The 72089-nt window shown below is 39.2% G+C and overlaps 1 long non-coding RNA gene across 1 annotated transcript; it reads left to right on the plus strand.

The window, feature by feature from the left end:
• Positions 1-29596: 29596 nt before the first annotated feature.
• Positions 29597-33383, plus strand: LOC133798446 (uncharacterized). Its single transcript, XR_009875878.1, has 3 exons — positions 29597-32473; positions 32947-32992; positions 33082-33383. It is a non-coding gene; the product is annotated as an uncharacterized LOC133798446 (long non-coding RNA).
• The last annotated feature ends 38706 nt before the right edge of the window (positions 33384-72089 follow it).

The raw sequence follows: 72089 nt of genomic DNA on the forward strand, positions 1-72089 counted from the left end.
GCGACCCAGCCCTTCGACCCCCCCATGCACACTCAACCCCCGCATGCTCTTAGCCCCGCGACCCAAGCCTCACAACCCCAAACCCAGCCTTGTCCCTAGTCGAGCCTCTATCAAAACCCACCATCATCAAAGCTAAAAAATCAAAAAGGAAAGAGTGAGGTGAGATGAGAGAAATAAAAAAAGAGAGTGATCATGGAGAGACCACGAGAGGGAGAGGCTAAGAGAGAGAGAGAGGAAATGGGAGCAACTGGCAGAGAAAGGGAGGGAAAAAGATGTTAGGGTTAAGGTTTTGGGCTGATAGGGTATGGGCCCATATTTAGTTAAACATTAAAAATAAATAAAAAATAGCATTTGTATCAGTTTGTAATTGACGTAAACAAGTTCATTTGTGTCAGTGCAATACTGACACAAATGAACTTGTTTGTGTCAGTTACAAACTGACACAAACGCTATTTTTAACAGCGTCAGTCTTATTAATGACATAAATGCCCTTTTCTTTGTGTCATTTGCCAACTGACACAAATGCTCAAACTGAGTCAACCGCGTCAATCAACGACTTTGACTGACAAAAAAGGGGGATTTTGTAATAGTGTTTAGAGTAGATCCGAGTATCCAAATCTTGTTTGTTGTTCCAAGTGAAAAAAGAGCCTGTAAATTTTACATCTTCAACCTGTCAGTGTTCCACACAATCTTTGAATGCACATGAGCATTTTTGCCTCTTATTTCCACCTATTCTCTCTTCAGCACTAAGTACATCATTAAAGTCCCCTAAAATGAGCCATAGATCAATCACCTTAGCTGCAATTTTTTTTAAAATTAGTCCAAAGAGAAGCTCTGCCATTTTCTTCATTCATTGCATAAACATAAGTAACCAAAAAACTTTCCTTGCCAGCCAATGAGGTAACTTCTAAATGCATTAATTGACTAGTGCATTTCAGAATATTGACCGCAAATATCCCTGGATTTAAACTTACCATAATTCTACCACCTTTGTGCCATGCATTATTTGTTGAGAAACACCAACCCGCAAACATATTTACATATCCAGAACCCAGATTATGAGCCTATATTTTAGTTTCAAGGAGACCAACTAATCCAACCTTCATTGAAAAGATCAAGCACTTGACCTCTTCCTATTTATGGCGATTATTGATCCCCCTGACATTCCAACTTAGGATCTTATCCATTCTCCAAGGGAGGATCTCCCCCTCCCTGCTTAATAACACCTACTTGTCCTGCAATTGAACATGCTCTTGTCTCCCCAAGTAGTTGAAACGTATTTGATATTGTTTTTGCCTTGGCCACCTCTTTTAGCACTATCCCGCCATGTTTAACTGGAAAGAAAACTTCCTATTCTTGTCCTTGTGATTCCTCCAAATGAGCCTTCCTTAAAACTTCTTTCTTAACGACCCATTCCTTTCTAACTTCTTCTTTCTTCTGACAAGTGTCAGTAGGATGTCCCATGCCATGACATTGTCCACATGTGATAGGAAGCCATTCATATTTCACTACTAGATCAATTTCCTGATGAATTTCATTGGTGAACGAAATAACTTCAGGAAATTCTTGATGTAATTTCACTTCCACCAACACCTGAGGGTAAGTTAGTCTCTCTCTATTCTGAGTAATCGAATCTAGCATCAATGGAGACCCCACCTGCCCCCACAATCTTAAACAGAGCTTTCCCCCTAGTACTTTAAGTCTAGTCCATGTATCTGAATCCATGTAGGTACAGAGCTAACATCTTTTTTCTTGAAATCGGTATAGGCATCCCACGGCTTCATTACTATTGGCTCCCTATCAAAGAACATATGACCTCCATTCAAAATAGTATCCCTAATCTTCAGATCCATAAATCAAAGTATAAACACTCCATGGGCCAATACTCCAATTTTGTCTATGTGTTTGTCTCTCCAAACTCTCCTGGAAAATCCATCAAAAACACTTAAAGGTGGATTGGCCCCTAATACATAACAAACCAGAGCAGATTTCTACTATTCGATTTCATCTTCAATATCATCCATGTCTATTTTAACCCCATCGGCTACCTTCGAACCTCCAACCCCAGATTCACCAAATTTATTGCTTAAATTCTGTATCACATTCCCAGAATGAAGAATTGGGGGTTGAACAGAATTACTTGTCTTAATCTTCAATTCGCATCTCTTCGTGGCTTCCAAATAATTGGCAAACTCCTTTCGAATTTCCTGCTCCTGTTGTGTTTTTTGCAGCATCAATCTAGGAGTAAGAAGTTCTGGTTCATCCTCAAGCATGCCATCCTCCTCAATATCCTTCTCCTCATCTGAAAACTCTATCGCTTCCACACCCAGAACCTCAGCCATGGATTTGGTCTTAATCACCTTATCAGATGAAGTCAGACCTTTTTTCCTGGTAACCTTGACCACCGGAGCCTTGATTGTCCCTTGCTTCATCTTCCTCCTCACCATAGCACCAACGAATGCTAAGAGAGAGCACGAAAATCCGTAGCATCAGTCAACTTTGCTAATATAAATGTTATTTTATTTAGTAATATATTTAAAATCCTTTTGTTGCACTTGCACATATTAAGATAATCAAAACAATGAAAGCATTGATTGACGTTACAGTCCCTTTAGAATGTTAGAGGCTTTGACATTGAGCAATAGCTTGACATCTAGCATCTTTTGATGACAAACAATGTTTGTCATTAAACGTCCTTTTTGTAATAGTGAACACTATATTATTAAAAATTCCACAACAATTTCCACAATTGACCAAAGTTAACTTTTGGCTTAATTCTAGTCAAACTTTTTGATAAGAATTTTGTGAAATCCCAACATACCATTTAATTGAATTAAAAAAAATAATAATATGTATGGTTGCTTTTTTGACATTAAATATATATTTATTAAATTTTAAATGATTAAGAAATATAATTTATTATAGGTAATTTAAAATTTTCATTGAATTCTTATCAATAAGTTGACAAGAATAAAGTCAAATGTTATCTCTACCTCATTTTTTTTAATCACAGAATTTGTCGTAGAATTTAAAAAAAATATGGGATTATATATTTATATTTTTTTCAAAACTTTTATGGAATAATTATTGAAATTAAATTAATATTTTTTATTATTATATAGTTACTATTTTAAATTTTAGTGATTCTATTCAAATTTTTCGGCTAAAACATTAAATTTTCATCACACTACAAAAAAAATTGGCTTCTCGGTATATGCATTTTTAGATGCGTGGGACCTTTTCGCGGTTCTAGAAAAGGGTTAGTGGCTATACCGATAACATGTTCTCGCTATAGAGTCAATAAATATCATAGCACGCGACCCCCCCCCCCCCCCCCCCCCCTTATTCTTCCTCTTTCCCTCATTTTTTACAGAGAACGAATGCTCTCTTTCTTCTCCGCCTCTCTCAATCAAAATTGCTCCATTTCCCTCTAAAAATTATCATTTTTAGGTCCAAAAATCTCCCAAGTTAAGGGGTTTCTCTCTATTTCTTAAGGTAAGATTAATTTCTTCATTTATATATATATATATTTATAATATGGTATTCTATCTTTGTATTTTTTGTTTGAAGGTGTTGGTGCGATTTTTCTTGAGCTACAACGAAGGATTTGAAGTTGCACTACAACAAAAAAGGTCATTTGCGTCAGTTTCTAACTGCCACAATTGAGTTTTTGCGTCATTTTTATATGTGATGCGGAATCCCATGACGCAAACCAGGCTGGCGCTTGCATCAGTGGGGCACTACCACAAATGCAAAATTTGTGACAATACCCCACTGACGCAAACGCCAGCCTGCTTTGCGTCAGTGGGGCACTACCCCAAATGTTAAAATTGAGTATTTTTTGCGTCAGTTGGGAACTGTCACATAAAGTATTAACCAGGGAAATTGCAAATTTTTATGCCAATTTCCCTAGCCTATTTTGATAAAAAAATAAACAGCAGCATAAACAGAAAAACAACAGTATAATTTTTTTAAGCATTTATCTAAAGTTAACATTTATGATCAAATCTAAAAAAGTAATTCAGATTTCAAAGTTAATCTATGTATATAGGTACTCTTGTGTTCTAAATTTCTAAGTATTAAACCTAGTTAAACTAAAATTTCCTCACCAACTTCCTCATTTGCTAACTCAGATACGCCATAATTGATTCAATCCACTCATCCCATATCTCGTTGATTTCATGAGCCGAATATGGTGTCGTATTCGTATTCTAATTAGAAAATATTTAAAATAATAAGTTAGAAATCATCCAAATAAAATCATGGACGATAGTTTAAATTAAAATTAAAAGGTAAAACAATACCTCATTTTTCAAATAGGTCTTTGTTCTAGGCTATGAAATCAACTCTCTAGCAAAATTCATAATGTAAAAGCCATACTCGGTTGGCCCAGTTTGGTTTCGACACTATTACAACATAGTTATCCAAATTTAAGTATTATATTTAGCAAGTTTTTATAATAAAAATATGTCAAAAACTTTAATACGATAAGTAATATAATTTACTGACCTTAGGAACACAAACTTTTAGATTGATTGACTCTTTTTGTCTTCGGTGTGTATCACATTGATCCAATGGCCTACACAAAATATTAATATTTACCCAATTATAAGTTTGAAATGAAATCATAAATTAATTAATTAATATGTATAACTTACATGATAATTATCTCATTGATTTCCGGACAAAAATGTGAGTTTACAGGATCCAAAAAAGCTACCGAATGATTGTGTAGCTGAATTAATACTAACATCCAATGATAGCTACAATAAAAAAACTTGTGTAAGATATTTATCAATAAACAAAATATATGAATATAAAATTAAATTGACTTATTTGTTGTTCCAAGGAAAATTAGAAACTATGTCTCCAACTCCATCTGTAGAAACCGATCGAAGAGATTTTTAGCACATATTTCAATGGTTCCTGCATTAGTGGACACTAAAGCAAGATGCATGAAAGTGTACATGTGATTCAACCCCTTCGTTTGCACTAAATCATCGAGGAAGCTACATATAATTAAAAAAGTCAATAAACTATTAAATTTCAAGTTACACTAAATAAACTAAAAGTTTATAAACACCATTGTACCTCATATATAATGCTAGTCCAATCTGTCCGGTCATCTCATAGTTGCAAAAGTGGAGGATATCATCTTTCCTTAACAGAGCAATAGTTTGGAATCCAAATACCCTTTCTACAATTGGAATTTCTACAACGTGGTCAGCTTTCCATTTATAAATAAACTTTACCAAACACTTCAACATTCTTGTCATAGGCACTTCTGTAGGCTCCTGTGTCAATGCCTCTATTCTTTTCTTCGATTGTCTTGGCTGTTGAGTAGAGGGCGCAAGTGGCTCTTTCGTTTGTTGATTAGTAAGGACCCAATGTTGTGGCCATCCAACATCGTACCTGACTGCTTGTCCAACCAATGTATAACCTTCCATTATAAGCGGATATGGTAAACTAGCATTCTCTTGAATGGCTACCTCAACTCTCACACGATCATTTCCAGGAGGTAGTTGAACGCTATGTATTTCTGTGCAATAGGTACTTAAAAGTTTCCCCTCTGCAACTATATTTTGTATCAAACCAACACACAACTTACAATTAATCTGTTACATTAAAATTAATCTGTTAGATTTTTCGATAAACTAGTTTATTTTTACTTTATCAAATATATGCAATAATGAATTAATAAGAAATTATTACCTCATCAGGAAAATTTGACTGTGATGGTGGGGGAGCACATGGTGCCTGTGTCGGTGGTGGAGGAGCATATGGTACCTGTGAGGGTAGTCGGTGAGCATATAATGCCCATGTCGATGGTGGAGGAGCATATGGTGCATGTGTCGATGGTGGAGGGGCATATGGTGTGTGTGGTGTGTTTGAGGCTCCTCCTACACTCGAACCATAAGCGCGCCATCAACTGGTTTAACTTTTCCTCCTGTTGACATGTCCTTTCTTTAGATTGATGTCATTTCTCTTCAAGGTCTTTATAACGAGCATCTTCCACACCTTTTTGTTTGTGATTAAATCTTCTTGGCGGTGGGACATGAAAAAATTGACGGGGAGCGACATGTGCACCGATCCCCCTTACACGTCCCCCATGCTCTGGAGTGCCTAATACCATTGTTAGTATATCGTTTGAACCTTCCTCCACCAACTTGCCTTCTGCTACTTTTCGCCTGTATTCTGCCTATATACATAGTTAGTAAATCAATTAGAATTTAACACACACATTAAACATTAAAATTATTTTAAAAAATCAAAGAATACTTACAATCTTCTTCACCACCTCTATCAATAACTTCTCCTTTCTTGTTCATCCGTGACCGTGTCCACATCTCAGCTCTGTCATATTCGGTCAACTCATGACCTAATTGCTGTTCCATTTGTTGCTCTACCAGTGCATAACCACCACACCTTGAGTGATGTGGATACTTTTTTTGAGCACTAGCATCTTGTTTTTTTTCCTCATCTCTTCCCAATCTAGGGTTAGTCTTTTCGCAACAAAATTTTTCCAATCTACTGGATCGTAATACTCGACGTAGTCTGATGGCGGCTTGGCATGAAGCTCGGGAGCTACATTCTTATATACATAAATAAGATCTTTTGTTAGTCTTGTTTTCCAGTTTCTCCATGTTTTTCCTGCTTCTTTGAGGACGTCTGTTTTAGAAGAATTTTGAAGTTTGAACGTAGTCTGCACAAACGAACCCAAAAATATTAAACTTTTTTCAATAGATTAATTTGATAGGATAAATTTAATAGTTAATATTATGGCTTACCTGTATTTGACCCCATAAAGTCTCCTTTTGATCCTTTGACATTTATTTCCAATTGTCGACATCTAAAGGAAGGATTGTGCGTAATAGAAGATCAATGGTGATGTTCATCTTGATCCCCCCTTTTCCCATCGCTCGACCAAAACGATTGTACTCAAACTCATAATTGTGCCCCTCACTTCTTTGAATACATCACTACAAGTCTATTTTCCCCTATACTTCTTATCTTGTGTATTTGTTGGTGTGGTAGGATTAATCCCCTCCAGACCATTACCATCATCATCAACAAATGGATCACCCCCATCATCATATGATGGATCCATGATCAATAAATATGCAATTAAGTAAACAAAAATATTATCTTGTATAAATTTCACAAAATACATAAAAACAAAATTACAAAATTAATATATATACCTTTAATAATCTACCCACAACCCTTAACCATTCTCGCGTATATAGTCATCATCATTATCAATGGTGACATCAATAGGCAGTGAAGCAATTATAAATGTTTCTTGTTAATCTTTGATCAGATAATCTTTCGGTTGACTTGTTAGGACAACTGACCATCGAGCTTCTACTGGATCACTCACATAAAATACTTGCTTGGCTTGTGACGCTATTATTAAGCGGTCAGAATTATGTCCTATTCGATTTAAGTCCACTAGTGTGAATCCTAAGTCATCTGTTTTGACCCCATTATCACTTTTCACCCAATCACACAAGAATAGAGGAATTCAAATAGTCACATAATCTAGTTCCCAAATTTCTTTGACCACCCCCATAAAATGTCATATCACATTGTATGTGATTTTTATCTTTGGAACTAGATATTTGAAAAGTCTGGGCGATAATAGTAACACCACTATTTTGTGTCTTTCTAATATTATCATGTTCAATGGTGTTGAATTGAGTACCGTGAATATAATAGCATTGATACTTAATTACACTCATTGAATAACCCCGTGCTATCCATTTTAGTGTTTCAGACACTTTATTTGTGGTGTTATTCAAATCCTAGAATACAATAAAATAAAATAAAGTATATTAAATTCTAACAAGCTAAAATACAATAACACTCAAACAAGAACAACACAAGTACTTTACCTCATTCTCGAACCATGTATTGAAATTTTGAAAATGTTAATCTTGTACCCATTTTTTATTCCAAGACTTATTAGGATAAGTGGTCTTGATCCAATTGAAATGTTCTCTTCAAGAAAAATCATGTATATCAACAAATTACATTCATTGTTAATATAATGAAAAGGAAAAATAAGATTGACCATGCATATGTATAGGAACTTACTCGATGTATGGTTGAACATCATCAATATTTTGTAAGACTAGGGGATGTGCTTCATCTCAATCAAATTTATTTACTTCAGAAACAACACCACCTCTATCGCCTTTACTTATTTCAAACTCAATTTTAGAAAAACATAGTCCAATGCTCGCAACACCTGATAAGTATTCTGAGCAAAACTTCATTGCTTCTTCAACGATGTAGGATTCAACTATACAACCCTCTGGTCTGCTTCTATTTCTAACATAACCTTTTAAAAACTTCATATATCGTTGAAATGGGTATATCCATCTCAAGTATACTGGTCCACACAATTTTACCTCTCTCACCAAATGAACTATTGAATGGACCATTATGTCAAAAAATGAAGGCGGGAAATACTGTTCCAACTCACACATAGTTATCACGAGATTTGTTAGAAGATTGTCCAACTTTGACACATCTACCACTTTACAACAAATAGATTTAAAGAAGAAGCATAGTTTGGTAATTGCATATCGAACTTTTTTTGGTAACACAGAACGGATAGCTACCTGTAGAAGATGTTCAAGTAGTGTATGATGGTCATGTGACTTCATTCCAAATAAATTCAAATTTTCATATCTACCAGAGAAGAAATATTTGAAGAATAACCTTCCGGTACATTCACATTCGACAAAAAATGACATACAATTTGTTTTTCTTATTTAGACAGGGTATAACACACAGGTGGTAAATAGGTTCATCTATCACCAACCTCTAGTTGTAACTTATTGCGTATACCCATTACTTTTAAACTCATCTGAGCTTTAATTCAACCCTTAATCCGACCAGGAATATTCAACAATGTACTAATTAAGCTATCCGACACATTTTTCTCAATGTGCATCACATCCAAGTTATGCCACAAAACCAAATGCTCCCAGTATTCAAGCTAAAAAAAAATAGAATTCTTCTTCCAAAAACCTGTCGCACCATCTACAACCTCCTTTGTTTTTTCACGTCTAACATTTTTTCTCCTATTTGTATAATTTCTAGACTTACCGAACTTGCATTGGACTTTGTTCAACTTTATTAACAATTGTCCTCCAAGTAAAGGTGGTGGAGCCTTTCCAAATTAAGATTTACCATTGAAGGCATCTGTCCAACTTCGAAATTTATGTTCTTTGAATAAGAACTTTCGGTGTCCCATATAACAAATCTTTCTAGAATGTTTTAAATATTCAGAATGAGTCCCTTCTTCACAAATGGGACATGCCTTGTACCCTTTCACACTAAATCCAAAAAGATTACCTAAGGTTGGAAAGTCATTCATAGTCCACAACAACACTTCTTTAAGATTAAAATTTTATTTCTTATAAGCATCGTAAGCATTAACCCCCTCATACCAAAATGTGCTCAAATCATCAATTAAAGGAGCTAGGTATACATCAATATCATTTCCATGTTGTTTAGGACCATATATCAACAAGTCAACATGGTAAACTTCCTCTTCATACACAACCATGGCGGTAGATTATAGATGACTAGCATTACAGGCCAACAACTATATTTACTACTAAGGGAAGTGTGTGGATTAATTCCGTCACTAGAAAGACCCAAACGAATATTCTTCGGTTCATTGCCAAATTCAGGCCATTTAACATGTATTGTTTTCCAAGCTGGCGATTCAGCTGGATGTCTTAGCTTAACATCCTTGACTCTGTCTTTGGCATTAAAATTAAATTTTTTGCATGATCATCATTTCGGTACAATCGAACCAAATGAGGTAGGTGGTAGATACCATAAAACCTTTGCAGGGACACTTTTTCTAACTACATCTGAATTTTTTTTCTTTTGCCATCTAGACTCGCCACATGTAGGACATGCAATTGCATCAACAAATATCTTTCGATATAAGATGCAATCGTTAGGACGAGCATGTATTTTTTCATATTGCATGCCTAACGAATGCAATGTCTTCTTTGCTTCATAAAATGAAGACGACATTTCATTACCTTTGGGGTAATAATTCTCTTGAAAATGTTAATAACTTTGTCTTTCCCTTATCACTCCACCCATGTTTGGCTTTTAAGTTATACAAGCTAAGCAGTGCTGATAATTTAGTGAACCTTGTACAATTAGGGAAAATAGGTTTCACAGCATCTTCTAAGATTGACTGAAATTTAATTGGATCCACATGTGATTCATATTGTGCATCATCAATCATTTCTGCAATATCATCAACTTCGTAATACACATCAAAATACTTATTATTCTTAGATGGTCCCTCATAAGTGACTTTCATTCTTTCTCTGTGCAAAAACCATACTTTATAACTTTTATCTATTCCATTCCTAAATAAGTGATCTTTTATTTTAAAAATTGGTATCCTGACAACGTTACCACACTTAACACAAGGACAAGGAATACTATTAGGAGATTGAGTATTTCTTGCACAAATTTGCAAGAAAAACTCAACTCTTGTGATGCCCCGAATTTCCTAATAAGGGTTAGGACCTTGATTAGGAGGCCGGGAGGGCCATAATTGATTTACTATGTTATTTAGTGATCATATGCATGTTTATGTGAATTATATTATTATATGATAATAAATGCATGCATATGAGTGTAATTATAATTATAAGGGCATTTTGGTAATTTGGCCCATTGAGGGCATAATTGTGTATTTTCGTGCATGTGGGTTAGTTATGAATGGTACAACATTATATGTGGATTTGTTTGAGCTTTTCGGCATGAGACAATCATGAAATGCAAGTGTTAGGTCTGGTCATAACGGATTAAATTCGGGGTTCGGAGTGAGTCTCGGGGTGATTTTAATGATTAGAATATTACCAGGAATTAAAGGGTAATGGGATATAATTTATTGGTGTTTGAGAATATCGAGAATAACGAGAATTGGAGGGTGTTAATTATGATTAATGAATTCGGTGGGAAAGGAAAATTTTGCCCTTGGTGGCTGTTAAGGTTTATTTTAGATTTGAGGGCATTTAGGTCTTTTCACCCTAAAGGATTTATATCAGCCATTAAGGCTGCTCCCTTCTATCCGGATGGTTTTTCTCCTCCATTTCTCTTTGGATTTTCAAGCTATTTTTGAGGAATCAAGCCAAGTAACCAAGCTGGGATAAGCTAGGGTTATGCTCCACCATTGAAGAGGGTGTGTTGCTGAGATTGAGGTGAGTTTTTAGCCATTAGAACTCCTGCTTTTGCTTTGTTTTCCAAGTTAAGTTTCAGTTGGTTTTTGAGTTGGAAAGTTGGGAATTTATTGGAGTTTTGGCTAGGGTCCTTGGGGTTGTGATGCCTAGGACATGTGGAGGTGGTATTTAGGTTCATTTGGGGCTTAATTTGATGTTTGCTTTTTGTTTGGGTTAGAAATGGTGGAATTGAAGGAAGGATTTTCTGGGTAGTTGCTGGCTGAAGGTAGCGCTACAGCGCCCAGTATAGGGCGCTACAGCGCTACCTGCGGGGGATGTTTGGGCGGTTTGGCTCTGTGTAGAGCGCTGGGGTGCTAGGAGGGTAGCGCTGTAGAGCTACCCTATTTCTTCATAACCCATTTTTTAGTGTTTTTAAGGGATTTTGGCTTGGGGTTTCAATCCTTAAGGCCCGGGATCGAATCTACTCACCGTGTGGGCATGTTTCGAGGTCCCGAGAGTGGGGTTTAGATCAAGACCCTATCTTTGTTGATTTTCATTAATCGGAGATTTTTTTTGGTTATGACTAGGTGACCGCTAAAGGATTAAAGGATCGATTGTTCTCAAGGGTCATTCTTGTTGTAATACTGGCTCGAACTAGAGGTAAGAAAACTACACCCTGTGTATATGTGACATGCATGGTTATTGTTGAGGAATATCAAGTGATTAAATGTGATGCATGTGTTGCACGAGAAACATGTGATTAGGGCATGCTATGAGTATTGAATATGAGATTGTTCAGAGCTTGAGTCTCTGTGTTTATGCATGGTCCTAATTATGCTAGCAGTGGTTAAGTAAGCATGTTGAATGCCCTATATTCGGATATTTGACATATGATATATGTTTGGTAGCATTGCTTGCTTGTGTGTGGTACCAACTGTTCAGGATCGGCACTGGTCGCGTATTACTGACATGAGAGTCAGAAACGGCATAAGCATCCTGAACGCAGGGCCGTATGAAGATTAGATCTAATCGATATCAGCATTGAATGACTCATATGGGGTAATAATGCTGGACCGACCCGAAGGTCGATGAAAATTATAAGTGCTTAACTAGTCTAGGACTAGTTACTCAGAGCCAGAGCCAAAGGCCTAGGTGACAGCTTGTCACATGACTAGGGAGAAGTATCCCATGGTTATGACTCTTTGGTCATGAGGAAGGTTATGTTGGTGACTAATCACCATGCACCTATCCTGTTTAAGCTAGTGAAAGGATCACTTATCTACTCGATAGGTTTATGTTGGTGACTATTTCACCAAATACCTATCTTGTTTAGGCTAGTGAAAGGATCACTTATTTATAAAGGGAACGGAACCCACCTTAGTGACTATTACAACTATCACTCTTCTATTTAGGGCTATCAGCCCGATATGGTTACCGGAACCACCAGTGTTAAATCACTTATCTTATTGAGATTGACTTGATAGTCATCCATTCAGGAGGGCAGGATTCCTTATCCTGGATACCCATCATTACATGAATTTTTTTGCCTGCTTGAATAGGGCTATATTTTCTAGGCATGTGCCTTATGATTTGATGACATGTTATTACTATTCATGAGCGTATTAAGTTTTCTTGCTGGGCTTCGGCTCACGGGTGCTTTGTGGTGCAGGTAAAGGCAAAAGAAAGCTGAACCATCCTTGAGCTGGAGAGCTTAGGTGACGATGTGTACATATGCGGCTGCTTGACCGCCACGACCGAGGGTTGAAAGAGGAACTAGGGTTAAACCCTGTTTTGCCGCTTTGATCAGCCTATTGTAAATATCTTTCTTGTAATAGACTCTTAAATTATATTTTTGGGATCCCAATGTATACAGTAAACGTTCTAATGAAACGTTATATCTTAACCAAAAATTTTAATCCCTAAACCGCTAATCATACTTAGTTACACGATTTTGGCCAAATGACTCGATTGCCGAGTTTAGCCAAGTTTACATGGCACACTGTAACGGTCCCTGGAGTTTGGGGCGTTACAACTCTATTCCTATATTTCACGGATAACCTATCCGCTAACATCCAATCTCTATCCATTGTCAAACTTCACACACACACAAAAAAAAACAAACAAACAAAGCAACAAACATTAACTATTAGGTTCGTGGATTACCTAATTGACAAGTAAATAAAGGAAACAATATGTCCCAAAAAAATTGGGCAACATTTCCCCTATTTCTATCACTTTTCCCAAATGTAAAATGTGCATGGATACAACACATGATATAATGAAAGATCAAAAAATAGATTTTTTCCCATATTTTCTCTCTCGGTGAAACTCGTCAGCGCCATGGCAAAGGGAGCTAGAAATGGGGGGAAAGCTAAATCGAAGAGCAAGGTCAGGAAAGTTGGACCTTCATCTACTGATAGGGTTAGTAAAATTCGATCGATGGATGCCATTTTAGGGGTTCAAGAGCTGGAATTACTAGAGGATAAGAAGGAGGAAGATGTGTGAAGGGCTTTTGCTCCTTCGATACCAAAAGGTCCATTGCAATGACAAAAAGTTTGTATGAATGTTGAGGATTGGTTATCTGCTTCAAATCTAGCAATGCAGGATGTAAATGTGGGTAAGAATGTTTCATCTCCGATTTTACGATCTAGTTCTTCTGACCCGAATAAGACCAGTTACAGTGGAGAGAACTTGGTTGGCAATGATTCTTCTCTGATGCAGGAGAAAAAATTAGGGATTAAAATAGAACTTGAGGATATAGCTGAGGAGGTAAACTATTGGCAACCTTCAATTGTATGCTATGTTCTAGGAGCTAATCCCCCAATTTGAGTTCTAGATGGATTTGTGAGGTGTTTATGGAAAGATCATGTGGACAAGGTAGGAATAATTTCTCCTAGTATTTTCATTATTCGATTTCTTTCCCTGGAATTTCGTGATTGAGTTTTGGATGGTGGCTACTTGTTCTTTGGCAAGAAACCTCTGATTATAAAGCCATGGAATTTCGTAGATGACTTCTCTAAAGAGGATATTTCTTTAGTTCCGACTTGGATACAATTGGGAGGCTTAGACGTCAAGTATGGGTGATCAGTCACTTTTTAAGATTGTGGGGCGGATTGGGAAACCGATCCAAGTTGATAACATAACCAAGCATAGAGATCGTCTCTCTTATCCCAAAATTCTTATTGAGGTTAGCATGACTCAGGATTTTTCTTCTCAAATATGCTTTATGAATGAATTTGATCAGGAAGTGGAACTTCAAGTGGAGTATGAATGGATACCCATTACTTGTAAGCATAGGACATGAGTCTTAGTTATGTAGGAAGAGTAAACCAGCTAAACAAGCATGGGTCCTTAAAAAGAGTGAATCAGTGCAGATTTCTGGTTCGCCAAATATTGATGCGGAAGGTTTTCAATCAGTGACTAAGGGGATTAAGATACATGAACCTGTGGGAAAAATAACTATAGTGACAAATCAGTTCCATATGCTGGCAGAGGATCATATCACAAATTTGACTTAAAGGACAAACACTAGAAGGGAGGGGGGAGATCCCTCTATATTCAATGGATAGAATACTTTGTTAGAATGTATGAGGGATTAACAGCCAACATAAGCATCGAGAAATTAAGCAATTAATTATTTCAAATAGTGTTGGTCTAGTTTGTCTTCTCGAAACAAAAGTAAAAAATAAAAATATGGGCTCCCTTTATACTAGTTTATTTTCTATTTGGAGTTATCATTGGAGAAGAAGCCATTTAGATACTTTTGGATGTGGAAAGAAGCTCCCTCTTATGCGGTCAAGATTCAAACCAGTTGGAATATTCAAGTTATTAGTACTGAAATTTTTTAATTGGTTACGAAATGGAAGAGGTTGAAACAGGTGTTATTGGTCATTAACAGAGAGGGTTTTTCTGATATACAACAAGTAGAATTTCAGGAATTTTTTTTGTTGATGGAGACTCAGGAAAAATTGCATAAAGATCCGCTTAATGACTCCTTTATTAAGCAAGAATAAGTGGCTAGGGATAATTTCCTTCATCTTCATAAAGCATATATTATGTTTTTGGCTCAAAAAGCTAAAGTGACTTGGATTCATAATGGAGATGAGAATAGTGATATTTTTCATGCATCCCTGAAAGCTAGAAGGCTACAAAACATGATTCTTTCTATCAAAAATGAGGATGGCATTTGGGTTGATACACCAGCTGGAATCAAAGATGATTTTTTAGGATATTATCAAAGTTTGTTGGGGACAGCTATGCCACAAAGGAGGAAAGTTTCTCAGTCAATAGTGAATTTAGGTCCAGTTATTTCTGAGTCTCATATTCGAATTCTTACAGAAGAATTCTCAATTCAGGAGGTTAAAGAGACTATGTTTTCGATTTCAGGGATGAAAGCTCCTGGCCCAGATGGTTATAGTAGTTACTTTTATCAAGATAACTGGAGTTTGGTGGGTTTGGATGTTAGTGCTGTTGTCTTATCCTTCCTCAAAATGGGTAAGCTACTTAAAGAGATTAATGCCACGTCTATTACTCTCATTCCTAAATCAATCTACCCAGATAATGTCTGTGACTTTAGGCTTATTGCTTGCTATAATGTCCTTTATAAAACTGCGTCTAAGATGATTTGTTCAAGACTTCGCCAAATTCTTCCAGACTTAATAGCAGAAAACCAGGGGGATTTGTTCATGGAAGATACACAGCACACAATATCATGATATGTCAAGATTTAGTTCGACATTATGGAAGGAAAAGGTTCAAACCAAGTTGTATGATCAAGTTTGATCCGAGGAAAGCTTATGACACAATTGAATGGGATTTTATTGAAGAGATGCTTGCTGCCTTTAATTTTCCTCTGAAATTTATCCAGCTCAATATGATTTGTGTTTGAACACCGAGGTACACATTGATGATTAATGGCTCAATGCATGGTTTCTTTGCATCTAAGAGAGGATTGCGTCAAGGGGATCCAATGTCTCCATTGCTTTTTGTACTGGGTATGGAATACTTGTCCAGAATTATGCTTAAAGTGGGTTCATTATCTGGTTATAAATTTCATGACAGATGTTTTGTCTTAAAGTTAAACCAATTATGCTTTGCGGATGATCTATTATTATTTTGTCATGGAGACTACATTTCTATTCTTTGGATGCTTAGGGGGCTAAAACTGTTTTCTAGGACTTCTGGACTTTTTCCAAATGAGTCTAAATCTGCTCTATATTGTAGTGGCATGCCTGAGGTTGAGGTCGATAGGGTTCTGGCTGTTTTCGGTTTTACTCGCAGTACTCTTCCATTTCGATAACTTGGTATTCCAATATGTTCAAAGCACATCTCTTCTGCTAAATGTGGGGTTATACTTGAGAAAATGATCTTCAAGATTAAACAGTGGAGTTCTAGGAAATTATCTTATATGGGCAGAGTTACATTGATTAATTCTGTTATGCTTTCAATACATTCTTACTGAGCTCAAATAATGACATTACTGAAGAAGTTATTGAGAGATATTGAAGCCATTTGTAGAGCATTTCTTTGGAAAGGAATGGCTGATTTTCAAGGTCCAGGCTTAGTTGCTTGGAACACTATCTGCCTTCCAAAAGCAGCTGGAGGATTGGGATTTAGGAAGATTTCTGAATGGAACATTGCTTCATTGGGTAAATATGTCTGGGCCATTGCTTCCAAAAAGGACAACCTGTGGGTTAGATGGATTCGTAGTACTTACTTGACAAAGGTGGACTGGTGGGAGTATAAAGTGCAACCGAATTGCAGATGGTATTGGAAGAAACTTGTTGCTATTAAAGATCTCTTTAGAGCCAAATTGGATAAGACACCTTTTATAGCAATGAAATATAGTATTAAATCAGGTCATGATATACTCTGTGATCACCCTATCAGTGTACAGTGGAGGAATTTAGTTTGGGAGAGACTTAGTCTTCCGAAACATAGATTCATTTTATGGTTAGTAATGCTGCAAAAATTAAGTACCAGAACATATATCAACAGATATATACCAGGTTTGGAGTCAATTTGTCTACTGTGTGGCGACCACAATGAAGACATTCCTCACTTGTTCTTTCAGTGTACTTATAGCAAGGGCTGTCTGTTGAAGGTGAAGAAGTGGCTAGGTTGGAGAGCCCAAACAGAGCACTATCAGCGTTTACTGCAGTGGTTAACTAAAGCGAAGCATCTGAGTAAAGTCATAAAGTGTATTTTTATAGCCTTTGTTGCCTCATTGGTTATCATATATGGAGAGTGCGTAATGATGTTTTGTGGTCTCATAAACTTTGGCATGCAAATCATATTGTAGAGGTTATTCAAAGAGAACTCAAACTTATATTGACTATGACAATGTCGAGTAAAACAAGAAGTGTTGATAGGGAGTGGTTTCTAAACTTGTAAAGATAGATAAATGGATGTATAAAGTCAGGATAGGAGATTTTAGAGGATTTAGAGACAAAGCTTGTAAATTGTAAATGATATGGATTTGAGCATTACAATGATTCTTATTCACAAAAAAAAAAAAAAACACACGATATACACAAAAATATTCAACAAATCAATCAAACATGCATGATTCTCATATTACTAAATCTTAAAAAAAATTGGGCAGCATGTCCCCTATTTCTATCATATTTCCCAAAATTTAAATAAACATATATTCATCACATAAACACAACAAACCAATTAATCAATCAAACATGCATAATTACAGCCTTATATCACCACATCACACAGTCCCAAAAGCTATCTCCACTATTTTATAATTCATACATTCCACTAAGTTCAATATCTTAATTATACATTAAGGTTTAAAATATTACCTCTAATATAAAATTCTCCAACGCTTGATCTCACCAACAAAGTTGTCAACAAACTACCTACTCAAATATAACAATAAACAAAAAAATAATAAAAAAGTTGACAAAATATAAAAAAAAAATATTAAAGCTATATTGTAACTAAATAAACAACAAAGTGCTTAAAGAAAATAAATAATTTGTTATATGTACTAATTTAAATATACCCGAAATAAAATATATTTTAAAAAAAAAGTTAACAAATCACATAAAGAAAAATCGACTATAAATATCCTAACTAAATCAATAATAAAATATAACTTAAAGAAAACAAACATTTTAATATATACATATTTAAACAATTAAACCCAAAATTTAAAAAGTTAACAAAATATAAACAAAAATTTACTCAAAATATTCAAACTAAATAATAAATAAATTGCAACTTATACAAAATATATACATTAATATATATACTCATTTACATAAATAAATCCGAAATTAAATTAAATTTTTTAAAAAAATATTGAAAAAGTTAACAAAAAATAAAGAAATTATAATAAAAAAAATTCTTAAAAAAATAAAATATTAAAATGCAAAGTTTAAACCTAAAAAAATTAAATAATCATTAATATAAAACTATCCAAAAATTAAAAAATCATAAATATAGTCAATTTATAAAAAAAATCACAAAAATTAAATTTAAATCATAAAATTAATAAAATTGCATTTACTTGTGGTAATTGAGCAATGTGGGTTCTTGAAGTATAAAACCCCAAAAAACTAAGAATGTTTATAGGTTTTCAAATAATAATCTTCAAAAATTCAAAATCTATACAAAAAAAAAAAAAAATTATATATAAGGTTCATAAACATATATATATATCATCATTTTTACATTAAAATTGAAAAAAAAAGGATAAAAACTTACCAAAATGAGGGAAAACTCGTTGGGGCGCCGCTAGTTCTTCAGTTTTTTTTTTCCTGAAAGTTTAGGTTTGCAATGGCTGTCTCGGGGACAAAGGGGGCTTAATTCATTTAACGGGTCATTTGCATCAGTGGCCCACTGATGCAAACAGTCCCATTAACAGCGTCAGTAGCCCACTGACATAAACGGCTTCGTTCAACGCCGTCAATGTGTGTTATGACGCAATTGCCCCCACAGTTGTGGCAGTGCCCAACTTTCACAAATGTTAATTCTTGGTCAACAGCGTCAGTCAGCTATGTTGACTAACGCGTTTGACTGACACAATTGCCCTTTTTTGTAGTAGTGTTCGCTTGCTCTTTCAAGATTCAAAGGTAATTTGTTTTTAATTTTTCTGTTTTGTTTGATTTTTTTTCAATTTTTGAATGATTTATGTTTTTTATATAAATGAATTAATATTAGTTTTAATAAAAATATGTTATTATATTAGGGTAAATGTATTTATTATTAGGTTTTAAAATGTTATTAGTAAAAATGAGATTAGGAATTAGAAAATTGTTAATGGTTAATTGGTATTTTTTTTGTATTCAAATAGATTCTTTGTTGTTTTGGTAAAAATTATGTATTAAACATATTAGTAAACATATTAAATATTTGAGTGTTAATTTGGAATTTTTGGGTGCAAATGTTAGTATGTTGTTGTTGTTCAATTTTTTTTTTTAGTTATGTTAGTAGTAAAAAATCAAATTTTATGAATATTGATGATTTGTTGCTGTTAATTTTTAGTAGAATTATGATATTTTGATTAGAAAATTGAATAATTAATAAAATTTAGACTAATAATTATAAATTATATAGTCGTTTACAATGTATTTGTATTGCTCTGTGCATGTTCTGAGACTGGGTAATTTTTATGTGTTATTTGCAGGGTTTTAAATTTTTGGATAGAGGACAATACAGTCGTTATGCTGCCAAATTTTACATAGAATTATAAAATTTAGAGATTTTGTGAATATTAGTAAAAGCACTCAATAAAAATTTTAATAGGTTTAGTAAAAAAATCATAAAGTAATTAAATAACTTTTAACCAAATCCTAGAAATTGTGTGAAATTTAATTAAATTATTCAAAAAAGTAAAAGCAAAAAATTTAATTTAATAAATAATTAATTAACATTTATAACTTTCTCTATTTTTTGTAATTAAAATTAGAACTAATATTTGAAGTTAGAAAAAAAATATGTCAAATTTAAATAATTTTAATAATATTTACTCTCAAATATATTGGAGTTAGATATCATAAAACAACATAATTAACTTCAAAGAGCATAAAACATTATAAAAATAATATTTAGTTTTATTTGTTTTTCATTGGTTATAAGAAATTATTACCAAAGATATGATAGTGTGTTATTATCACCTAGTGATAATTTTTTATTTTATTAGTGTTCATAACAAGAAGCCTTAGACCCGTTCGGAGAGGGTGAGTCATTGAAGACTCTTAAATTTATCTCTCTCTGAATTAGGACACACACACAAATTGATTGTAAGTTTGATAATAAGTGTTCCGTGCAGTGCTACACTCATACAATGTCAATCGACAAGAGTTGGATTAATTTGACAGATCGATTATCTAATGAGTATGAGGCTGGTGTAATGGATTTTCTTCAGAGAGCTAGGTAGTGCGTTGACTCAAGGGGATTGGTGAAATGTCCGTGTAGGAGGTGTGTCAACGTTGAATTTCATACGATTGATGTATTAGAAAATCATCTCTTTGTAAATGGTTTTCTACGGAAATATACCAATTGGCATTGGCATGGAGAGGATGAAATTATACCAATGAGGAAAGTGATAGATCAAAATGATGAAGATGAAATGATGGATGTTCTCAATGATGTTATGCAAAATGACAATGATGAATATGAAGATAATGAGTGCGATGAAGAGATACCTACAGCAGACTACAGTGGTGGGCAACATTATAAGGATTTGTTTGCTAAGATTGAGGTTCCATTATTCCCCGGGAGTCAAAATTACACATCATTGAATTTCCTAGTGAAGTTGATGAATTTGAAAGTGTTGGGCAAAATTCCCAACAAAATATTTGATGGAATGTTGGAGTTGTTACATGATGCATTTCGAGCCCCAAATAAGCTTCCAAAATCGCATTATGCAGCGAAAAGGTTATTGTGAAAACTTGGATTGGGCTACGAGTCAATCCATGTTTGCAAGAAGGATTGTGCACTGTTTTGGAAAGAACATGCTGGAAAAAACAAATGTCCTATTTGTGGGGAGGATTTATGGGTGGACAAGAACACCAAGGGAAACAAAGACACATTTAGTGTCAGAGTAGACTTGGAGAAGATGAAGATGAGACTAGAGTTACAGCTGAAGAAGTTGAATGGTCGGATATAAAAGCCTGAGGCCAAATTCACTTTCACTGCTGAAGATCGCCAAAAGTTTTGTTGATTTCTTAAATCAGTGAAGTTTCCAGATGGCTTTGGATCTAACCTAAGGAAGAATGTGATTTATAATAACAATAAGATCACTGGTTTGAAATCGCATGATTGTCACATCATTATGCAACGCGTTTTGCCAGTTGGTATGCATGCATTCCTAGAGAAATCGATTAGTACAACTATTATTGACTTATGCACTTTCTTCAAGCTCATTTATGCGAGAATTTTAAAAGTCCCTGATTTAGAAAATGTTAAAACTTCAATTTTTTTAGATTGCTTGCAAGTTAGAAAAAAATTTCCCCCTGCTTTTTTCGATATCATGGTCCATCTACTAATACATTTACCGGAAGAAGCAATACTATCCTTTTGAAAGGTATATGGAAAAGTTGAAGAATTATGTCTGTAATAAAGCACATCTAGAGGGGTCAATAGCAGAAGGATATGTGATTGATGAGGCATTAACATTTTGCTCCATGTACTTGAAAGGAGTTGAAAAAAAGTTCCATCGTCCAGACCGAAATGTAGATGTTGGTCCATCACTTAAAAAGATGTCGGTCTTTCGATCTCAGGGTCGTCCAATTGGTAAGAAATCCTTGAGAATTTTGGAAGATGAAGTGAAGCAAACAACAGATTTTTATATTCTAAATAACTACAATGAGATCTTGCCATATCTTTAATAAGTAATTAAAGTAGTTCATCATTTCATTGCATGTTTATTATAATACTTATTAGTAACTCTTAAATTGATTGTTTTTGTTTGTTGTAGAGAGCATATGGAAATTCTTTAGACTCGAGGTGTTGAAAACCTAAACCAATTATATAGAGAGGAATTTCCTAATTGGTTTTATAATAAGATTTATCATCTTCGGCAAACAGGTTCTTTGGAATTACATGAAGAATTAATCTCTTTAGCAAACGGTTCTTCAACTCGCGTCTCTTCGTACCCTGGGTGTGTTGTAAATGGAGTAGATTTTTGTGTTATGACAAGGTCAAGAATCGCAAAACTCAAAATAGTGGAGTCTTTTTAGCAGGAGTTGAAAATAATACTTATTACGGCCAGTTGGAAGAAGTTTAAGTGATGTCATATCTTTCTCATTGTTCTGTTCTATTATTTAAGTGCAAATGGTTTGTCACTAATTGGTCTTCAGGATTAAAGTTTGAGCAAAACATAACGAGTGTTAAAACTACTTCGGAGGCCTTCGAAGATGATAAATTTATCTTAGAAACTCAGGCTAACCAAGTTTTCTACATTGATGACCTTAAAAATAAATCTCACTAGAAAGTCGTCCAAGTAGTGCATCACAGAAATGTGCGGGACATCCCACTAGTTGAAGGAAAAGCAGAGGATGTAGAAGTAGATGTTATGCACGACACTAGTTCCTCTGGTTTCCAATTATTCATTGATCTTGGTCCGTTGCCACAAATCAGCTTTGAACGTACGGGGGCTCCACTACAATTTGTTGAGATAGATAATGTTGCAATTGAGGAGAAAGAGGAAGAGGAGGATGAAGAGGAGGAGGAGGAAGAGGATGGGGAGGAAGAGGAAGAGGAGGAGGAGGAGGAAGTTGAATATAAAGAAGAAGATGATGAAGAGAAAGATGAACACATAGAAACCGATGGTGATAGTGAAGATTATTATAGTGATGATTAATTGGTAATTTTATAATATGTTGAAGTAATTATTTTTAACAATAATTAATATTATAGTTATTATGTTTAGTATAAATGTAATTTTAATATCGATTAATTTGACAGATATGGCTGACGTTATTGCTCGATCTCACGGGGGTGATGGTGGAGGATGCAATCCTCCACGTGGACCGTCAGATATCCCAGCTGATTGTGAACGAAGTAATACATTACTCATTGATACACTCCTTAAATTTTAATAGTTAATACATATTAATTTTCAAATACAAAATTTGCATACAATAGAGCCTCCAAACAAATAAGGACGCCACAAAGGATTGAACACGCAGGAAAAAAGGGAAGAGTTGGAGTGTCCTCTCCCTCTCGAGTGGGATGTGCAAGGGAGAACATATAAAGAGATCGGAGATTACAACTCAAATTTCTCAAGAGAGCTGAGATTATTTGTTCGACAGTAAACAGATCCAGACTGTCCTCAATGGTCAAAAGTACCAAATGTCTCGAAACAAAGAATACTTGCACATCTGGAGGTAAGTAATTTATGTATTTATGTTAATTATATATAATATTTACTAATAAATGTTTGTAATTTAGTATGATTTGTTTTATATCGGGCGTACCAGATATGAAAAAGGGCACATGACTGGGATCTTGAGAGGCATTGATACATCATGTGCCAAAAAAGTATTTTGATTGGAAGTACGATATTAAGGAATATTTAACGATTAATGTGCCAGAAAATCGTTATGCTGGTTGCACAGATACGCAGTGGCAAAAAGCCATTGAATTTTTCCGACACCCAGAAATTATGGTATTAATTTCTTGCTAAACTTAACTCTCTTAATTAAATATATTACTAACAGAAACATTTTGCAGAAACATTCTGGGGCCAACAAGGAAAATAGGAAGAAACTAAAAGAGCTTAGCTATGGAGGTTCTCAGTCAATCTTAGGCTTGTGCTATAAAAAAAGTTAGTTAATTAATTCTTTTTAAGATTGTTTGTCTTATTTACGTTTAATTATTATTTTTATAAAATTATATGTACGTGACAGAGCAATTTAGAGACTGGGCAACTTGAGCCGATCCCGGATAGTTGGATGGATACTCACCATAAATCAGGAACATGGTGGGTGACAGATCAACCAAAAAAACTTAAGTACTGTTGACGGTGAAATCTTGTCAACGAAATTAGGTCGGAAAACTCAAAGATAAATGCGGCGATGTTTAGATAAGAACTTAGAATTAACTTATGGAGGGATAAACACAGATGAACAATGGAGTGAAAGATGTATATTTCTTAATAGCTTCTGCATACAATGAATTTTCCAACCCCCTTTCTGGAGGGGTCATCATCTATTTATATTGGAGCTCTAATGGCTCCTTTGTACATAGTGGTCCCTCAGGACAAAATAGTACATGAGTACACTGTCAGGATAGCAGTACAGGTGGTAGTGGTGTTGGAAGAGTGGTGGTCTACTCTAGTACGTGTCAGGGGCCTGCAAAAGTGCTCTTGTCTTGGTACCATATTATGCCTCCACTACTTGTTGGGTACTGACCTCATAAGCGTGCTGGGAGAATCCTGACCATGTACCATTCTTGTAATGCCACTACCCATCTGGCGCGGACACTGTATCCGTACTCCAACTCTTCTTGGTCTGTTGGCTCATTTCGTATCTCTCCTAACTTCATGTCAAATCATTGTGAGGCCTCTGCTGACCTTCCTCGACTGCATGTTCGAGGGATCCTTGACTCCCCATCTCATGTGACTCATAGGGGGAGTAGTGCCCCGTGGTGGCCCTTACCTCAAGAAGAGAGGTAAGGCCTAACGCGTGTGTGATGAGACATGTCACCTATGAATGAGATTAGGATCTCATCTTGCGAGACCATCATTTTGCAGCCCCCACATCGCGAGGCCCTTGGTATGTGGGCTAGGAGCGCTTAGTGGAGGATGTGCCTTGCGAGGCCCTTAAGGATGCGGCTGGCGCGCGAGGCGAGGCCACTAGGCCCTTAGCATGGCTGGTGCGCGAGGCGGAACTTGGGCGAGGCTGGGTCCGTGGCCGCGCGAGACGTCCCCCAGGAGAGGCAGGGGTCGCGGCTGCGTAGGGCGCGAGGCCTGCTGGAGCATCTCCGCGAGGCGTCACCCACGCGAGGCCCCTAGGCGCGGGAGGCGGAACCTGGGCGAGGCTGAGACTGTGGCTGCGTGAGACGTCCCCCAGGTGAGGCAGGGGTCGCGGCTGCGTGGGGCGCGAGGCCCATTGGAGCACCTCCACGAGGCGTTACCCACGCGAGGCCCCTAGGCGCGGTTGTGTGGGGCGCGGCTGTGTAGAGGTCGCGGCTGTGTAGGGCGCGAGGCCGTGGGCGCGCCTGCGTGAGATGGCACCCACGCTAGGCCAATAGGTCCATGGGCGGCATCGCGAGATGGCTCCACGAGGTGGAGGTTATAGCTGCATGGGGCACGAGGCCATGGGGCCATCTATCCAAGACGCGCCTGGGCAAGGCCACGAGGACGCCCACGCGAGACAGCTTCGCGAGATGCACCTAGGCGAGGCCCTTGGGCGCGCAAGACGCCCCCACGAGGCATGGGGCAACATGTGCATATGTGCGAGATGGGCATGTCTAGGATGTAGCCAATATCGTGAGGATCGAAGGTTCCATCATTGGACCCGTGGCCTCTTAGGACTACATCAGGGGTCATTTTGCACAATGCGACTTATCCTCATTCTAGGCCTTAGGCTCTAGGCTAGCCCGATCTCTAAAACTCAACTTGCACTGCTCGTTGGGTCACTTCTTTCATCTTCGCAGACCCTTACTCATCTCAACGCGGGATCGTGTGTTTACTTGTTATTATTTTTTTTTCTTGGTGGATTTTTTGCTTCCACAGGTACATTAAATTTTTTTAAACATTTTTCAAAATTTTAATTGTTTTTTACAATAAATAATTACATTATATATTGTATCATAGGAGGAATTGTGTGCATATCGCGACACACAGCAGACACAGACAACTGATACTGATAGTTCCACACCAGTTTCGAGTGCGCCTGAAGATGACGACTTATCATTGGTACAGACTGTCTTTGGAAAATGACGTGACCACCAGAAAGGATATGGACGTATCCTTAAAATAAGGGATCGAACTCCATTTACTATTGATCCTCCACAAACTAGAGATAACTGAGATGCGAGAGTATGTTTGACAATTAGATGAGCACATCCGGACTCATTGTATCACCCCGGGATCTCAATGTGCCCCACCACCACCTGATGATCCCGATGTTGGAGCACCGAGTCAGTAGGACTTATGTATGAGTTATATTACAATGGACAATTACATTTTCATGTTTAGGACAGCTCTTTATTTTAATTGAGAAAACGTACTCTTATATTTTTTATTTATATGTTTAATATAAGTGTTTTAATTTTATTCTATTATTTTATATTTAATTAAAATTATATAAATAAATAAATATAAAAGTTAATAAACATTACACATATGAAAAAAATCTCGGCTCAGTCTATACTGAGGACAATGTCTCGGTATAGCCCATCCATATGACAAAATTGGACAGGTTGTGCCGAGGACATTGTTAACTCTATACCGAGGACAATGTCCTCGGTAAAACTTATACTGAGGACATATTGATTGTCCTCGATAGAAGTTTACCTCTACCGATGTGGCTATACCGATGACCTAAAACCGAGAATATGTTCTCGGTAGAAGCTATACCAAGAACATTTTAGCTTCTATCGACGACTTTTGTTCTCGGTATAGGCCTTGTTTTTTGTAGTGTCAATCCAAAACAAATATGCAATAAACATAAAAACAATATTTCATAATATTAAAATAAATATTGGTCATCAAACTAAAATCAACATAAATCAATAAAAAAACTAAGAAACGTATACTCACATATTATGTATCAAACTAAAATTCACCTAAATTCCAAATAGTAAAATACATACTTAAATATGTACATTTATTTTTAAAAAATCTTAGATCTTGAAACAGCAAAATTTATACTCCGATTTTTATTATTTTCCAAAAATAAAAAATAAGTACTAAAATATTTATATTATTCTAAAATATACCTGAATTCTGATTTAACAAAATATATACTAAAACATAAATAATTAATAAAAAAATCTAAACCCTATTGTTGTTGTCCAATAGAAGTGACAAAATGATAAATACACTCCCAATATTCACACTCAAATTACACACCATGATGTGTAAGTAATCTCAACCATAGATATTTTTAAGTATGGTCCACATAATATTTAATTGTATAATTGAGATTACTTACGCATCATAGTGTGTAATTTGAATGTACAAATTGAGAGTAAATCTATCATTACTCAGCGAGAATATTTTTTTCATTTAAAGGTCACTAGAGTTGTGATAAGTTTTTTGGCGGGCTATTCATCACCAATATATTTTGGAAACCTGTTGTGATGACACATGTGTCACATTAAGGTAAATTTTAATACATAAATAAAAAAACAAAAATAAAATTAAAAATATCATATTCTATTACGATGACAAATGTCATTTTAATCACTACAATAATCTTCATTTATAATGACTCTCTATGATGAGTTACACCTATGGTGTAAGACATTATAATTATTTAAGGATATTTTAAGTCTAAGGAGGTAAGTTAATAAAATTTCTTGTGTTATGACTAAGTGGGTAAGTCATTAAAAATTGTGGGAGACGTTAATTACAAAATTCTGATAAATTAATTAATTTATAAAAATTCAAATTATGAAGACTTATAACGTCTTCCCTAGGAAGACGTGTAGGACATTTGACGTCTCTCCTGGGAAGACGTGGACGTCTTCCCAGGAGAGTCATCAGATGTCCTACACGTCTTCCTAGGGGAGACGTTAGAGGGTATTCCCCTTATATACCATCACCATTCCTCTTCTTCTTCCCCGAGCCTCATGAACCAGAGAAGAGCTGCGTTTCTAGGGCGATTTCAGTCACGATTTTTCAGGTGCACTTTAGCGATTTTGGGCTCTAAAAATCTCATTTCAAGTATGGTTTTAAGATTATGAATGTACTATAATTAGGATAATGTTTTTTTTTTATTATTTTCTTTAATTATTAGTGGGTTAATATTGGATTTTTAGGGTTTTGTAGCGGATTTGGGCAAATCTTGGCTCAATAAAGTCGATTTCAAGCATATTATTTGAGGTAAGATTTCAAGATTAAAACAATGTATTATAGTTAGAATGATAGAAAATATGATATTTGTGCATTATTTTATATAATTTGTGGGTTTATTAGAAATATATGTTTAAAGTATGAAAAATAATTTTAATGTAGATTTGAGATACCACATTGTTTACTTTTAAGATGATACAAATATGTTTACTATTTTTTTTTTTTTTTTACTATTTATTCCAAAAATTATACATTTTTTCTAATTTTTTTTAGGTTGATTAAGTATATTTATATATATATATATATATGTGTGTGTTTTGCTAAAATTTATTTAATCACTTTGTCTAAAGTAAGGAAAATAATTTGAATTTTATTTTTACATAGCAAATTGCATGTATAGATATAAGTAATTCAAGTATATATTTTTATGTTTTTTAATTTATATTTTTATTTAATTAAAAAAATTATTTATATTTGTGTATATATTTTAAATATTTTATTAACATTTAAGTAGGTTGATTATATATAGTTATGTTTTTTTATTTGTTTAGTAATCTTTTATTTATAAATTAATTTAATTTTGTAGGTTATGGTTTTAACTAGGGTGATTTTAGCCTCTAAATTTATATTTCAAGCACACATTTGAGGTTTTTAAGTTTCTAAAATTACAAGAATAAGTTATTTTTAACACAATTATTTAGTGATATTTTTTTAGTAATATTTTATTTATTAATTAATTAAATTTTGTAGGTTGTGAATTTAATAAAAAAGTGCATTGTAAATTAAAGTAAATTTGCTAGCTATGACTATTAATTGCAAGAGGTACATACATTATTTAAATTATTGTTTTAGTATTATTAAAATTTATGTTAGAGAAGTTTGAATATCTTAAATATTTATCCATAGTGAAGTAGGTTCTAAAAAATTTGTTTGTGTGCTGCAGAGCTATAAGGAAGAAAATTATTATGTATTGTTTGAATTGTTGTTCACAGACGGTAGAAAACTATCATGAGGGAAATGCTGCCCGACTTTGTCTAGCATTATGTATTCTATTATTATATTTGAATTGAGTTGTGCTTATTTGATTGGATTTGATTAGATTTGATTAGATGGTTAGGTTACTAATATCGGGGAAATGCTACCCAATTTTTCATATGCCTGGTCGTATGCTTATAATTATTAAAGTATATATAATCAAATAATAATAATTAACTAATATATTTTACTTTGTATTTTTGATAGCTAAACACTATGTTGTATACACTAACACAGATTAACAAAATGCGACAACAGTAGGCGAACGATATGCCAATACAACAAAAAAAAGGCATACCACAACACTAAATCTAATAATATTGAAGTATTTTTAGTTAAAGAAATTTGTTTGAGCGGGACACTCAAATTTTTGAGGGCCACTTAATTTTTTGCTACTAGGTTTCTCACTTCACTTTCTCTCTCTCAAATCCCCGCCTCTCTCTGAATCCCTAGACTTCCTTCGTGCCTCTGGTCTCTCACAACCTCTCAACAAAGATAGCTACAAAGGAACCAAGGCCAAGGGAATCCTCATCTCATCATCTAAGTCATCTGTGTGCATTGTCCAGTCCGCCTTTATTTATTTTCCATTGTTACTTTCGTGAATATCCCTAACAATCTATTATAACATAGATTTAAAATAAAGTTATCAACATTATAAATTTGTAAATACAATACTCACGTCTATCTCAATCTCTAAGCTTTTTTGTTCTTAAAAATATCTTCTTCTATTACTTAGATTTTTAAATAGTTTTGTTCTTATATATAATTTAATTCTTTTAGTGATTTTTTTCTTCTAGCACTACTGTATGTAAGGAGTTATGTTTTTTTAAATAAAAATTGATGCTTCAGCGAAATGGTAAGTGTTGAATCTTGGAGTCTCTCCTTTTGTGCTTTCAACATTTTAAGCTAGAATTTAGCACTACTTTTGGAGTCTCTTTTGTAGAGGTAACTATTATATCTTTCTGAATTTTGATTTGTTCTGTTGATGTACTCTAATAGTTAAATGTTAGGGTTTTTAGATTTGTTTCCTAAATTAACATTTTAGGATATTCTTAATTTAGTATTAAATTTTAGGGATTTTTAATTTTTTGTTGTTTCTAATAATATTTGTTTGTGCTGAGAGTGCACGAGATGTATTATGAAGAAGTGGAGAGACACTTAGAGAGCATTTAAAGTTTCACAAGCTTCTAAACTTTCAATTCCATTTTTTATCAATCCCATATGCTTATATATCTATTTGGGGTCATATATGTGAATTTATGTAAGTAATATATCCATGCTTCTGCTAGAAAAATGAAAATATTTATATTGCATCTTTCCTTTATGTAATCGTTTATTAACATATTAACAAGGTTAATGTTGATATCTAGCAAGTGTAATGATTAAATATTTTCAGGTACTTTTACATGCTTACCAATTGTTTGTAGATAGCCCTCCAGAGGTTGGCTTTATAGAACCCTTCAATTTTTTTATTAACTTTATTTAGAGTTTCCTATTTCCTAAACCACTAATAAAACTTATGCTACTAGACACTAGTTGATTAATTTTTCTTTTTTTGCGTGTGTGTGTGAAGGCTTGCCTGCTATGTGGCCATGTGGGTACGGTGGCAAGCATGGATTGTACATAAAACAAATGGGCTCATAAAATGATGTTGTATCTGAGATTAAAATCTAAGCATTTTGGTGTACAAAAGAATCATCTTATATTGTTTTCTTTTTGTCATTATGTTTCATGAAGCATCATCTTATAATTTAACGTGAGACTAACATTTGTGAAAATAGAAGTGGTGTAATATTATATGCATATGCTAAGAGTAAAACATGATAGTTTTGTCAAAACATTTTATAGTGTACTTCATTTATGATAACTAGAAGAACAATGGTGGACATAGATGGGCCTTGTATTAGTTTTAGAGGACAAGGGGACCAATTTTCAGTACCTTTGTTTACGAGGAGGAAATGTTTTTATAAGTTTTTTTAAAGGTCTAGCTACTTAGTTTAGAATAATGTCTATGGTATAGAGAAATGCAAAATGATAATATATTTATAGCCATGATAATGACAATTGTAAGACAAAGTATAGTTAAAAAAACTTATGATCTTATACTTTGAAATATGGTTTACTTTTCTTTTCTATTATTTTCTTCTTCTTAAATAATCAGTTATCATGCTATGGATTTCATTTTTTTTAATTAATTGTTTTTAGGAAACTGCATAGATATATAGAGTATTTTAACTTAATTAAAAATTGGTTCCAATTCCAAATAACGTTTTTCACAATCCCTTATTAGCATAAAATAGGCGAATGCAGCTACTTTTCTTTTTTATTTTATTACTTACAAATGATTATTTTATTTTATATTTTATATTTTTGTTAAAATATGAAATACGTGTATGGGAAACATAGTCCTGCAACATGAATTAGATAGACCAATCATAGGATGAGATTAAAAAAATAGTTTCTTAATTGTATTGGTGAATGTTTAATATCAATATATTATTTTTCTATAGGAATAGACAATCTTATACCTGAAATTTTGGAGCAGACTTTTAAGAATGATTGACTACGTGACATGTATCTTGGTCTTTCTCTAAATTTCTTGCATTACTTCCTAATTGGGTCATGAATCTTGTTGCTTGACTTTTCGGTTCTAGCTTAGCTAGTACCATGTTTGGTATTAAATTGTTGGAGGTCTCCAAAATCATTTGCTTCTAAAAGAACCAAAGTTTTATAATATGGAAAGTTTGAATATCTTTGAGAAATGACACATCTTAAGAAGTTGACACTGTTTCATGAATGATAAAGATGAATAATATTTTGTTTTCATGTTTAGATGATAGAGTGTGCCACCATTGCTTCTTTTGGAGTTGACACTAAGGCAACTGATTAACTATTTTTATTTGACAGTCCACTTTTATATTCTTAAAAACATTGCATTTGTAAATTTATAATTGTTGATTTATATATGGGGTTTCAATTTTATTTCCGGTGGAGTTATGGAGTGGGGGAAGGTGGTGTCTTATTTGTTGATTGAATGCATAAGGTGTTTAATTATGCACACATGGGGTTGTTTAGTTTTTTTTTTTATGATGTATTAAAGGTGATAATTGACCTTTGATCATAATGATGAGAATGATTTACTGAAACAGGTCCTTGCAATGTCAATGGATGATCTTGCATGTGACCATAATGTGCGAGATAGATACATGAAAGGCAGATGTTGATGCTCCTGAATTGGCCTTGGGTAGGTCCTTTTGTGTTCTGCCATTATTTTCATTGGATAGATGCACAATTAATCTCTCCAATCTAGTAGTTCTCATTATTTCGAAAAATAGATTAACTTGGAGTCTTTGAGGTGTTTGATTGAAGTACATGAAACAAAAAAAAAGATATATTTTTCTAGGTACACATGTCATGTGATATTAAAATAATAGTTAAAATGTACCAATTTCTTTGTATTCATTTAGATGGTTGTGAATAATTAATGAATAAAAAAATTATTCTTTTTTTGGTACTTGTGAATTAACATATAAAAATGTCCATACTTGCTATAATTTTGATATATTATAGTTATGGCTTGACCTGCTAGTTTGGTTGGTAACTGTTGTCTTGTAAACAATTAATAGAATGAAATATACAAGTTTACAACTTTATGTAAAAATTACTCTAAATCTACCATATAATTACTTACAGTATCTTTCATATATGTTTCTCCAGCAATCTGAAACTTGGAAAAAGTTGCTCTCCATCTACATCACTTTGGGTATAAACCTATTATTTATATCTTTTGTTATTTTCTTGGGAATCTTTATTCTCTAATACCTTTACACATTGTGGTTATATGCCTTGCAGATAAAAGCAAGTCAAGACAAGTGGTTATATGCCTTGCAGATAAAAGCAAGACAAGTATTGATTGTTATGAATCAATTCTAAATAATTGTTTATTAAAATATTTTTATTCAAAATTTCTTTTGTGTTATGGGGTTGACCTAATAGGCAGAGTTTCAATTGACTTGAAAAGATCTCGAAGTTTTTATTTATTTTTTTAAATGGAACCTCTAGTATCTTAATGTACTTAGGCTCACCCATTCGGGACATGAATATTTGTAATATTATTCAATTAGTTAATAAAAGTTGTATTCACTTTCTATTTACTATTACTTTATTTTAATATTAGTAATGATAAAATTATACAATATAATATTAAATCAAAGGTAGAGAAAAGTATTATGTATTCTAATAGTAACAATAATAAATTGAGCATATTAAAAAAAAAACCAAAAATGTGTTATTATAAATTATACTATAATACTACTTTATAAGTGGAAAAAAGTGAGTCGTTCTAGGTACCCTGCGATGACTCTCAGGGGGAGATGTTGAATGTCTACAAAGTCTCGTCACGGGAGTCATCGTAGGGCCACTTATGATGGCTCCTCCAACAATGTCTCCCTGAGGGAGAGACATTAAATGTCTACAATGTTTCCCCCATATAGTCATTAAATGCTTATTTTGTAGTAGTGAACAAAGTCAGATAATTTCTCACTTTTCTTGCAAGAAGAAAATTGAGCATGAACTTTTCTCGCCATTTAACACTCCTCTATTACAATGACACAATAGATTTTGTTGCAATAGCTCTCTCTTCTTATAGTTGTAAAATACCAATGATAATTGACAACAAACTAAACGATTAAAATAAGAATAACTCTATAATCTATTTAACTATGATTACTAAATAATTTACCAAAAAAATGATATTAATATAAAGATGACAATTGTAAACCTAGCAAATATTAAACAAGCATTTCGAGGTTAGAAGGCTCGATAGGTAAAATTAAGAGGTATATTTTTATTTAATTTGTTTTAATAGTATATGGGATAGTTTAGTGTGAGGTACCCACTAATCTTCCCACCACATTTAATATGAGGTAAACTGCCCTTTTAAGGATGGTGCATGGTTGTGCACTACCTCTATGTGGCATATGGACAAACTTATTTTTAACCACAAAGTAGCATTCTCGACACAATCAACAACATCTCGTCATGTAAATATGCAGTAGTTATTTAGTGTTATTGTAAAAACTATATGAAAAGAATTTATTAATATAAACTATTTTGTTGAATTAATCTTTTAAAAGGTATATCTTAGAGAAGAAAGAGAATATGCACAGTATTTGTGAAACTCAGCTCAAAGAAATGTGAGCCAGAGTACTCTGTATTTATATATCCTTGTGGGGGCAATACAATCTTTACAATCATAGGGATAGGCCTCTAGCCTATGGACGTGTGGCATTGTGCCAAACGGTTACATAACAGAAAGCACAAAAAGAAAAAAAGCAAAACAGAAAGGTGCTTTTCAATACGTACACTAGTGGTCACCCTTATAGGCTTGTACCAGACAGAAAAGGAATAAAGCAATTGCTGTGCTAATTACCTTTCTAAATTATGTCTTAACACCACCCCTCAAGCCTAAGGGTGAGTTAACAATGCCTAACTTGTCTATAAGAAACTTAAATCTGGCAGGTGGTAAGCCTTTGGTCAAGCAATCTGCAATTTGATCAAAAGTGGAGATATAGCGTACTTCAATTTTCTTCTGTAGGACCCGATCCCGAACAAAGTGAGCATCTAATTCTATATGCTTGGTGCGAGCATGATATACGGGATTAGATGCCAAAGCTGCTGCACTCATGTTGTCACACCAAATTACAGGAACAAATTGTGGCCGAAACTGCATTTCACTGAGGAGAGATTCGATCCAAACAATCTCAGCAGTCACTTGGGCGAGTGCTCTGTACTCGGATTCTGTGCTTGATCTAGACACCACCGTTTGCTTCTTTGAGGACCAGGAGACAAGCGTGTCTCCAAAATACACACAATATCCTCCAATAGACTTTCTATCATCTGGGCAACAAGCCCAGTCAGCATCTGAATAACCCACCAAACTCAAATTTTCGCTGTACCTAATATGCAGACCATAGTTTATGGTACCTTTTAAATATCTCAGTATCCTCTTTGTGGCACTCCAATGACTTGTAGTTGGACTCTTGAGGAACTGGCTCAATTTGTTCACAGCAAAAGTAATGTCAGGTCGCGTGTGCGTGAGGTACTGTAAACCTCCAATAATGCTTCTGTAGAAAGTGGGATTCTCTAGTTTTTCTCCATCATCTGCTGAAAGTGGTCTTCCTGCAATCATAGGCGTAGGTACAGGTTTGAGATTCTGCATGTTGAGCTTGTTGAGCATTTCACTGATGTATTTTCCTTGACTCAAATATATACCAGTTGAGTCTCTGAACACTTTAATCCCCAGAAAGTAGTCCAAGTCACCCAAATCCTTTAACGAGAAAGCTTTGTTTAATCTGCCAATAAACGCCTGTAACTCTGTATTATTGTTGCCTGTGACAATAATGTCATCCACATATATTAGAACCATAATCACGAATTCCTGCCTCTTTAGAATAAAAAATGAGTTATCTGCTTTAGAGTTGATAAAATCCCAGCTAATTAAGGCTGCCTTTAGACTGTCAAACCAGGCTCTAGGGGCTTGCTTCAAGCCATATAACGATTTCTGGAGCTTGCACACATAGGTGGGATGTTTTTGGTCTTTGTAGCCTTCAGGCTGCTCCATATACACGGCCTCTTCCAGAAATCCATTCAAGAATGCATTGTTTATGTCTAGTTGCCTCACTGCCCAGCCTTTTGTCACAGCAATAGTCAGAACAATTCGGATAGTGGAAGCTTTCACCACGGGACTGAATGTTTCCCCAAAATCAAGACCGGGTCTTTGATGGAAGCCCTTCGCCACCAAACGGGCCTTGTATCTCTGAAAGCTCCCATCTGCATTGAATTTTGCTTTGAAAACCCACTTATTACCCACTACATTATATGAGTCTTCCCGTGGTACAAGAACCCACGTTTTGTTCTGTGTGAGAGCATGAAGTTCGGCATCCATGGCACTCTTCCAACCAGGATGTTCTAGGGCTTGAGAGACCGTTGCTGGTTCATGTTCGTGATCTACCCATTTTGCTTCACCAAGGTAAACTTTCAGTTTGAGAGACCCAGTTTTTGATCGTGTAATCATTGGGTGCTTAGATTGAGTTGTTTGGGTCACGTTTGGTGCATTACTCTGAATAGGCAGTTGATTCTCTGATGAGCCAGTATCTGTTGTAGCATTTAAATCTCCAAATAGATTAGATGAAATATCAATAGGCTGAGAGGAAGAAGCCGTACCCAAAGGCGTGATATCTGAAGTTGAAGGGGACTGATTTGAATTGAAGGGAGCTTGAGGACTTGGATCACTACACGATGGTGATCTGGAACTCTGTAATTGTGTGCTTTCTGGTACTTGCGATTCAGTTGTTTGAACTGGCAGAGTGAACCACGACACTGGAGTTGGAACTTGAATTTCAGCCTCTCGTTGATGCATATTCAGGAAGCCAGATTTGAATGGAAAATCTGCTTCATTAAAGACTACATTTCTGGAAATATACAATCTACCAGTTGAGCTCAGACATTTATACCCCTTGTGGGTATCACTATAGCCAAGGTTCACACACTTGGTTGTGTGAAATTGAAACTTCTGAGTTTGGAATGGCCTCAAGCACGGAAAACAGGCAGTACCAAATATTTTTAGAAAATTATAATCTGGCTTTTTGGCAAAGAGCACTTCATACGGTGACTGCCCTTTCAACACTGGTGTAGGAAGCCGATTAATGAGATAAACTGCAGACTGAAAAGCATCAACCCAGTATTTTAGTGGCATGCTTGCTTGTGCCAAAAGTGTAAGTCCCATTTCTGTAATGTGCCGATGCTTTCTTTCAGCGCGGCCGTTTTGTGCAGACGTGTGTGGGCAGGATAATTGCAAGACTATGCCATGTTTTTGTAGAAAAGGTTTGAACGATTGATATTCTCCACCTGAGTCTGTACGAATAGTCTTTATTTTCCTGTCAAACTGGTTCTCAACCAGGCTTTTAAATTAGGTGAATACAGGTAGTGCATCAGACTTGGCTTTAATAGGAAAAATCCATGTATACCTTGTGTGATCATCAATGAAATGTACATAGTATTTTAAGTTTGTATTAGACATTATAGGTGCTGGCCCCCAGATATCAGTATGGATGAGATCAAGTAAATGGTTGGCTCTGAAATTAGACAGTGAAAAAGGCAAAGAGTGTGATTTCCCAAACTGACATGCTTCACAAAACAGTTGCTGTTCATTCATTGGCAATTTTACATTAGCATCAGTTAAAACTTGATTGAGAATCCTAAGAGAGGGATGCCCCAATCGTCTTTGCCATAAGTCTTTTACAGAAATACAATCTGAAACTGGGTTAACATTAGAAGTAGAAACTGCAGCAAATGGAAATACATTAGAGTCCAACTTGTCTTTATTTCCTTTAGCCAAACGTTCCTCAGAAGTCTTTGTTGCTGGAACATCAAGTTGATATAGTCCATCTCTAAGCCTCCCCTCCAGTACCACTTTCTTTGTTGTGATATCCTTCACATAACAAACAGTAGAATAAAACTCAATGAAGACCTTATTATCTGCTGTGAGTCTGGAAACACTAATTAGGTTCTTTGTTATTGCAGGAACATGTAACATGTCTTTTAACAAAAGAGAAGAACCAGTAGGAGAGTTTAATAAACCAGAACCTGTATGAGTAATAGTGAGTTGATTACCGTTGCCCACAGTCAATTTATCACTGCCTCCATAGCTGAATCGATGCGACATATCTTCTCCAGTGGCCGTAATGTGATTAGTCGCACCACTATCAGCATACCACCCCGCATGATCTACTGTTTCAGGAGTAGCGATAAACACAGATGGTCCTTTCTTTTCATCACTTTGACCCGAGAAGCCATTAGATGGAGGGGTACCCATGAAATTGGAGTCATACCTATTGTAGCAAAACGCAGCAGAGTGCCCATATAGACCACATACCTGGCAAGTGGGCTTCGAATTTCGGCCAAATCCACGACCGCCAGGATGACGACCACGGTATGGACCACCCCGCGATGTGGAGCCTCTGGTGCCAGAGAACGAAGGACGTCGACCAGAGAACGGAGAGATCTCAGAGGGCTTATGAGCGAGATTGGCCGAAGGAGCAACACGGGATGTAAAGGCAGATCGGGAAGGGGCCGTCTGAGCTTGAAGGCGTTCCAGCTTAGTATCGAAGCTGAGAAGGAGCTCTTGGAGTTCTTGCCAGGAGATAGATTCACGAGCCTCAATCTGAACTGTAATGGGTAAATACTCGACATCGAGACCCCGTAAGACATTTGCTGTGAGATGAGTTTCTGGGTAAGGATCACCAGCTAAGGCAAGCATATCTGCCCAAGCTCGTTTTTGCCGAAGATAGTCAACCATGGGAGTACCACCTTTAGGAGTGAGTTGAATTTTGTCACGAAGCTCATCCATACGAGCCTTGGAGTGGGCACCAAACAAGTTTTCAAGAGCAACCCAGAGAGTGCGAGCCGAGGTGCAACCCATGACCTCGGTAGCAATAGATTCGGTCATCGAACCGTATAACCAGCCCATGAGTAATTGATCACACACAATCCAGTGATCATATGCAGGATTTGGACACACACCAAACCCAGGCCGATCCTCATTAGAGGAAACACCAGCAGAGATATACTCAGGAGGAGCCTGTTTCAGCCCATTAACATAGCCATCCAAACGATGACCCTGGATAATGGTAGAGACCATTGTTTTCCAGAGAGTGTAATTATTACGATCCAACTTAAAACCAAAGGGTTGAGAGAGAGCATTACCAAACGGTGTCTGTGTAAAAGTACCTGGTCCAGTCGGTGGAGAGCTGGCCAAGGGGGAGCTGGTCGGAACTGTGCCAGCAGCTGGAGACCCAGCAGGGGAGACAGCAGGAGCTGAATGACTGTTTCCGGACGACATGGCTGCGTGAGCAATTCTGCTCTGATACCAAGAGAAGAAAGAGAATATGCACAGTATTTGTGAAACTCAGCTCAAAGAAATGTGAGCCAGAGTACTCTGTATTTATATATCCTTGTGGGGGCAATACAATCTTTACAATCATAGGGATAGGCCTCTAGCCTATGGACGTGTGGCATTGTGCCAAACGGTTACATAACAGAAAGCACAAAAAGAAAAAAAGCAAAACAGAAAGGTGCTTTTCAATACGTACACTAGTGGTCACCCTTATAGGCTTGTACCAGACAGAAAAGGAATAAAGCAATTGCTGTGCTAATTACCTTTCTAAATTATGTCTTAACAATCTTAACCAATTATTTATAGTAAAATAATGTTATTATAAATTAAGAATGCTCAACTACAAGAAAAGTAACTTTCCATAACTTTTCATGTAAAGCACAGGCAAAATCTATCATTCCCAACTTCACTTTTGTCGGCGTTCAAAAGAGTAACGACAAAAGCTTTTCACCTTGGCCGATGCTTTTCGAAACGCTGGCAAAAGATTCCCTCGTTAATGAAAACTTGTGGCAGCAAATTAGCCCACCTTTGGAAAAAAAAGTTTTTGTATTACTTTTGTTGAGGCTCTGAATTGTGCCAACAAAATGCTAACACTATTAAAAAACGAAAAAAAAAAATGTAGTTTTAAAGAGTTTTGATAACTTTTTTTTGCTTCCTTCACATAATCACTCTCCTTCTTCACTTCTCTCTCTCACTGGCATCTCTTTCCTCTCTATACGTAAGCTTTTATTTTTCTTTCTTTTTTCAATTATAAGGTCTACGATGATGATGGTATTACTTTTACATTATTTATAATTTTCAAGCTACATGCTTTGGATATTCTCTCATTTTTTATTTGTGATTTTTAGAATGCCAAGATGTTGGATTTTTATTTTGACCACTAAAATCTATCAGTCTTCTTTGTAAGTGGGTTTTTAGTACCTGTGTTTTGTTTTATTTTGATTCTTTTCTAATTATTTTCTTCCCAATCTTTACTAAGTTGATATTTATTTACTTGTTTACTTTGCTTGTATCAAACGACAACAAATGATTAAGGCAGGTTGCATCGTGGCCATTGATTAAGAATGGGTATTTATTTTTGATCATGTGGCAAGAGATTTTTTTAGGAATAGGAATCTCAACTAACAATGGCATGGTCGGTAACAAGCTACTAAGTAGGGGTAGCCCTTCAAACATAAGAGCACTAGTTTTACTCATTATTGATGACGCTTCTTAAAAGCAAATTAAGAAGAAAAACTTGAAATCTATTAAGCTTCATCACATTCTAACCCAAATAAAGACTAAGTTCTACCTTTGGGTTTTCTCTCTGATCATAGTTCAGAGCTTCATTGGACTGAAAGGCACGATTATCGTTACTAGAACATTTGAGAGAAATCATTCTAGGATTTTGTGGACTACATGTGAAGGATTTTTTGATATTTTTATTTAATTTATGTTCTATGTTTACTAATTTTCATTTTAGTGTAATAACTTATGGGTCATAGTTGCTAAATATGTTTTTCTAAATTTTTTATTTTTTTTATCACTTTTGTTTATACCCCTTGTTGGTTAAGTATTTGTTGTTCTTTTCTTGTTTTAGGGCTGGGTTTTTTCTACTTATTCCTGGAGATAGTTGTCGATTTTGTTGTTCGAGGGGACGAGAGAGACCAGAATGTAAGATTTATTTATTTTTCGTTAAAATAATAGTCCTTTCTTCAATTAGATTATCTTTTGTTCAGTTAAAACCCTAATGAAACTTAAATAGGTTATATTTAAGTAACAAATATTTTTTTAATATCTTTTAAGAAATTTGGATCAAAGCAAATATGTTATGCTATCCATAGTAAAATTTATTCTACTTGGAATTCACCCCAAATACCATGAGATCACTCGTTTGGCTGTGACCACCCATTTGTAATGTAATATACCTCAAATATAAACTCTTCTTGGGTAAATTATTTGAAAGGAGGTTGATTTATGTATTTGTAATAATGTAATACAATGTCTGTTTTTGTAGTTTACAATAAGATGAATTACTAATAGTAGACACTTAGAAGTACTTTTAAATTTAACCTAGACTATATAATCCTTTATAAAATTGCTTAGTTTGGCTAACACTAGTAGAGAAATATCAATGTTTTCACTTGTGTGTCTGTATTAAAGATTAACAAAGAAAGTTAGGATTAGTATTTAATGAGTTTGTTTGCAGATGTTCTTCTTTTATTATGCTTTTATTTCTTGTCAGTGTTTGATATTAGTGCATCTATTTATTTAATTATGTGTGACAATGTTAGGTGTGATGCATTGTTTATATATATATATATATGACCACTCTATATTGCTACAGTGTCTTCTCAGTTCATACTTCTTCTAAACTCTTACATGGTATGTGTTGACGCTATTTTTCGCCAACAGTGTATTAAGAAATAATAAGGCAGATTAGTGCTTAATAGTAAACCGTAATGAAAAATAATAGGAATTCACTCAAGAACACAGAACTTTTACGTGGTTCAGTGGTTAAAATCCACCTAGTCCATGAGTCAATATTATTGCTATTTTTCTCTCTATTTTGGCAAAGTTTTGGTATTACAGAATAATCATCCCGTTTCATGTCCAATATTCACATTATTTATAAAGGTAATCCATGGAGGTTCGGGTAACCACATGAGTCAATCACGCATTTACATAATGATTACATTTAATACAAATAATTCTCATTTATATTGGGATATGATTTGATAATAGAATAAATAGGTTCTCGCTATCTAAGATAATAAATATGACAGCCTAGTCATAAATAAACGTATAAAGGTGTGGGGATCCGCAAGTATGCAATATACTAGAATTACCACGAGATGGATATCTCCTCCAAGCTCATGCTTCAAAAACTATTTAAAATTATGAGCTCGCGCTTCACAGCCATTGCATCCTTAGTTCGGGATAAACTCAAGACGCCTTACACCACGTATGACCACTATGAATCTCGACTTGTCCATGTGGATAATAAGCAAATGTCATTCTCCTTGGCTATTTATCCGTACATTTATCTGCCAGTTATACCCGAGCTGAGTGCATGGACTCGTGCTAAAATCAGGGTACAACATTTTCCCCCTAAGCTCTTGCTCGTGTATGACATCGTCATTTTCTGACATACACAGTAGGGCCTTTTAGACTTCTGTTCGGGTTTCGAGGACTGCAATAATTGTCTTGTCAACTTTTTGTCATCGTTTGGTCTATTTAATCTTGGCCCTTGGATCTTGAACTAACCCAATTGGATGGCCTAGATTAATTTCCACAATTTACGTATAAATAGGATGGCCAAATTTCAAAATTCACCACCGTTGCATTTAAAAATTTCCCTTTTCTGAACTTCCAAACATCCCTTCTTTCCCAGAATCCCCAAAACCTTTTATCGTGCCCAAACATTCAGAAGCTTTCCAGGAGCTTCCCATTGCCGAGTCTACTTCCTCCAATCTGCAAACGTACTTTCCTATAAGTATCTCATTATTTGATTTGAAGAGTTCCCCCCCCCCCCCCCCCCTTCTTTTTTTTATCCAATGGAATTTTTGTTCTTAACCATGTTCATCCGCAACACTTATTGTAGTTACTATTCTAAATGTTCATAGGGAATAGGTTTTGATTTAGGTTCAACGAGTGAGTCCAAACATGCTTTACAAATAAGACGTCCATAAAACCGGGGAAATTTCTAGGTAAATCTGGGTAAGCCTAATGGTGAACTGATTTAAAGAATACCCATTTAGGGTAAAAAAAAAGAAGGGTTTTTAGGTTTAAAACCAGATAGCTTGGAGGTTACGTTTTCTTGGGTAGTTTTGTACTAAACCTCTTCACAAGGAAAACAGTGGTCTGACATTTCTAACACACGGATCCCTAAATATCAGGGGATTGTTAGGAAACCGAGGCGCGTGGCATCACACGATGGGGGCTGAGGCTAACTTTAGCTTGGATAACTGAAATACCCATTATGTTCTTCATACTCTCGCATCATAGTTTTAGATCATCTTAGGTCACCTACTAACTAAGGTCATTTTGTCGTTAGCCAATCTGATGGATCCTCAAAAGAAGAACGTTTCGAAGAAGAATGCCTTGAGCTTGTCCTCTCAACAGAAGAACAAGGGGAAGCAAGTCGGCCTCGGATCTCCCATCCCCCACTTTGGTCCGGTGGTGAAGAAGGAGCTCGTGGTCGATCCCAACGCGTATTTTGAGGCTGAGTGTATCACCTCCAAGATCACGACTCAGGGGAGAGTGAATAAGATTATGTTGAGCCACAACATAGAGGTCGGAGCTAGAACTCTCCTCGTCCGACCTGCGTTCGAAGGGGAAAAGAATTGTTCCCCTCTCCAAGATGACTACACGGCTTGGAGTGATGAGCACCTGAAGGCTGGGGCCTTCCTTCCCCTGGACTTGTACTTCGCGGATTTCTTGAATTACGTGAAGCTAGCTCCATTCCAGCTCCCCCCAAATTCGTATAGACTTTTGGCGGGTTTGAAGTACTTGTTCCTGAACACGAGTGGGAGGTCCCCACCCCGGCAGACATATTGTACTTCTTCTGCCTTAAGGCAAGCCCCGACCAGAGGGGACGCGATGACGGATTCTACTACCTCACACGATTTCCTAACTCTGCCTTCATCATTGTGCTCCCCAGCCATCCAAACGATTATAAAGATTTATTCTTTATTTCGAATGGCTTCAGAAACTGTGATCAACATTACTTCAACTGACCTCGTAAGTCTTCCATCCTTGTAAATGCAGCTCGTGAATTTTTGTTCCGTTTAAGATATTTATTTTTTTTGTACATGTCTTGATTGAATTTGTTTCTCGTGCAGCCATATTTGCGAGGACGGAAAAGTCTGTGACCCTCGGATGTCAATACGAAAAATTATCCAGACTTCCCCCTGGCGAAAAGGACTATCTCCAGGTCGTGAACGATGCCACCATGTTGGCATGCAAGCTGAATGGAGAGGGGTAGACATTAGCTCTGACAACCCGGGCTCTGCTCCCAACCATCCTCGAGCTTCCCGCTCCTCAAGAGGCCTTATCGGTCTGTGAGGAGAGCGAGGAGGAAGAGTACGAGGTGCCTCTTATGGGAAAAAGACGCGCTCCTGAGGCTGTTCGGGAACCCGATCCAGATCAAGTTATGTCAGGGGCAGCAGTCGGCCCCTCTGGCCAAGGTAACCCATACCCCCTTTAGGGAATTAGATAGGGTTTTTGCCAATTTTATGTTAGTTTGTTATAATTTGAATCAGCTCGTCCACTATCATCCTTCCAACCTGGATCTAAATGTAACTCTACTCTAGTGCGTATACCACCTAGTGGTATGCCATGACAATAATTATCATAGGGGCACAATCGTAGTCGACAACACCCTAAATTTTAGATCCGCCATTTTTGAAGAATACGAGACAAACCATAGATCTTGGCCTTCTCTACTCCAGGGTGCATTTTCCCCTAGATCCAGACAATATGTAGACGACTCCATCCCCAAGGAAGAACCTGAACCCCTTAGGATCCAAGAAGTATTAACTATAGACTCCCCTTCTCCTCCATTAGTTCCAAGGCCGGAGGTCATGCCTGTCATGGTCAAAACACCTGAGCTGGTGATAATAGACTCCTCCCCCTACTCAGAGAGTAGGATCTTTGTTTTCTTTCTTTCTTTATAAATTATTTTTGAAACATTATTTTTGTGAACTAACTCCTTTTGTTCTTTTTAGGCAAAGAGATGGAACAACCAGGAGCTCCCGACCTTCGAATTTCTTTCCAGGCTAAGAAATTCGGCGCGGTCCCTATCATGAAGAGGCTCAGGGTGCCTAAGAAGTCCACCCCTGCAACGGAGAACACTTCAAAGTGTCCTGCCAAAAATAAGGACACGAGCTCGACTCAGGAGCCAGCTCCGGTGGCCAATGTCGTTTTTAGGCAGCTTCCTCCTCCCCCACCTCGATTCATGCCTCCTCCTCCCCAAGTCATTAAAGTCGAAGCCCCCATCGTTCGGATACCAGTATATCCTCAGGACCTGGAGAAGATCCCTAAAGCCTTTCGGGATATCATCTATGAGACTGCGAGCCATATGGTGGGGCATGCCTATAAAGCCAGCGTGAGGGACCTAAGGACCATCAAGTAATGCAGCCTGGAGAATGTTATGGAATTTTCCACGGGAATGAACCTCACTGTGAGTTCTCTCTCCTTACTTTGTGAATTTTTTTATTTTACTGTGACTAGGTGTATGCCTCTGACTTGTTTTGTTATTTTGTATTATGCCCTGGCTCAATACCACAGCATAGCTCGTGCTTGGGCCAGAAGGCCGAGCTGAACGCTGACAAGACCGCCCTGAATGTTGCTCAAGAAGGTGAGCAGGCCACCAAAGTTGCCTTGACAGCTGCTCAGAAGAATGAGCATGACGCCTAAGCTGCTCTCGCCTCGTCCCAAGAAAACGAGCAGGCTGCAAAGACTGCACTGTCTGCCTCCCAAGCTCAAACTACACAACTTTAGGCCGAGATTAATGAGGTCAAAGCAAAACTACTTGAGGCCAAAGTCACAGCCAAAGAAGAAAAGGCGGCATCATCATCGGCCATGGAGGAGATGTTGTACCATTGTTGGGCCTTCAACCCAGATGGGAACTTCTCTTTCATGGAACCCGAGCTGTGGGATCCATACCTTGCAAAATTCAAGGCTCGACTCTTGCAAGAACCGACCGAGACTGGTGATGCATCCGGAATGGCTGGGGCAGATGGCGAGGAGGTCACATCTTCGGGGCGAGCTGATGGAGCCCAATGATATCTCCTTTGTATTTGTTTATCACTTTCTTGGATATTAAACAATTGCCTTCGGGCTCAATTTGAGATTTGTCCTATTTTAATATTGTTGACACGGTTCTTCGCCAACAGGTAATTTAAGAAAGGAAGAGAAACGGATTAGTGCTAATAATGAACCGAAACAGATATACAATCTTAGGAAATGGAAAGGTGACTCAAGACACGGTTTTTAAGTGGTTCAAAGGTTAAAATCCTTCTACTCCACTAGTCAATATTATTGCTCTATTCTGGGTATATGATTACAGGATATGTCTTACAAGAGATCATCCAACCCCTATCAACTCCCAGGGTCTCCATATTTATAGGAGAAGGCACCTGGGAGTTGGTAAGAAGGTCCTCCCGTGACCTTCTTACCTATCATATCAACTCTGTGACATTCATGATTAATTCCTAAACCTGACACACAAGTGTGGTCAAATCGATAGGTAAGGAGATAATGGGCCGCACGGCCCAACCCAGTCGTGGATGTCTGAATACGCACGTTCCTGCTGCGTGTCCGAGAAGTCAGGGGCATATCATACATGTGATGTCTGATATATGCACGTTTATCTTGCGTGTGTTGACTTTACAAAAGGTCATAGCCTCCATATTCAGCTCGTACCATGAGCTGGATACTTAACTCGACCTTCTGCCTTCGGAGTCCAGGCTCAAGTCTTGGGCAATCTTGGGGAACCCTTGGGCCTCCTCGAGCTAAGGATGTACGACTTTATGATGGAAGCTCCGGTCTTGGGGATGCCCACGAGATAATCATGATTAGGCCGCAGCTCAGCTTGCTAATCAGCCCGTGGGAAAATCAGGGCGTACATCTGCCCCCCAAGCTCCTGCTCGTGGTATACCACGTCGTATAAGACCACAGTAGGGGCTTTTAGGCTTCCCCATGAACTCTTCACATTCCACATCTTACACAGGCGCCTGATACGTGGAATATCATGGTTGGTGACGGTACGTCTTACGAGAACCGCATTTAATGGCCTAGCCTATGCCCAGCCGTCATTTCGTATTTCGAGTGGAAGGCCTCAGATCCCTCATCAGGGCCATCCAACGACCCTCTACACGTGACCCTTCACGTATATAAAAAGGGGTGGCCATCCTTTCATTTGAAATTTCTCAGAACTTCTCTCCTTCTTTTCTCTTCATTTCAGAAGAAAAAACCCTCTTCTCCGTGACTGCTACACTCAGCGTTCAAGAAGCTCAGACGCAAGGATTTCTTCAAAGCTTTGGAAGCCAATACCCCGACGAAGCTTTCACCTAGGCGATACCTTCATCCACCTCCTAGTCAAACACTGTAAGTTTCCTGACCATGTGTGTTTTGAAAATATATTTCACTGTAGCTTAGGTAAATATTTTACTATAGCCGCATGCAAGGGTTTACTGGGTTTTGTGGATGCGGAGGGTGAAATCCTTTTAGGTTAGGGTATTTTTTCTATAGGAAATCACTTAAGAGTATGGTTTACAGGATGCTTTTTCTGGGGACGATTTCTGGGTAGGATTTTTGACATATTTTGGGTGCAAAACCGGGTAGCTCAGGGAACACGCTTCACAGGCGGTTTTGCAATTTTTGCCTACTGAAACTTTCCCCCCAAGGAAAATTCTATCCTGACCCTCCTGACACACGAATTCCGAGTAATCGGGGATCTGTTGGGAGCACAGGCGCGTGTTCATTGAACCGCGTGGTCCCACTCTCCACGGGCTGGGCTTACCTCAGCTTGTGCAAATAACATTTGATTTTTCCTCACGCTTGGGTCGCCTTTTCTGAAATATTTTCTTTTGTTCATTAGGCGACCAGATGGCACCGAAAAGGAACGCTCCCAAGAAGACCGTCAGCAGCTCGGCCCCACAGCAGGACAAAGGAAAGGCGGTGATGCCGGACTCCCCAATCCCCAACTTTGGGCCGGCGGTGGAGCAGGAGGTTGAGGTCACCCCCGATGCCTTCTTTGAGGCGAAGATGATCGTCTCAAAGGTCACCGACCAGACGAAGATCAACAAAATCTTTCTCTCCCACAACATCGCCCTGGGGAGAACATTCGTGGTGGCCCGGCCTCCCGTTGAAGGCGAGCGGAGCTGCGCGCCGCTCGACGAGGTATTCGCGGTCTGGAGTGGCGAGCATTTCAAGGCGGAGGCATTCCTCCTATTGGACCAGTATTTCGCGGACTTCCTCAATTATGTGAGGTTGGCACCATTTCAGCTCCCCCCCAACTCTTATCGGTTGTTGGCGGGGTTGAGATATTTATTTTTTAAGCACGAGTGAAAGGTCCCCACCCCAACGGACATTTTATACTTTTTCTGCCTCAAGGCCAGCCTGAATCAATGGGGGCGAGGCGACAGGTTTTACTGCTTAACCCGATTTCCCAATACGGCTACGGTCATCGAGCTGCCCAGCCACCCCAACGACTTCAAGGATCAATTCTTCATGTCGATGGGGTTCAGGAATTGCGAGCTCCACTACTTCAATCGTCCTCGTAAGTGTTTTTCATCCTTAGCTCGTAAATTAAGTGTCGTTTTTTCTCCTCCCGTACCCCTTTCTGACCTAGACTAATTCTGCAGCCATCTTCGCGATGACAGAGAAATCTGTGACCCTCGAGGCCCAATACGAGATGCTAGCGGGCTTGCCCCCCAGCGAGAAAGATTACCGCGTGCTCGTAACAGACGAGACGATGATAGCTTGCAAGCTGATTTTCCCAAATCAGACTTTAAACCTCAGGAGGCCCCGGGGGCTTCCCCCAGCTCGCAACACCAGACCCATCATCGTGGAGGAGGTCGTGGGAGACAAAGACGAAGAGGACGAGGGCGACGAAGTTCCCCTCGTGAGGAATAGGAAGCGGGCCTTGGAGGTCGCCCAGAGGACGGGCGAGGAAAGGATCCAATCCGGAGCAGCCGCGGGTCCTTCTGGCCAAGGTAACTCTTACATGTTTAGGAGTCTAGATAGGGCTACAGTAGACCCCCGACTGGCTAGGTTCAATCCTAGGCAGCTCGTCCATCATCACCGAAATGATCCGAACCTGAATACCACCCTGCTCCATTGTGTCAACCGGCTTGTGCTGGACTACCAAGATAGCCAGCCTAGGGGTACGGTAGTAGTAGATAATACCCTAGCCTTTAGGTCGATCCTATTCGAGGAGTATGGGACTAACCTTCGGACATGGCCATCACTCCGGAGGGGTGCCGTAGCTCTGGGGCTTAGGCAATACGTAGAGGAATCTAGCCCTGAGTCAGCCTCGGAGCCAGAACCTGCGCCAGTTCGGGAAGTAATCGACTTAGATTCTTCTTCGAGCTCGGGGGGTAGGATTCCCTTAGTATTCATATACTTTTTATCTTTACCCCTTTGTTTTTGTATCTGTATGGCTGCTAACTCGTACTAACCATGTTTTTGTTTTGACAGAAGAAATGTCTCAGCCCGAGGAGAGCCTACGAAGTGCGGTCTTCAGGGGGAACCCCTCAGCTGGGCCAAAAATGAAAAGGCCCCGGACGTCTAAGAACGCCGCTGGGGTCCCCACCAAGTCTCCAGCAAAGGAGAAGGAGCGAACCCCGGCTGCCCAGGTCGCGGGAGAGGTTCTTGCTGCTGCAGGGGGAAGCAACATGCCTCCACCGCCCCCGCGAGCTCTAGCTGCCGCCCAGGACGCAGGAACGGAGCTCGGGACTTCGACAGTTGTACCCTCCGATGTACGCATCCCAGTCAATCCCCAGGACCTGGAGAAGATCCCTGAGGCCTTCCGGGGAATGGTGTATGAGTCGGCGAACTACGCCGTCAGCCACATATACAGGTTCACTGAGAAGGAGCTCTGGGCCATCGAGACACTGAGCCCGGTGGGCGTGCTGGAGTCTTCATTGGGCATGGCCATGACGGTAAGCTAGCTTACTTTTTTGTGGTTTTTATCATTTACACTTTGCTCTGCTTTTCCTTTCCCTTTTTTCTAAGGCGATTGTCTTTTCAACTTCACAGAGCGCCGTTGCCCTTCACCGGAGCATCGTCAGGACCAAAACTCAGCTTGAGGACATGAGGAGCGAGCACCATACCACCCTGTAGGAGGCTAAGGATGCCTTGGCGGCCTCTCAGGTCGAGTTGGAAAAAACCCGCTCGAAGGTCCAAGAGCTCGAGGCCTCTCTCGCCACCTCGCGGACAGACCTAGATGCCACGAAAACTGAGGTACAAGTCGCCCAGGCTGCCCTAGAGGCCGAGCGGAAAACTTTGGAAAAGTCCATGGAAGATCTGTTCTACCATTGCTGGGTCTACAATCCAGATGAAGAATTCTCCTTCATATCAGCGAGCCTCTGGGAGCGCTTGCGGGTGAAGTTCCAAGCTCGCCTTGATAAAGAAGTGCCCTCGGAGACCGGGGATGATTCTGGCGCAGCTGAGCAAGGCGAGACGGCGACCTCCAAGGGGCCACCTGGCGGAGCTTAGGGCGTTTCTTCTCTTGTGCCCTTCAATATTTTTAAATACTTTTTATGTAACCTTTGCATGAGGTGCTTTCACCTCGAGACAATTTGATTTAACGCTTTTAATTGATCCTCTTTCTTGCCTTTACGCATTTTGGTTACAACTTTTTTTTTGAAAAGCTTAGTTCGCGTTAACTTTTAACCATATCTCGAACTCTTTAAGAAGAACAATGATCAATAGATTTAAATCAACTTCTAAGTTTTATGACCCGGTTAGGACCAGGAACTTAATTTGAAAACTTAGTTCATGTTAACTTTGATCCATATCTCGAGCTCTTTAAGAAGAACAACGATCAATAGATTTAAATCAACTTCTAAGTTTTATGACCCAGTTAGGACCAAGAACTAAATTTGAAAACTTAGTTCGTGTTAACTTTTATCCATATCTCGAGCTCTTTAAGAAGAACAACGATCAATAGATTTAAATCAACTTCTAAGTTTTATGACCCGGTTAGGACCAGGAACTTAATTTGAAAACTTAGTTCGTGTTAACTTTTATCCATATCTCGAGCTCTTTAAGAAGAACAACGATCAATAGATTTAAATCAACTTCTAAGTTTTATGACCCGGTTAGGACCAGGAACTTAATTTGAAAACTTAGTTCGTGTTAACTTTTATCCATATCTCGAGCTCTTTAGGAAGAACAACGATCAATAGATTTAAATCAACTTCTAAGTTTTATGACCCGGTTATATCCAGGATAGGACTTAGTTAGCGTTTAATCCTTATCAATATCTCTCGTTTTTTAAGAAAAACAACGGTCAATCGATATGAATCAACTTCTAAGTCATTAAGGAGACTTGGTTATATCCAGGCACCATATGCCCCCCAAGTAACTGGGAAAGGGTCTTTCGTGGTTACTTTAGATTACACTTGCAAACATGTACAAAAAGTTGATTCTCATTCATACATAAAAAATGGCCTTCCAAGCCTTACAAGTGAATCATTGATAATATTTCTTTAAGTGGATGGCGTTCCAAGTCCGCGGGACCGCCCCTCCGTCAAGTCGAGCTAACTTATAAGTTCCCTCCTTATTGATTTCGATGACCTGGTATGGTCCTTCCCAGTTTGGTCCCAACACTCCATCTTTGGGATCTTTCCCGGCCAGGAAAACACTCCTTAAGACCAAGTCGCCAACGCTAAAGGCACATATTTTGACTTTCGTGTTGAAGTAGCGAGTGATTTTCTGCTGATAATGGCGAGCTGAAGTTGCGAATCCTCTCGCCTTTCATCAACTAGATCGAGGGAATTGCACAGGAGCTCGTGGTTTCGATCTTGGTCGTAAGACTGGACTCTATGCGAAAGCACCTTAATTTCCACGGGGAGGACTGCCTCACTCCCAAAGGTTAGGGAAAAGGGAGTATGACCCGTAGGAGTCCGATGCGAGGTCCGATAAGCCCATAGGACCTTGGGGAGCTGTTATGGCCAGACCCCCTTTGCTTCGTCTAATCTCTTCTTAAGGTTCGCCTTTAGGGTCTTGTTCACAGCTTCGACTTGGCCATTAGCCTGAGGATAGGCCACGGAGGAGAAACTTTTTACGATTCCGTGCCTTTCGTAAAACTCGGTGAACAAGTCACTGTCGAACTGAGTGCCGTTGTCGGAAACGATCTTCTTAGGCAGGCCGAACCGGCAGATAATGCTCTTAACCATGAAGTCAAGCACTTTTTTGGACGTTATTGTTGCCAAAGGTTCTGCCTCAGCCCACTTCGTAAAGTAGTCGATGGCTACCACGGCGTAACGGACCCCACCTTTTCCAGTGGGGAGGGTGCCAACCAAGTCTATTCCTCAAACGGCAAACGGCCATGGGGACGAGATCATCTTCAGCTCGACTGGAGGAGCTCGGGCAACTGCGGCGAATCGCTGGCACTTGTCGCACTTCTTCAGGTATGAGATCGAGTCTTTGGACAGAGTTGGCCAGTAATACCCCTGCCTCAGGACCTTTAAGGCCAAGCTCTGCCCCCCAGTGTGGTCTCCGCAAAATCCTTCGTGCACTTCCTGCAGGATGGCCTTTGCTTCGCCTGGAAGAACACACTGGAGGAGAGGTAGGGAGTGCCCACGTCAGTACAACACCCCATCGACTATCGTATATCTAGGAGCTTGGTACAGGACTCGCCGTGCTTCATTACGTCCTTCAGGTAGCTTGCCCTCGACGAGATATTCAAGGATGGGGGTCATCCAGGTCAGCCTGGCATTGATCATCTCGACCTCCGTCTTGACATCTTCTACGCTTGGTTTCTCCATGAATTTGACTGGTACTAGACCTAGGGTCTCCGTTTCCCCAGAGGTGGCGATCTTGGCAAGAGTGTCTGCGTTAGCGTTCTGCTCCTGAGGTATATGTTCGATCGAGCCTCGCTCAAATGCGGACAGCTCAACTTTTACCTTCGCCAGATAGGCGGCCATCTTGGGTCCCCATGCCTGATATTCGCCCAGGACCTGGTTTACCACGAGCTGGGAGTCGCTGAAGCACTGGACGGAGCTCGCCTTCAACTCCTGGGCTTTGAATCCGAATCTCAGTGCCAAGTGGAATCTATGTCCCTCGGGGGATATCAAAATGATTCCAGCTCCGGAGCCGTTCTTGTTGGATGAACCATCTACAAAGACCCTCCATGAAGCCTGGGGCGAGCTGATTTGGGGTGAGTTTTCTGCGGGATCCTCCTGGAATCCCATGCACTCTACCATGAAATCGACCAGGGCCTGACTTTTTATAGCAGTTCGCAGAGTGTACAGAATCTCGAACTGACTGAGTTCGATGGGCCACTTTAACAAACATCCCGATGCTTCAAGTTTTTGCAAAACCTACTTTAAAGGTTAATCGGTCATGACGTGAATCGAGTGGGACTGGAAGTATGGCCTGAGCTTTCGCGAAGCCGTGATAAGGCAGAACGCCAATTTCTCCATCAACGTGTATCGGGATTCAGCCCTGAGAAGTCTCTTGCTAATGTAGTAGACTAGCTTCTGAACTCGGTCCTCTTCTCGTACCAGTACGGCACTAGCTGCATCCTTAGTAACAGCCAGGTAAAGAAAAAGAGGCTCTCCTGCCTTGGGTTTTGATAGCATGGGCGGCTCAGCCAGATGTGCCTTCAGGTCAAGGAATGCGCTTTCGCATTCTACTGTCCATTCAAACTTCTTGTTTCCTCGAAGCAGGTTGTAGAAGGGCAAGCACTTATCGGTGGACTTGGAAATAAACCGGTTGAGGGCTGCCACTCTTCCTGTCAGGCCTTGGACGTCTTTTCGCGACCTGGGCGAAGGAAGTTCGAGCAGTGATCTGATCTTGTCGGGGTTTGCCTCGATTCCTCGGGTGTTGACTATGAACCCCAGGAATTTCCCTGACGCGACTCCAAAAGTGCATTTCTGTGGATTGAGTCTCATGCCATATTCCCGTAGTATCTTAAAACATTCTTCCAGGTCGGAAACATGGATATCGGTAGTCTTTGACTTGACTAGCATGTCATCAACGTACACTTCCATGTTTTTTCTGATCTGGTCTGCAAACATTCTATTTACTAGCCTTTGGTAAGTAGCTCCGGTGTTCTTCAGACCGAATGGCATGACCTCGTAACAATAGACGTTAGTCGGGGTCATGAAGCTGGTGTGCTCCTGATCCGCCGGATTCATCGTGATTTGATTGTAGCCTCAGTATGCGTCCATAAAGGACATGAGCTCATGCCCTGCCGTGGCATCTACCAACTGATCAATCCTGGGCAATGGAAAGCAATCCTTGGGGCAGGCTTTATTCAGGTCGGAGAAGTCGATGCAGGTCCGCCATTTCCCGTTAGGCTTCGGGACCAGCACGTGGTTGGCAACCCATACTGGAAACTTGGCTTCACGGATAAAGCCGCATTTCTTGAGTCGGGCTACCTCCTCCTCTAGGGCTTCAGCTTGAGTTGTTCCTAAACGCCTTTGCTTCTGGGACTTGGCAGGAACGCTTTTATCCAGATGAAGTGTATGCATGATGACACTCGGGCTAATTCCCACCATATCCTCGTGGGACCAGGCAAACACGTCTAGGTTATCTCGCAGAAACTTGGTCAGCTCCACCTTCCTCTTGCTACAGAGGTTTTTCCCGAGCTTAACCATCTGTGATGGATTCTGCGGATCAATGTTCACTTCCTCGAGCTCCTCAATTGCCTGGAGTTCGGATCTGTCCTCGCCTATTCGGGGGCCAATATCCTCACTTAAGACGACATTTTCCCCCTCGGCGCTTTGAGGTTTTTCAATCTCAGGATCTGCTAAGGGTTCCTGAGATTCCTCTTCACCTTGAATGGCCATTGCCAGCTGCCTGGGTTTAGATTTTCCCTTCATGGAAATGCTGTAGCATTCCCTGGCAGTGAGCTGATCGCCATGGATAGTGCAAATTCCCGTCGAAGTAGGGAATTTCATCGCGAGGTGGCGAATGGACGTGATGGCCTTGAAAGCTATGAGCGTAGGTCGTCCCAAAATGGCGTTGTAGGCAGCGGAGCAGTCAATGACCACGAACTCGAGGAGTTTGGAGACTGTCCGAGATCCTTCACCTAGGGTGATCACCAGCTCGATCGTCCCTATCGCTGCTGATCCTTCTCCCAAAAAACCATACAACATCATGGAGGTTGCCTTCAGCTCGGCGACAGTCAAACCCATCTTCTCTAAGGTGGATCGGAATAGGAGGTTCACCGAACTCCCGTTGTCTATTAGTACTCTCCTCACTTTCCTATTGGCGAACTGGACTGCTACGACCAGAGGATCATTGTGAGGGAACTGGACATGGCTCGCATCTTCCTCCGTAAAAATGATTGGTTGCCTTTCCAATCGCTGCTGCTTTGACTGAAGCTGTTCCGGGATGAACTCCACTCCGTTATGAGCCTTTAGCTCGTTCACGTATCTCTTCTGGGCGCCTCTGCTCGTGCCATCCATGTGTGGACCTCCAGAGATGGTGGATATCTCTCCTCCTACCATAGGAGGAGGAACATCCTGGTCTACCCGAGACCCGGGCTGACTGGCCGGGACTTCCGGAGCAGGTCGGTTTGCTGGAACCCTGTTCCGTGCGTATTGAGCCAAGGGGCCGGCTCGGATGAGAGTCTCGATCTCGTCTTTTAAATGCCTACAATCGTCGGTATTGTGGCCGACATCGTTATGAAAACGGCAAAACTTGGAAGTGTCTCTCTTCCCCTTGTGGTGCTTTAATGGCTCCAGCCTCTTCCAGGGGATTCGGGTAGAGTTGGCTAGGAAGATATACTCCCTAGACTGGGTGAGCTCGGTATAAGTCGCGAAGACGGGCTTAAACTTGTCTATGGACTTATTCTTCTTTTGGCCGTGCAGACTGTTTTCGCCTTTTCCCTTTCTTTTGCCTCCACCGGGCTGGTTGTTCTGCGTGACGTTTTGGGTCGCTGCCACGAGCTCCGTCCCCACTCCAGCGGGCTGCTCGGGGACTTGGCTGGTTCCCGCAGCTGAAGCTTCGACTTCCTCCAAGTTTATCCATTCTTGGGCCCTGTTAAGGAATTCGTTAACCGAGCTGACTCCCTTCCTTTGTATATCCTTCCAGAGGTCTCCTCCGACGAGGATTCCAGTTCTCATGGCCATGAGCTTGCAGCTATCATCCGTGTCTCTAGCTCGAGCAGCAACGTTCACGAATCTGCTCAGGTAGGCCTTCAGAGTCTCACCAGGCTGCTGCCTCACGTTAGCCAGGGAGTCGGCCTGAACACGGGCGGCCTGGGAGGCTCGGAATGCCCTTTTGAAGTCAGCTGAGAAGGTCTTCCAGGAACTGATTGACTGTTTTTTGCCGTGTTTGAACCACTGCCTGCCAGGTCCAGTCAGTGTGGAAGGAAAGATTAAACATCTCAGCTTAGGGGCAATGTTGTGCGCCATCATCAAGGTGTTGAACATTCCTAGATGGTCGGATGGGTCTCCGTCTCCATTGAACTTTGACAGGTGCGGCATACGGAAGCCAGGCGGGTACGTCGTTGCTGCTATACTGGGGGCGAAGAGTTCCATCTCGTCCCTTGAATCATACTCATCTTTTTCTTTTTCCGTCAGGAGCGTCCTCATCAGCTCCTCCATTTGAGTTAGGCTTTCGAGGGTTTGGTCCTGGTGTCCTTGGTTATTCCGGGGCTGTTCAACAGCTCCGAATCCATTGTACATATTTGGTGGGTTATTGCCCCTCCTATCTTGAGATAGGTTATTTGGGGCATTCCCTCCGTTACGTACTTCGGACAGGGCCCCCCCTGAGCGAGCGTGGCTGTCTCCTCCCACCTACTCCCCTCTATGGGAGTTGAGGCGATCTCGAAGGTCGCCTCCTTGGGTGACTCGAGGACTTTGTGCCGAACTCAAACGCTGGCGCAGGTCTCCCCCAGAGAGATCACTCCAGCGACTGCCGGTCCAGTGGCTCTTGCTAGATAGGCTTGGAGTCCTCCTTTGGTGGTGAGGACCTAGGCTTTCCCCTGGCGCCCTGCTATGCCAGGAAGGTCCAGCTGATGGCGGATCTCTCATACTACTTCCGTAAGCGGGAATATCTCGAACGGGTCGAGGAGGAGACGGATACTTGATCGGAGATGGAGGATGCCTGATTGGAGAGGCGATCCTGGTTCCGTCAGGTCGGATTAGATTCGGTGGGGGCCTTTCGGCCCTGCCAACCCGCTGGTCTCGCGCCTGGCATTCTGGAAGAGGCACAGGACGGTTGTTGGGGACGGGCTGACGCTGTGAGCCCTCCCCGGATCTCCTTCGGGAATTTCCTCGAGCTCTCCTGGGCGCGCTCAAGGATGGTTGGGAGCTAGGAGTCGACGTTCTGACCGAACGGCTGTATTGCTGTTGTTCGGCTCTAGGCATTCCTTTGAAGTCTTCCTCTCGATGGTGTGATGAAGGAGTGGAGTTGGGCATCGGAAGTCTGTCTGAACGGCTACGCCTGGACCGATTACCCTGGCGAGACTTAGAAGCCTCGCCTTGCCTCTCTCTGACGTTAACGTCAGTTGTGAGAGGGGGTAGTCGGGCCAGCACATCCTTGATCTGCTGACTAGCTATTGCTAGCTGGCTCCTCAGCTGAGCATTCTCCATTTCTATCGTAGTGTAATAACATGGGTTTAGGTTAGGCGGCCGAGGTGCCGAACTTCCAGTATCATCTTGGCCCGTCGGTTGTTTTCCTGGCCGCTGCTGGACTTCAGGAACTTGTTCACCAGGGGTGGCAGTATGATGAGCCTCCTGCCCATCATGTTGCTCTGCCTCGTTACCATGCCTGGATTGAGTTGTCACCATAGTCGGATGTTTGCGACAGCACTGAATCGGACTTGCTCTCAATGAAAGCACCAAACTGTTGACGCGGTTCTTCGCCAACAGGTAATTTAAGAAAGGAAGAGAAACGGATTAGTGCTAATAATGAACCGAAACAGATATACGATCTTAGGAAATGGAAAGGTGACTCAAGAGACGGTTTTTAAGTGGTTCAAAGGTTAAAATCCTTCTACTCCACTAGTCAACATTATTGCTCTATTCTGGGTATATGATTACAGGATATGTCTTACAAGAGATCATCCAACCCCTATCAACTCCCAGGGTCTCCATATTTATAGAAGAAGGCACCTGGGAGTTGGTAAGAAGGTCCTCTCGTGACCTTCTTACCTATCATATCAACTCTGTGACATTCATGATTAATTCCTAAACCTGACACATAAGTGAGGTCAAATCGATAGGTAAGGAGATAATGGGCCGCACGGCCCAACCCAGTCGTGGGTGTCTGAATACGCACGTTCCTGCTGCGTGTCCGAGAAGTCAGGGGCATATCAGACACGTGATGTCTGATATATGCACGTTTATCTTGCGTGTGTTGACTTTACAAAAGGTCATAGCCTCCATATTCACCTCGTACCATGAGCTGGATACTTAACTCGACCTTCGGCCTTCGGAGTCCAGGCTCAAGTCTTGGGCAATCTTGGGGAACCCTTGGGCCTCCTCGAGCTAAGGATGTACGACCTTATGATGGAAGCTCCGGTCTTGGGGATGCCCACGAGATAATCATGATTAGGCCGCAGCTCAGCTTGCTAATCAGCCCGTGGGAAAATCAGGGCGTACAAATATATATCTTACTTTTGATCCACTTATCTTTCCTTTATTATCTCTCATGCTTATGAATCCTTAGACTTGTACATTCAAGATTTTAGGGATCGATTTTTAGATCAGGATAGATTTTATTGAGCTTGGTTATATCAAAGTTTTTGTTTGATTATTTGCATTATACATGTTAAGAATCAGGCCTTGAACCTGGTTATATCCAGGGTTTTTTAATGATTTAAACTTAGTTCAATTTAGGTTCATTGAAAACTCGAGCTTTAAAAAGCCGTTGAATAATCAATTTTTCCAAACTTCTAAGTTTCAAACCTGGTTATGTCCAGGGTATTAAATGATTAAAACTTAGTTCGTGCTAGGTTTATTGAAAACTCGAGCTTTAAAAAGTCATTCAATAATCAATTTTTTTTAAGCTTCTAAGTTTTGGACCTGGTTATGTCCAGGGTTTTAAATGATTAAAACTTAGTTTGTGCTAGGTTTATTGAAAACTCGAGCTTTAAAAAGCCATTGAATATTAAATTTTTCAAAGATTTTAAGTTCTTTTAATCTTATCCGAGGAGGCTTAAATTTGCCAACTTTGATTATGTGCCCCCCCAGTAACCAGAATGTATAAACTTTGTTGGTTGCTTTTACAAATATCAGAACACGAGCTTGCAATAACAGCAATAAGTAATAATTATTTAACAATCCATCTATTATTTAATAAAATGACTTTTATAAATAAGCCTTACATGGATGATGGTACTATTAATAATACATTTTTAAATGTAGAGCATTCCAGGTCTGTTGGACTACTTCCCTATTTAGTCGAGCTATCTTGAAAGTTCCTTCACACAAAACCTCAATGACCTGATATGGTCCTTCCCAGTTCGGGCCTAACACACCGTCCTTAGGATCCTTATTCGCTAAAAAGACCCTTCTGAGAACCAGATTGCCCAGTCAAAATCTGCGCTTCTTAACTTTAGAATTGAAATAGTGAGTGATATTTTGTTGATAATGGGAGAGTTGTAACTGCGATTCCTCTCATTTTTCTTCAATCAGATCGAGAGATGCGTTAAGCAACCCATCATTCTGTTCTTGATTAAATGTATTTTTTCTGTGAATGGCTACCATGGCTTCGAATGGAAGCACGACCTTGCTTTCGAAAGTTAAGGAAAAAGGAGTATGCCCTGTGGAGGTTCTGTGAGAAGTTTGGTAGGTCCAAAGTACTTGCGGTAGCTGTTCGAGCTATAGTCCTTTGGCTTCGTCTGACCTCTTCTTCAGGCTTGCCCTTAGGGTTATGTTCACAGCCTCGACCTGCCCGTTGGCCTATGGATATGCTACTGAGGAGAAACTTTTCGTAATGCCATATTTTTCATAGAAGTCAGTAAAGAGATCGCTGTCGAATTGTGTCCCATTGTCTGACATGATCTTTTTAGGAAGCCCAAATTGACATATAATACTCTTCACCACGAAGTCCAGGACTCTTTTTAAAGGGTTGGTTGCCAGAGGCTCGACTTCTACCCACTTCCTGAAATAGTCGATCACCACCACTGCGTAACAAACTCCCCCCTTTCCCATAGGTAGGGAAATTGTTAGGTCGATTCCCCATACCATAAATGGCCATGGGGATGAAATAATTGTTAGCTCGATCGGAGTAGCTTGAGAAACTATGGCAAAATGCTGGCATTTGTCGCACTTTTGAACATACGAGATTGAGTCTTTCGTTAAAGTGGGCCAAAAATAGCCCTGCCTCAGTATTTTCAGTGCTAGGTTTTGCCCCCAGCATGATCTCCACAAAGCCTTCGTGTATTTCTTGTATAATGGTTTTGGCTTCCTCAGCCAGAACACATCGTAGGAGAGGCAACGAATAACCACATTGGTATAAGGTCCCATCCACTATTACATACCGCGGAACTTGATAAAGTATTTTTCTTGCATCCTTTCTGTCGTCAGGTAGCCTTCTTGTTGTGGGGTATTCCATTATGGGAGTCATCCAGCCCAGTCTTGTGTCGATCATTTCGACCTCTATCATTTCTTCTATTACACTCGGACTCTCCAAGAACTCCACTGGCACTACATTCAATGTCTCAGCTTCTTTTGTGGTGGCAAGCCAAGCCAAGGTGTCAGCATTATAATTTTGCTCGCGGGGTATCTGTTCAACAGAACTATACTCAAATTCAGATAGTTCTCCCTTCACCTTAGCTAGGTAGACTGCCATCTTTGTACCTCGAGCTTGATATTCTCCCAATGCCTGATTGAGCACGAGTCTCCCAATACCTGATTGAGCACGAGCTGAGAATCACTATAGCATTGGATAGCTTTCGCCTTGAGCTCCCTTGCCACTCTCAGCTCTACTAGTAAGGCCTCATATTCAGCTTCGTTGTTGGATGCCTCGAATTCGAATCTCAGAGCTGTATGAAATCGATGCCCTTCTAGTGAGATTAAGATGATCCCAGGTCCTGATCCGTTCTCGTTTGATGATCCATCCACAAATATTTTCCATAACTCCTGCACCGTCTCCTTCACATTTAGCCATAAAATCAGCAAGGGCTTGACTTTTGATTGAGGTCCTTGGTACGTACAATACCTCAAATTGGAAGCTCGATAGCCCATTTTAAAAGACGTCCCGACGTTTCAGGTTTCTGCAAAACATGCCTTAAAGGTTGATCGGTCATGACGTTGATTGAATGGGACTGGAAATATGGTCGGAGCTTCCTCGAAGCCAATATCAGACATAATGTCAGTTTTTCTATCAGTAGGTATCGTGACTCGGCTCTGAGAAGTCTCTTGCTTATATAATATACTGGTTTTTGAGCATGGTCTTCTTCTCGAACTAAAATGGCACTGACTGCATTCTCTGTCACGGCCAGATAAAGGAATAGATGTTCTCCAGACATAGGCTTAGATAACACTGGGGGCTCGGCCAGGTGCATTTAGGTCGAGGAACGCCTGTTCGCACTCCTCAGTCCACTCAAATTTTTGTTTCCTCTGAGTAAGTTGTAGAAGGCAAGACACTTGTCAGTGGATTTTGAAATAAAACGATTCAAAGCCGCCACCCTTCCAGTCAGGCTTTGAACTTATTTACGTTACCTGGGCGAGGGCATTTCTAACAATGATCTAACTTTCTCAGGATTCGCCTCTATCCCCCTCGTGTTGACTATGAACCCCAGAAATTTTCCAAATGCCACTCCGAAAGTGCACTTCTGAGGATTCAGCTTCATGTCGTACCTTCTCAATATTCCAAAACATTCTTTTAGATCAGATACATGGTTATCGAAAGTCTTTGACTTGACAAGCATGTCATCGACATACACTTCCATTCTTCTCCCGATCTGATTAGCGAACATCTTGTTGACCAAGCACTGATATGTTGCTCCAACATTCTTTAGCCCGAAGGGCATAGCTTTATGACAATATACGTTATTTGGGGTCATGAAGCTAGTATGTTCCTGGTCTACAGGATTCATCATGATCTAGTTATATCCAGAATACGCATCCATGAAGGACATGAGCTCGTGACCTACCGTGGCATCTACCAACTGATCAATCCTTGGCAGTGGGAAACAATCCTTGGGACAAGCTTTATTCAAATTGGAGAAGTCGATACAGGTCCTCCATTTCCCATTTGGCTTTGGACCAGCATGGGATTGGCGATCCAGATTGGGTATATTGCCTCGTGGATAAACCGGCACTTTAATAGTCGAGTTACTTCTTCCTTAAGAGCTTCAGCTCGGACCGTTCCCAAGCGTCTCCGTTTTTTAGATTTTACAGGCACGTTCTTGTCCAAATTTAAGGTGTGCATGATTACACTCGGACTTATTCCCACCATATCTTCACGTGACCAGGCCAAAACATCCAGATTCTCCTGTAAGAAATTTATGGTGTGCATGATTACACTCGGACTTATTCCCACCATATCTTGAAGCTTCTTTAGGGTCAATGTTTACTTCCTCGAGCTCCACTATGGCTTGGAGTTCTGACCTGTCTTCACCCATCTGTGGTTCAATGTCATCGCGTTGGGCAACATCACTATCCTCTTTTTTGCTGAGGTTCTTCCATCCCACAAGTAACTTCTACTTCCTTGGACTCCTCACCTCTGTCATTTATGACCATAGCTTGCTGACCGGGTTGTGATTTTCCCTTCATAGAAATGCTATAGCATTTTCTGGCAGCGAGTAGATCGCCTCTAATGGTTCATATTCCCGCAGTGGAGGGGAAGTTTATTGTTAGGTGGCGGATAGAGGTTATTGCTTTAAACACCATCAGCACAGGTCGGCCCAAAATCACATTGTATGCAGCTGGACAATCAATTACCACAAACTCAAGTAACTTAGAAACAGTTCATGAGTCTTCTCCCAATATCACTACCAATCCGATCATCCTGATGGCTGCCAACCCTTCACTAGAAAACTCGTACAGAGTCATTGAGACCGCCTTCAAATCTGTTACAGACAACCCCATTTTTTCCAAGGTGGGCCTGACAATAGATTCACATAACTTTTATTATCTACTAGTTCTCCAGACCCTTCGGTTGACGAGCTCAAAGGTTATGACCAATAGATCATTATGTGGGAATTGGACATGGCTAGCATCCTCTATTGTGAAAATGATTGGTTGCTTTTCCAATCGCTGCTGTTTTGATAATCGTTGTTCCGTGATGAACTCCACTCTGCTATGGGACTTCAATTCATTAATGTACCTCTTCTGGGCCCCGCTGCTCGTGCCTGCCAAATGAGGTCCTCTCAAAATGCAAGTTATATCTCCCCCTACTATCGGAGGAAGCTCGACCTGATTTGCTTGAGCTCCGATTTGGCTTACTGGAGCTTCGAGGACTGATTGACCGTTTGGTCCAGCAGGCTAACTAGGGACCACCAGTCCAGCTCTGATAAGAGTTTCGATCTCATCCTTTAGCTGTCGACAGTCATCAGTGTTATGAACGATGTCATTATGGAATCGACTGAACTTTGAAGAATCTCTCTTTGCCCTCTGGTTCTAGAATGGCACTGGCTTCTTCCATAGAAGGCGAGTAGAATTTTCCAGGAAGATGTGCTCCCTAGTGTTTGTTAGGTTAGTATAAGTAGCACAAACAGGTTTGAATTTCTCCCCAGACTTATTTTTCTTTGTCCCGCTACAACGTCCGTTACCACTCCAACGGGCTGGACAGGGGTCTAGCTGGTTCCCACGACGGAAGCTCTTGCCTCCTCTAGGTTAATCAACTCTTGAGCTCGGGCCAAGAATTCATCCACACTCTTAACTCCTTTTCTCTATAATTCTTGCCACCGGTCGCCCCCAACAAGGATTCCCGTCCTCATTCCCATGAGCTTGGAGTTGTCATCAGCATCCCTAGCTCGTGCAGCGACATTGTCAAACCTACTTAGATATGCCTTCAACGTCTCACCAAGTTGTTGCTTTACGTTGGCCAGTGAATTGGTATCAATCCGAGCTATTTGTGAAGCTCGGAATGCTTTTTTGAACTCAGAAGAAAACTTCTTCCATGAGCTTATGGAATGCCTCTTATATTACTTAAACCATTGTCTAACTGGTCTGACCGGAGTTTCAGGGAGTGAAATACACCTTAGATCGAGTACAATAGTGTGGGCCATCATTATGGTGTTAAACATTTTGAGGTGGTCTTACGGATCTCCATCTCCATCAATTTTTTACAAGTGTGGCATTCTGAAGCCTACCGGATATGTGGCCGCCGCAATATTTGGAGCGAAAGGCTCGAGCTCATCCTCTAAGTCGCAATTGTCTTTGTCTTTTCCAGATAAAAGCCTCTTTATTTTCTCTTCCATCAGAGCTAGTCTCTCGAGGGTTTGGTCTCTGGTCCCTAGGTTACTTGGGGCTTGTTCAACAGCCCCCATCCTATCGTATGACTTTGATGGGTTATTGTCCCTCCAAGATCGAGCTTGGTTTTGTGGGGCATTATTCCCATTATCACGTACTATGGGTGAACCTCCCTCTTGTTGAGTATAACTAACTTCTTCATTCCGAGCTGGATTCCTCCTTTGCAAATTCTGATGATCGTGTAAATCGGGTTGTGGATCGTACCGAGGGCTCTGTGCTGAACTCAACTGATTTCTTAGGTCACCCTCGGACCTACCACTATGAAGAATTTTGGTCCAGTAACTCCCATTTGTGAAGCTTACTGCTCGCGGTTGGGGCCGAGGATCTGGATTTTCAACACGTGTCCGTGGGATGTAAGTATTAGCAGGTGGGGGAGGATTTCTCCTACTATCTCCATAAGGTGGAATGTCCTGTGTAGGATGAGGTGGCGTCAGATGTCTTATAGGTGACGGGGGATGCCTTATTGGTGAGGCAATCCTTGTTCCATCAGGGCGGACTAAATTAGCCCGCCTATGTTCTACTCCATTGTCTCTAGCTCTCTGTGCCTGACGATCCGATCATGGTGTAGGAGGGTTTGTTGGAATATTTTATCTTTGTGAGGCTGTCCCAGCCCCTCCTCATGGATTTCCATGGACATTTCTAGGGACTTGTGAAGGAGGCACAGAACTTGGGGTTGCGGTTCTAACCAACCGATTAACATGCTGACGACCCCTATGAGGGCCACTAGGTTGAGCATTCTGGAAATCTCGCCCTGTAGGTACAGAACTTGGGGTGGCAGTTCTGACTGATCGACTTGGTTTGGATCGATTATTCTTGTGGGACATGTGAGACCCACTTTGCCTTTTTCTGACATTAACGTTGGTTGCAAGAGGGGGTAACCGAGCCAAAACCTCCTCAATCTGCCTGTTTGCCTTAGCGAGATGGCTTCTCAATCACATGAATTCCAATTTGACGGCAGTTAGGTAGTCTGGATTTGGATTCGGTGGCAATGACACCAAACTCCTAGTGTTGCCATGATCCGCCGGTTGTTTTCCTGGATGTTGCTGGATCTCAGGGCCACGCTTGTTCGAAACAGCGGTATGAAGGGCCTCCTGCCCACCAGGCTGTTCTATCTCATTATCGTGCATTGAGCGAGTGAGCACCATGATGAGAATTGACAGGGATTTTGATGAATCACTAACTTTCTCTCAATGAAAGCACCAAACTTTTGACGCGGTTTTTCGCCAACAGTGTATTAAGAAATAATAAGGCAGATTAGTGCTTAATAGTAAACCGTAATGAAAAATAATATGAATGTACTCAAGAACACTGAACTTTTATGTGGTTTAATGGTTAAAATCCACCTAGTCCACGAGTCAATATTATTGTTGTTCTTCTCTCTATTTTGGCAGAGTTTTGGTATTACAAAATAATCGTCCTGTTTCCTGTCCAATATTCCCAATATTTATAAGGGAATTCCATGGATAGGTTTTGGTAACCATGTGAGTCAATCACGTAGTTACATAATGATTATATTTAATACAAATAATTCCCATTTATATTGGAATATGATTTGATAATAGAATAAATAGATTCCTGCTATCTCGGATAATATATATGACAGTCTGGTCATAAATAATTGTATAAAGGGATCCCGAGTCTCTGGGGATCCATGGGTATGAAATATATTAGAATTACAACGAGCTGGATATCTCCTCCAACTCGTGCTTCGACAACTATTTAAAATTATGAGCTCGTGCTTCACAACCATTGCATCCTTAGTTCGGGATAAACTCAGGACGCCTTACACCACGTATGACCACTATTAATCTTTTGTTGTCCACGTGCATAATAAGCCAGCTATACATGTTATTTTGGTTGAATGAGATGGTATGATCATTCTCCTTGGCTATTTCTCCGTATATTTATCTGCCAGGTGTACTCGAGCTGAGTGGATGGACTCGTGCTAAAATCAAGGTACAATAGTATGTTTACAATGTAATGATGGTGTTTTGGTAGCAATTGCAATACGAATACTTATCTTCCAAACCTGAATTAAAATTAGAATAGACAGGGAACATGTTATTTTGGTTGAATGAGATGGTATGATCATTAATGATTAAAATTTTGTATTTTGAACTACAATGTTGATTTATGATTCTGTTATTGTTTTAAGCTTTGAATTATTGCTTTGATTTTAGTTTAAGATCTACAACATTTTGTTCATTTTAATAATTTGTTTTTTGTCAATTCTAATTTTTGAACAAGTTTCCAAGTTTTGCATTGTGTTTGTGTTGATTCTGTTAGTGATAGAAATTGGAATTTGGTATGAAAATGTATTAAAATTGTTGATACCATATCATCGGTGAAAGGGATATCCAACATGAGATCCCTAAACCACTCGGTCTCTTTTTTGGATGCCACTAGAGCTATAAATTCCAATGAGTGTGATATACAAGTTTGCTTCTTGGAGCCCCAAGAGATAGCTCCTCCTCCAAGAGTAAACATCCAACTGGTTGTAGAGATATTATCTCCCATTCCCAATATCCACCTAGCGTCGAAATATCCTTCAAGTATCCTTGAAAAATTTAAATAGTGAAGGCTATATTCTTTGGTAGTCTTACGGCATCCAAGAATCCTCTCAATAGCCTTCCAACGCTTGATACTTGGATTGCTAGTAAACCTACTAAGATTACTAACTGCATATGCAATATTCGTTCTTGTGCAATGAGTGGCATATATTAGGCTTCCTATTGCCCTTGCATATTCCAATTGAGCCATCACTCTTCCCCCATTCTTTACAAACTTCATGTTTTAATCGAATGGTCTAATTTTGAGATGACTAAATTTGTCAAGCACTTTATCGACATAGTGGGTTTGATTCATTACAAAACCCCCACTATTCCTTCAAACTTTGATACCTAGAATGGTATCCACTTCTCCAAGGTCCTTCACCTTGCAGTTAGAAGATAGAAACCTCTTCGTTTCCATTATTCCTCTCATGTCATTACTCAAAATCAACATATCATCTACGTAAAGACACTAATATGACATAGTCTTCACAAGTCTTAGAGTATAAACACTTGTACACATTGTTGTGTCTAAATCCATTTGAAACAATGACTTTATCAAACTTCTCATGCCATTATTCTGTATCTTGTTTCACACCATATAATGATTTGACAAGTCTACACACTTGATGTTCATTCCCTTGAAGAACAAAACCCTCTGAATGTTCCAAATAGACCTCCTCCTCGAGATCCCCATTTCGGAATGACATTTTGACATCCATTTGGTGAACATAAAAGTTATATATAGATGATAAGGAAAATAAAATTCTAATAGAAGTTGTTCTTTCTACTAGTGCATATATGTCGATGTAATCTATTCCTTCCTTTTGTTTGAATCCTTAGGCTATTAATCTAGCCTTAAAGGTTTGTATGGTGCCATCGGTAAGTTAATTCCTTCTAAATACCCATTTGAATCCAATTGATTTCGACCCCTTCCGAAGGTCAATTGATTCCCAAGTGTGGTTAGACATAATTGAATCCATTTAATCATTTATTTCCTCCTTTCAAATATCGGAGTCCCTTGAGGGAATAGCTTCATTGAAAGTTTTGGGATCATCTTCTATTTGAAGCACTATTCGATATTCCCAAGTGACTTCATAATTACTACATTCTACCAGGTATATTGTCTCTATTTTATAAAACTTCCCACTTAATCCCAAATCTTTGAGCCTTTGGCTCCTTCTAGGCAACTGAGGTTGCTCACCAACCATTTTAGGAGTATCCTCTTGGGGCTCTCTAATTTGAGTTGGTTCTATTAACTTGATGTCATCGCATGACATGTTCTCAAAGAACTCAACCTCTCTTGATTCAATTATCACATTAGACTATAAGTCTAATAACCTATAAGCTTTGCTATTTTTGGCATAACCCACAAATGCACATCTTATAGCCATTGGACCCAACTTGGTTCTTTTATGATCCGTGTTCTTGCAATAAGCAAGACACCTCACAATTTTAGATAAACCAATGCTTGGTTTCTTTCTTTTCCATAACCCATATGAAGAGATATTATTTTTCTTCATGGGAATACGATTTAAAATATGACAAGCAGATAGCAAGGCTTCATCCCCACAAACTAAAACTCAATTTTGAATGTAATAGCATAGCATTAATCATCTCAAGAAATGTTCTATTTTTCCTTTCCCCTATACCATTTTTTTGTGGATTATAAGGGGTTGTACATTCATGTATTATTCTATGCTCTTCACAAAAGAAGTTCAAATCATTTGAAATTTTTTCACTACACCTATCACTTCTAAGCAATTTGATTCTCCATTCTAATTGATTTTCAACTTTCGCTTTATAAGATTTAAACACATTAAATGATTCACCTTTATTACTAAGAAAATATACATAGGTGAACCTAGAGCAATCATCTATGAAAGTAAAAAAAATATCTACTTCCTCCTCTATTCAACGTTCCATTTGGTTCACATAAGTTACATTGTATCAAATCTAACAACTTAGAATTTCTTTCAACACTTGGAAAAGGTTTTTTTACCATTTTAGATTTAACACATAGTTCACATTTATCATGCTCAACATTATCACAATCAATCAATCCAAATTTAATTGCTCTTTTAATTGTGTGAAATCCTATATGTGCAAGTCTAATTACATGCCAAAAATTAATAGAATTTGAGTCAAGCATATAACAAGAAGAACTAGAAGCTTTATTATTGTTTGAATTATCAATAGTGGTAAAAAGTTTGATCATGTCATCACAACGATATCCCTTCCCCACAAATACATTTCCCTTTGACAAAGTAAGCTTGTCAGAATGCATCACAACCTTCATTCTCGGTTTGCCAAGGAAATTGCCACTCTCAAGGTTTCTACTCATTTCTGGTACATATAAAACATTATTGAGTAGAACCTTCTTCTCGGATGTGAAGAATATATCAATAGTCCCTTTTCCTTCAACCATGGACCTTTTCTAACTTCCCATTTGTATCTTATGCCCTTCCTTTGAAGCTTCAAATGTCTTACTGGTGGCACAAGTATCATACCACCACTCATTCACCTATCCATGAATGGCATTGGTTTCGCTAAGTGTTGCCACTAGTTATTCTTCGGTAGAGTTGACTCATGCTTCATTATTATGGTTCCACTTGAACCTACAATCTTTAGCAAAGTTGTAGCGACCCAAATTTGCTAATTAGACTTGGGGCCTTGATTAGCGTGTCTGGAGGGCAATAATTGATATATTGTATTAATATGTGAATTTAATGAATATGTGATTAGAAATACATGTTTAGCTGATTAAATATGCATGTGGGCCCCATTTGGCTGTTAAGGGCATATTTGTAATTTTAGCCCGTTGGGGGCATAAATGCTATATTTATGTGTATTGTGATTGATACCATGTGTGAGTGGTGATATAATTGTGCTGCACGATCTGAGACGGTCCTAGGGAGCTGTTTAGCTAGAAAATCACAATGGGGTCAAATACCCGGCTCTGGAGGAGCTTAGGGGTATTTTGGGAATATTATAAAGTGTTCGGGAATTATTGAGTAGCGGTTAGTAATGCAGTAATAGTTTAGCCATGTCAGGATTAAATGGGGATTTTAGGCATGCTCGAGCACTTAGCGGGATGTGTTAAAAGACTAAATCTCCCTTGGTGTCATATGAGGACTTAGGTTAACTTAAAGGGGTAATTAGGTCATTTTGGCCGCTAGTTGTACTTAGTTAAGGGCTGGGAAATACTAGAATATTTTGGCAAAAAACAGAGGAAAGGAAAAGGAACTAAATTTCTCAACTTTCTCTCTCTCATATTTGGCTTTCTCCTTCCCTCTCCTTGGTGGTTAAGAGCTTGAAGAATCTTGAGGATTTTAGACTAAGGAATTGAGGGATTTTTCTTGATGTGGCTAGGGGAATTAGCTCAAGGGTATGTTTAACACATAGGTAAGGAATTCATCCCTGATTTTCTTTAAGCTTCTAAGCTTGTTCTTGAGAGTTTGAGAATGAAAGTTGAAAGCTGGATTTGTGGCTTGTTGTTTATGAGAACTCAGCTTAGGAATCAAAGGGGTTTAGCTTGGAGTTGGATTTGGAGGAAGCTCAAGGTTGAATTCTTGTTTAAGGTAAGAACTTCATGCATATTGAGGTTTATATTCTGAAATGGTTTAAGTTTTCTGGTTTGTGGTTTAAGTTTGATAAAGTTTTAAACCACAATGTGATTTATTGGTTTGATAGGGTATTGGAGCTTGTTGTTGTTGTTTCTGAATTGCCATACTGTCTATTTGGGGTTTTAAGTTGATTTGGGACTTGGAAGTACCTTGGGGTTGATTTGGAAGAGTTTTGGCTCGGGAAAATGTTGGGGAAAAACCCAATTTTCTGGGTTCGTGTATGAGCGTCGCGGCCCTGTTCTTCCGTGCCACGACGCTAGGCTGAATCAGGAGAAGGGCACCACTCTGGGAGTCGCGGCCCCTATAGGGTTGTGCCGCGGCGCTAGGCCAATTTCTGGGCAGGGGAAAATGTGTTTTTAGGGTTTTGGCTCGGGGGGCGCTTCCACTACCTTGTGTGGGGAAACGGGGGGTATCGAGAGCACGGGATTGGCTCCGAGAGATGATTATGAATTTGTTAGTAATGAGAGTGCTATGTATGTGTTGTGGCTAGGTTTTCAGCGAGGCTCAGGTTAGGGGACCGTGCTCGAGATCTCGGTGCTCAAGAAGCTCAGGACATAGGTAAGAAAACCATTGTATCCATAGAGCAGGGCGAGCCCCATAGTTGTGTTGTAGGGCACAGCCCTATATGATTATGTGCAACGCTTAGCCCATTGATTATGCTAATATGTGTTTAAGTGTTTGATTAATTATGCTATGTGTGCAAATATGTGAATGAACGGCAAGGGTCGGGAACGGCGAAGGACGAGAACGGCAAGGGGGCTAGGAGCAGCTTTTAGCACGCAAAGAGCGAGTGGCCAGGGTAGGATCCTAAAGGATACCTAGGATATCCTTACGGTGTAGACCCCAAACCCAGGGCCTGATAAAGCGCCTAGGATGACATGGCCGTATGTGTTTAGCCTGTTGGCAGATTTGTTTTTGTGCTGAGTGATTGATATACACATGTTATCTATTTGTGTGGAGTTTTCTTGCTGGGCTTTGGCTCACGGGTGCTCTGTGGTGCAGGTAAGGGCAAGGGGAAGGCCAACCAACCATGAGTATGGAGAGCATGAGGCAACGCGTACATGTCTGGTTTGCCTGGCTGTCATGGCCAGGGGTATTTTTGGGAGATGCTTTGTACTGAATCCTATTTTGTCGTGTAGTCGACTTTAAACATATTTTGAGTTGTAAATATTTATAAACTGTATTTTGTGATACCTAATGTAAAGCACTTATAATTTTCAATGAATGATTACATTTTCAAATTATGTTATTTTAATACAGTTTAGTTACACTTATGAGCTAAATGCTTGATTAGCAAGTTAAATGCACATTTTAAACTCACTTAGTAACAGCTCTAAGGTAGTAGGGCGTTACAACTTGGTATCATAGCAAGCCAAGGTTTATGGTTCTTGGAGATTGACCGAACATGTACGCTCATTGTCAGTGACATGCTCGACTCAGGGTTGGTTGGTAATAATTGATTTACATGCTTGAATATGTGCTTACATGCCCTGTTTGCCTGCTTATTTCATATAGAGCATGATGAATGAGTTAACATATGCATGATGCTAGGGCATGGCCCATTGAGTGTTATATGCTATTTGTGTTATGTGGACTATAACGCCCTGGATAGCCAAGACCGCTACACTGTGTA

This window comes from Humulus lupulus, chromosome 1, assembly GCF_963169125.1.
Source record: "Humulus lupulus chromosome 1, drHumLupu1.1, whole genome shotgun sequence".
NCBI lineage: Eukaryota > Viridiplantae > Streptophyta > Magnoliopsida > Rosales > Cannabaceae > Humulus > Humulus lupulus.